This window comes from Xyrauchen texanus, chromosome 13 (genome assembly GCF_025860055.1).
Source record: "Xyrauchen texanus isolate HMW12.3.18 chromosome 13, RBS_HiC_50CHRs, whole genome shotgun sequence".
Taxonomy (NCBI): Eukaryota; Metazoa; Chordata; class Actinopteri; order Cypriniformes; family Catostomidae; genus Xyrauchen; species Xyrauchen texanus.
Window position 1 is genome coordinate 1343981 of NC_068288.1, and position 72089 is coordinate 1416069.

The window sequence follows — 72089 nt, forward strand, 5'->3', positions numbered from 1 at the left end:
CTGGGTGCCATTTTGTTTCTTTTTGTGTTGGTTCTGCCTAGCTGCTGGAGTATGTTTTGTGGAATAACACTCCTTCAAGAAACGTTTGCATCGATGAAGGGTCTCTTTTACACTTATGTTCCGGCCAAATTAAGAATAGATCCTAAGGATGGCTGCAAAATATTTACATGCCCACAACAAGCGATGTCTTTCATAAAATCAATGGACTAAGTCATGGTGTTTCTCACATGCCTCCAAGCGAACTGACTCACTGAAGATACACTTGACAATCCGAGGAAGCTGGACACCTTTTTTGTTTCTTTTTGTGCCGGTTGGCACGGTCATGTTTTTTCTGTTTGTTTGGTTCAGGGGGAAGTTCAGGGTCTAACTGTGACACTAATGTTGGAATGTGGTCTTTATAATTTTATTTTTGACACAATACATTTTTTCTAATATGTCAAAATGTCAAATGTTAATATGAGTAAATTGTCTCTCTCCATGTGGAATGTGAATGGGTTGGGACACCCTATAAAAAGAAGGAAGATTATTTATTTTCTTAAATGTAAGAAATATCATATAGTGTTTCTTCAAGAAACACATCTTTCCCCACAGGAAGCTGAAAAATTTGGGAAGATATGGGTTGGGGATTTTTTCTTTAGTGCTGGCTCAAGAGCAGGGTAGGCATTACATTGTAAAGTAATTCAAATGTACAATTCAAATGTCTCAAACAGCTTAAAGATAAATTAGGAAGAGTTATTATTGTTTTAGCAGAAATTCAGGAGCAAAGGTTGATTTTGACTAATATTTAATGCAAATAACGCAAGATATGTTTTATAGATTTTGAAGGGATGTTGCAAGCCACTGATACCCCTTATGATATAATATTGGGAGAAGACTTTAATCTATTTATGGACTCAGTACTTCATCAAAGTGAAGCAAAAGTGTGTAAGCCCACTAGAGAAACATTGTCACTTCACAGGATGTGTAAAAACCTTACAGATATTTGGTGACTTTTGAACCCATCTGGTAGGGTCTATATGTTTTTTTCATCAGTACATAAGATTTACTCTAGATTAGATTTCAGTTTGTTTGCATTTCCCTGGTGAGTTTAGAGATGTTGCCACAAATGGAGAAAAATAAATCATATAGTTGATGCTTTAATGTATCCCTTTTGCAAAATCCTGATTTTCAACTAAAGTTAAAGGCTGAACTTGGAGGCACTTAAGGCAGTTCTAAGGGGTCAGATCATACAGTATGCTTCATTCATCAAAAAATCCAAGGCACGAGAACTTGTGTTCTTGAGTTGGAAAGGAATATTAAAAGTGCTGAGGCAGAGCTGTATGTCGTCTGATGGCCTCAGAGAGTTGACCTGATTGAAATACAGATATAATACTATTTCGTCACGGAAGGTGGATTTTTGGCTATTCAGGGAAAGACAGTCATACTTTGAGTTGGGGGAGAAAGCAGGGAAGCTTTTAGCTAAATATATAAAGCAGAGAGTCTTTTTCTACCATTCCCTCAGTGAAATATGCTGGCGGTGAAATGTTTACCTCGGCCATTGATATTAATAATGCTTTTAAAGAATTCTATCTTGATCTTTACAGTTCCATGTCTTTTGTCTACTGACGATGATATTTGACATTTTGTGGAACCATTAGATCTCCCTAAACTGACGACTGAGCAAAAAAATTACCTTGATTCTGAGATAACCTTGGAGCTCGGCGAGTTAAGGCCTTGCCTACAGGAAAGGCTCCAGGGCCAGATGGTTTTGCCACTGAATGTTTTAGATCTTATGCTACAGAACTGGCTCCACTTTTGTTAGAAGTTTATACAGAATAATTAAAGAATGGAAAGCTTCCGCCAACCAAGACACAAGCCGGATCAGTCTGATTCTTAAAAAGGACAAAGATCCTAGCAAGTGTAATTACTGTCCAATTTCCCTGATCCAGCTAGATGTAAAAATATTGTCAAAAATTCTAATTCTAGATAACCGATTAAGTTATGACATCTCTTATACATATAGATCAGGTGGGGTTTATTCAGGGCCACAGCTCTTCTGATAACATTAGGTGTTTCATCAATATCATGTGGTCAGTGGAGAATGATCGCTGCCATTTCACTTGACGCCGAAAATGGGATTATCTTACCTAAGATTTTTGGAAAAATATGGGTTCGGGAATACTTTTATTGGATGGATCAAATTACTATAAAGACACCTGGTAGTGGCGGTACAAACAAATTGATTAATTTCAGATTATTTTACTCTGGATTGGTGACCCGGCAGGGTTGCTCTCTTTTCTCATTATTGTTCTGTGCTACCCTGGAACCATTGCTTTATGCAGATTATATTTTATTATTCATCTCCGACCCTACTAGATCTATGCCTTACCTCCACAGAATTATTCATTCCTTTTCTAAGTTCTCAGGATACAGTCAATTGGTCTAAATGCAAAGCTATGTCTTTGACAGCGTACTGCCCAGTAACAGCTTTCCAGCTGGGTGCCTTCCAGTGGCCCAAAAAGGGCATTAAGTAGTTGGGCATTTTATTCCCAGCAAATTTGTCTGAATTAGTTAGAGTTAATTTTGACCCCTTAATAAAAAGGTTTTAGAGCGATGTGGGCAGGTGGGCTTCATTAAATTTATCTATGATTGGGAAGGTTAATGTTATTAAAAACTGTTACAATCTCTCCCTATAGATGTCCCCCTCTCTTACTTCAAGCAATTTGATAGCATAGTGACAGCTGGAAATTTTATTGATGTTCACCTTGGCGTGCCCTCGGTTTCTGTTGTAGCTCTAGATGGGAGACCATTGCACTCTGGACCCATACAACAAGTCACCCAAGAACTCCCTTTACATGCGGGAGTCCTTCAACATGAAAATATCCACTTTTGGATCACACAAGCACCTGGTGATTCTTGGCTATCTGTGGCTGGTCAAACACAAGCCCAGTATTTATACGTGCTTTGCATCTTGTATAAAGTCAGTTAACCCGGTACCTCTGAACGTTAATATGGTCTCTACTGTACCTTGCTCCAAGCCTCCTTGCTCCAAGCCATCAAGGCCTGCCATGATCAACGAGCCAATGCCCATGACTGCCACAGCCAACAAGCCAGTGTTGCAAGCCTCGTCATTCCCAGAGCCAGCTCCAGCCCTAAAGGAATTTTCGACTTTGATTCCAGTGGTCTCCAAGATCCCATCAACGGAGACCACTTTCTCCCCAGCCTCGGTAGCCCTGGAGCCTCCCCAGTCTCCGCCTTACGAGTGTCCAACAGCTGTGCACACGGCCATCTGTAAGTGGAAAAGGAGAAGAAGGGCTCCTATTCCCCAGTCACTGCCAGTGTCCACGATGGCCATTCCTCTATCACTGCCTGTGTCCATGACCAAAAGTTTCTTGCATTCCTTGAATCAATCATGTTTCTCTCATTGAAGTCTGTGAACAAGATTTTCTGTAGTTTTTCCCAAGAAAGCCTTCCTTTACTATTCGCCTAGCATAACACAAGATCTTTATCGGATGATCTCAGAAATTTGGCCAGAATTGATAGGGCCTGTCTTCCCCCACAGATCTCCATCCCGGAACCCTGTGAGCTCACTCGATTTCCAGCTTATGGACTTATACAGGAATTTCACCATATCCTGACCTTCTTCGGCCTCAGGAATTCCAACAACATGGATGTTATTCCGTCAGCTAAGGCACTCAATGTCCTCCAAGAAGAAGAGAAGAGAAGAACTGTACAGCAGAGTTCCACTGCGTTCACACAACAGATCTGAATTATGAGAGGAATGTGTAATGAGAACAATTCACTGGAAAATTCCAGCATTTCACCACAAGAGATTAAAATATGAAAGCTTGTTGAATGTTGAATAATCTTGTCTTTTTTTTTTTTTTTTTAACCAGATCAACAACAAACCAAAAACAATCTACCAAAACAGTCTGAACCAGAGTTAAAAGGAAATACTAAAACACATTTTATTGAAAGAAAAACAACAGAAATACAAAAAACAAGGTTAGATCAGATAAAAATGGGGCTTTAAGAAATGTTAAAAGTGTCTGTGAGCTTGTCCAGTGCAAAACTGAGCAAGTCTGTAAGTCTTTAGTTGATGATTTCATCTGTAAGTGGAGATGTCTCAACAGCATCAGCGTGCATCTTTTTTGTTCATAAACCCGGCATCACGTAAGCGATATTATCCAGAGTGTTGGACTGATGACAGAGAGAGTTCATATCAGTTTACTTTTTAAGGTTATTTAGTAATTTATTATATATATATATATATATATATATATATATATATATATATATATATATATGTAACATCTAATAATATCTTAAGGAAATCAGTACCAGCACGTGATGTGGACAGCCATTGAGTTCTGGCAGCTGTGTGGTGAGACAGGCCAACGGACCGAGAGCACACAGAACAGAGTCCAACAGAACCGACAGAGAACCAGAGACTGTCACCATCCCCTAAACACACACACAATATACTGTCAGAATAAACGTCAAACACTATTGTTAAGAAAAACTAGTGTAAAAAGTCCCATGACACACAGAACTGTTGTATTATGTTTACTGACTGCAGTTTAATTTCTGTTCAACAAACTCTCTGTTGAAGTATCAGAGCATCACTGAGAATTTAACAGACATGAGCGTGTATAAATGAATGTATACTTCAGTCTCCTGCAGTCTGCGTCCAATCAGAGACAGGGATTCTCCGAGCAGCTGCAGGTGGGCGGCAGCATCAATGGGGTCAACATCTGGCTCTCTGATGGGGGAGCGTGTCACCATGGAAACAGATAGCGGTGCGGATCCATTCTGAACTGGTGTGACTGTGGTTTCCGGATGCTTCAACACAACTGTTCCAGCTGCAGGGGTCACAACCCCACTTGAATAATGTCCTGAGCAAACACGAAAATACATGAAATGATCAAAGTGAACCAATCTGAATGTTCAAACCGCACATCTGTGAAGTACTGACCTTTGACCCTGCTGCTGTCTTTGACCTTTTGAGACGTTCGTTGTTCTTTAAGGTGTTTCACGTGTTTAACAGCATCCGATTTCATTTGCTTGCGCTGCAGATACACAGATCTCTCTCGCCAAACCTGACGAAGATCAAACCAAAAAACCTAACTTTAAATCTACTGTATGATATAATGTATAGTGTATATAAGGTTGGTGTTATATATACACGATGTGGGTGACTTATAGCGTATATGATTATGTTTGTGACGTATAGCGTATATGATGTTGGTGATGTATAGTGTATATGATGATGTTGGTGATGTATACTGTATTATGCGGATGTTAGTGACGTATCACTAGTTAGTGATATACTAACGCTATATGATGCAGGTAATATAGTGTATATGATGTTAGTAATGTGTAATGGACATGATTGTTGGGAACCTGTTTATCTCCCTCAGGGAGCTGTTTCCAGGCATCAGCCAGTCTTTTACTCAAGTCCCCAAAATCTGAAAAAATTCAATAAAAAAAATTAAAAAAAAAAAAACACACACAGAGACTGTTTCAGATGTCAATATATTAAACTCATTCTGATCGACTCGTTAGATTAATTACAGTTGAAGTCAATAAAACTAATTTTTTAACCACTCCACAGATTTAATATCAGCAAACTATAGTTTTGGCAATCGTTTAGGACAGGAGTGCCCAATACGTCGATCGCACGAAATTGAAATGTTTCGTTAAATTTTAATAGAAAAAAAAAAAAAAATTATATATATATATATATATATATATATATATATATATATATATATATATAATTATTATTTTTTTCTATTAAAATTTAACTAAACATTTCAATTTCGTATGACGACTGATTAGCACTCCTGTATATATACACACATATATACATATATATATATATATATATATATATATATATATATATATATATATATATGTGTCTTTCCTTCTTTTAGTTTCTGTCTGACTTGCACTTGACGAGTACATTTTGACCAGGCGAGATTTTAGTTTATTCAGTTGCCATGACAACTAGGTGCGGGCCTTCCAAGGGCTTCTGAGAACAGAGCGCGAAATTGCGAAACTAGCAGTGTTTGAGACTAGCTACCAGCAGCTACTGTCTGATTCCATTCAGTGCAAATCATCAGAATAAGGTAAATGCCCTGGCTATTGTAATCTATTGTGCTGTAGGTGTTTTGGGTTTAGTGTTAAAACTGAATGATATCAACATTGAACATTATTACATATATATATTTTTTTATTAATTACAAGATTAATTCCATGTAGGGATACATACAGTAGTCCCAACAAGCATTTAGTGTTTTTTTTCAGTTGGTTGATCTTAGTGAGTTGGTCATTTATAAGTAGATCATCATGAAAAAAGTGTGGGCACCCCTGGTTTAGGACATCTACTTTGCGCATGACATGAGTCATTTTTCCAACAATTGTATACAGACAGATTGTTTAACTTTTAATTGACTATATCACAATTCCAGTGGATCAGAATTTACATACAACTGTGCCTTTAAGCAGCTTGGAAAATTACAGAAAATTATGTAAAGCCTTTTGGCAATTAGCTTCTGATAGGCTAAATGGCTAATTGGAGTCAATTGGAGTTGTAAACGTGGATGTATGTTAAGCCCTACCCTCAAAATCAATGCCTCTTTGCTTGACATCATGGGAAAATCAAAAGAAATCAGCAGAGACCTTAGAAAAAAAATTGTGGTCCTCCACAAGTCTGCTTCATCCTTGGGAGCAATTTCCAAACACCTGAAGGTATCACGTTCATCTGTTCAAACAATAGTATGCAAGTATACACACCATGGGACCTTGCAGTCATCATACCACTCAGGAAAGAGACGCATTCTGTATCCTAGAGATGACCATAGTTTGGTGCGAAAAGTGCAAATCAATCCCAGAACAACTGCAAAGGACCTTGTGAAGATTCCGGTAGGAAACAGGTAGACATGTATCTATATATACAGTAAAACGTGTCCTATATCAACATAACTATAAAGGCTGCTCAGCAAGGAAGAAGCCAATACTCCAAAACCACCATAACAAAGCCAGACAACAGTTTGCAAGTACACATGGGGACAAAGATCCGACTTTATGGAGAAATGTCCAAAACGTATATTTTGTATTTTAAATACGTATTCCCGTTACATATATCTTTACTTCCCAACCCTGTGTGTGTAATTATATATATATATACACACACACACACACACACACACACACACAAACAACATTTAATCCCCACAACCACCCCTCCCAATTCCACCCCCCAACAAACATCCCTGTGGTCACAAATGAGTAAATATACGGAAAAAAACAAAATCACACAAACCAAAATATAACCATACTCAACCAAATCTACACTACTCTCTCCATGTCCCAAACCGAGAGCCCTCCAAAAACTCCAAATAATTGCCCCATTTCCCAACAAACAAATCTAAGTTACCCCGTCTTCCAAATGACACCTCTTCAAAAGCCACCACCCTCCCCCATCTCCGTGCACCACTCCCAAAATCGGGGCGACAAAGCTGACCTCCAACCCCTCAAAATAATCTGCCTGGCGATCATCACACAGGTCAGAACAAGGAATGGACCAATCCGATACCTGGATCGGAATCGGCTCCGATTCTGAAGCTTTTAGACAGATCGGGTATCGGACCGATGAGCCCGATCCAAATCCGATACCGTGTTAGTCATGTTCGTTTCTGTCAAGCTCCAAAAATGACATAAAAGAACCATATAAACACCATTAAAGCAGTTTATATGACTTGTTTTATTCTAAGCCACTTGAAGACGTACGTGCAATAGCTCTGTGAATCACAAAAGGCTGTTTTTTTCAGATGAACATTTTTTATTGATTCTTATATTAACACATAAATGCAAGAACATATACAAACAGAATCAATACTTAACACCCTCGTTTACTTTTCCCATAATCTATTGATAGAAGCTAAAGCTCCTCTGAATTAGCATGGTGTAATACACTGATGCCTCATAACCTTTTCCAAAAGCAGTAATCACCTCTCCCAAAGCATCTGCCGCTTTAGAGGGTGTGTGCTATTCCCAAAAAACATACATAGCATGTGGCGCAGCTGTAAATACCTATAAAACTGAGATCTGGGAATCCCAAAATGATGACCCCAATTTCTCAAAAGATCTCAACACTTCACTCTCATACAGGTCGCTGAGTGTAACAATCACCTCACAATCCAATCTGACCAACAGAAAGGGGACTTATTGATATGTAATTTGGGGTTCAGCCATATGCTCAAGGCAGCATTTAAATAAATGTCCGAGTTAAACAATGGACACTTTTGTCCATACAAGACAAATGCAAGATAACGGAGTAACTTAACTTCTCCGATTAGTAACTACCTGTTCAATGCCAAACCAGGGAGGGGCTCTCTTAGGTGGAAGGGACAAATGAGTCAAATGTCTGAGACCGAATGCATAACAATAAAACAAAATCTTGAGTAGGCCTAGCCTACCTTTGTCAATCGGCCTATGTAACTTATTGAAATGTAATCTGGGACACTCACCATTCGAAATGAAGGACATCTCTATGCTATTAGAGTCTAATGCTATTAGACATTTCACATTCTTAAAATAAAGTAGTGATCCTAACTGACCTAAGACAGGGAATGTTTTCTATGATTACAAGTGAAAAACTGAGTTTAAATGTATTTGGCTAAGGTGTATGTAAACTTCTGACTTCAACTGTACATCACTTGAGCCTCACATGACACTTCATAGATAGTCTGATGTATTTTGCTTACAAAATAGGCAAGAGCTATTTGATTGGCTGTCAAATTCTGGGAGCACACAGTCTTATATAAACAAATTTTTGTTTATCAGTATAAAAATTAGTATGAAATCTGGTCCACATTGCAGCTTATTCTGGCCAAGAACTGCCCACTTAGACAGGGGAGACCATCTGAATGACATGTAAATCGATCAGTCAAAGTTAGTTGGCATTCAGTTTTCATCTTAGAAAAATGTTTACCTTCTTTGACTATGATCAACTTATGAGTTATGAAAGAGATGTTAAAACTCAAAAAGACGATATTACTTCATTTCATCACACTGGAAATGAAAGGTCAAGTCCAGCGCATTGCACTGTGGGATACAGTATTCTGTGCAGTGTACTCTGAGCACATTTTGCATAATGCAGAAATAGTTAAGACTAGTATGCTATTTTGAACATTGCCAAATTCATGTTTACAATTGTTCAGAATGCTACATTGAGCACTTCTCAGGAAGAACTAGTCATCGGCTTTGTGATGCATGTCATAAGTACTTTGAGAGATACTCAAGATATCCACCAGCACACATGTCTGAGGTCTGATTTACCCGCCTCTAAATGTCACCCAAATATACAATCTGTGGCTGGTCAATTTACATGTCAGTCAGAAAGTCTTTTCCTGTGAAAGTGGGCAGCAATGTGGAGCAAAACTCACAATCAAATCTCTGACTACCATGAGACAACATGCATGACACAAACAGATTGAGAGAAAACCCCACCGAGTCCAGGCTCCTCCTCCAGAATACTGTTCCTGTACTCCTTATAGAAGATCTGATATGCCGTCAACACCTTCTTCTTCTGCATAAGAGACAGACATATGACAGACGTAAATGCTTTAAAGCCTGTGTTTTAATATTTCCTCAGCGGATTGTTTGTACCTTTTCTTTACTCTTGTGTTTGCCTCCTTCCTCTCTCTTCTTCTTCTTCTCCTCTCGGCTGTGATGACCTGTAGTGTACTCGCTCCATTCTGCGCTGCCATTGGCTGAGACAGGAGAGCACAAAATTTGAAACTTAATGCAAGGTTTGTGGCATCAGTCGCTGGGAAAACAATGAATTTTGACAGACAGCGTGACACAGACAGTTATTGTCTTTATTTATTGTTGAAGGTGGATTTGTTACACAAGTGTTGCTTTGATGGCTGTAGCAGTCGTAATTTAAAGGGGATGAATTTGCAGACAGAACTTCTAAGAGTTTTAGCACGCTGATAGTCCAACAGATGGGATGGAAAAATTACTAACCATATCGAGGCAAAACTTTATATTTTGAAATTTTAAACATTGTTTTCTGTCCATGTGATCATAAATGAAATGACCCATCAAACATTATAATATTTCGATCACTTGATTTGATCCCTACTGCACTTTTTTCTATACTGTTTACAAAGTTCACACCATGTCCATAAAGTGCTTGAATTTAGCTTTTAGAAATGTAAGTACTGAAATACCTGGAAAATTACCTTGTTGAAGAGTTTTGTTCTTTACAGACAGATAAAAAAAGTTAAAAGAAAAATACATTTTAAAAAATCAAATACCACAGGTGCTCTAAAACTGAAACATCTCTCTCGTTAATGAATGAACAGAAACACCTGTGTGAGTCTGTGAGATGCGCATTAAACTCTTAAAGTGACAGTACCATAATAGCATTTGTTATAAAAATGAATGTAAAATTATTGTTATTGTAACTTATTATTAATTATACACATTATTTCAAACATAGACAACGCATATAATTATTATATATACACAATTTCAAGAAATAATATGAAATGATAGAATGTAGAATTTGTATTTTTGTTTTTTAAACTTACAGTATGATTAAAATAATCAAGACAAACAAAATATTAAAAATGAAAAATTTTCACATACTTTTTCAGGACAGGTTCTGTTCAGTTCTTTTCTTTGTTCTGCACCTGATCAGGTGACTGATATATTAAACTCTATTATTTAAACTTTGAGCATTTAAATTGTGTATGAAGGCCTGTTCACACCATGTCAGTTTTTTCGGTACCAATGTTTGTTCCGAACTAGCTTTTGTATGGTAACAATGCATTCCTTTGCCGCTGCTGTCAGCGATAACATCATGACATCCACCGTAAAGACCTGACAAACACAATACACATACAGTATCTCACAAAAGTGAGTACACCCCTCACATTTTTGAAAATATTTGATTATATCTTTTCATGTGACAACACTGAAGAAATTATACTTTGCTACAATGTAACGTAGTGAGTGTACAGCTTGTATAAGTGTAAATTTGCTGTCCCCTCAAAATAACTCAACACACAGCAATCAAGTTGGACAATTCGTCTGCCGACATTCCGAAGTTTTTTTTTTTTTTTGTTTTTTTTTTGTGTGTTCCAATTATTTTTTCTTCAGACTGCGATAAAACTGACTGACCAATGAGAGAAGAGCTTTTTTTAGTCGCTATAGCTGCTCAATCCAGCATGTTGGTGGTGCTATTCAACTGGCAAACACCAGCATACCAGCAGCTGATAACTTTATCTTTATCTTGATGAGAAGTTATATGCATTTATGCATTTTACGAAAGTATGTTTTTAAAAAATAAACCGTTTTCTGCCATACTGTGTCATTTAAGTCTTATATTGAATCGAGATATCGAATCGTGAACCTCATATCATATATCAAACCGAATCTTGAAATAACCACATTGTCCCATCCTTATCCAACAGTTACTGTTAATGTTAACACGCTTCTGCTCAGCATGAAAAAACTCTCTGTGAGAGGCCATGTATGTTAAATCATCCTCTAAGTTGAAAAATACTACAACTGAAATAGAATCTATGGATCTATCTAATGGACTATTCAGTTGTTGGACAACACAGTTGTGTTGCGTTCATACCTGCTGCTGATCTCTTGGCTGTTTTACTGCTGTGTTTTTTCTCACGGAGCCGCTCTCTCTCTCTCTTTTTCTTGCTCTTTTTACTCTTTTTCTTTTTCTTGCTGTGAGTGGAGGACTCATGAATCATCAGTTTTCCTCCGTCACTGTCAGCCGAAGATGAGCCGCTGCTGTCAGCGATAACATCATGACATCCTCCGTAATGACCTGACAAACACAATACACATACAGTATCTCACAAAAGTGAGTACACCCCTCACATTGTTGAAAATATTTGATTATATCTTTTCATGTGACAACACTGAAGAAATCACACTTTGCTACAATGTAAAGTAGTGAGTGTTACAGCTTGTATAAGTGTAAATTTGCTGTCCCCTCAAAATAACTCAACACACAGCAATTCATGTCTAAACGGCTGGCAACAACAGTGAGAACACCGTGCAGCACGGTGGCCAAGACCATACAGCGGTTTAACAGGACAGATTCCACTCAGAACAGGCCTCGCCATGGTCGAACAAAGAAGTTGAGTACACTTGCTCAGCATCATATCCAGAGGTTGTCTTTGGGAAATAGACCTATGAGTGCTGCCAGCATTGCTGCAGAGGTTGAAGGGGTGGGGGGTCAGCCTGTTAGTGCTCAGACCATACGCCGCACACTGCATCAAATTGGTCTGCATGGCTGTCATCCCAGAAGGAAGCCTCTTCTGAAGATGATGCACAAGAAAGCCCGCAAACAGTTTGCTGAAGACAAGCAGACAAAGGACATGGATTACTGGAACCATGTCCTGTGGTCTGATGAGACCAAGATAAACTTATTTGGTTCAGATGGTGTCAAGCGTGTGTGGCGGAAACCAGGTGAGAAGTACAACGACAAGTGTGTCTTGCCTTCAGTCAAGCATGTTGGTGGGAGTGTCTTGGTCTGTGGCTGCATGAGTGCTGCCGGCACTGGGGAGCTACAGTTCATTGAGGGAACCATGAATGCCAACATGTACTTTGACATACTGAAGCAGAGCATGATCCCCTCCCTTCGGAGACTGGGCCGCAGGGCAGTATTCCAGCATGATAACGACCCCAAACACACCTACAAGACGACCACTGCCTTTCTAAAGAAGCTGAGAGTGAAGGTGATGGACTGGCCAAGCATGTCTCCAGACCTAAATCCTATTGAGCATCTGTGGGGCATCCTCAAATGGAAGGTGGAGGAGCACAAGGTCTCTAACATCCACCAGCTCCGTGATGTCGTCATGGAGGACGACTCCAGTGGCAACCTGTGAAGCTCTGGTGAACTCCATGCCCAAGAGGGTTAAAGCAGTGCTGGAAAATAATGGTGGCCACACAAAATACTGACACTTTGGGTCCAATTTGGACATTTTCACGTAGGGGTGTACTCACTTTTGTTGCCAGCGGTTTAGACATTAATGGCTGTGTTGAGTTATTTTAAGGGGACAGCAAATTTACACAGTTATACAAGCTGTACACTCACTACTTTACATTGCAGCAAAGTGTCATTTCTTCAGTGTTGTCACATGAAAAGGTATAATCAAATATTTACAAAAATGTGAGGGGTGTACTCACTTTTGTGAGATACTGTATATACAAACAGTGTTGGGTCAATTAATCCAAAAAGTAATCCACCACAAATTACCTATCTAAAATGGTCATCAGATTACTGATTGCACCAGCAAAAATTTTTTACATAAAACTTTACTGTTCATAATTCCACGCAAAGTCAAACACTCAGCACCTCCCTTAAAATGACTTTAAATATATTCTACATAAATAATATTAATTCAGAAATGTGTTACCAAAGTAATAAACTGAAAGAAACACCAGACAAACATTCACTCTGCTGCGTCTGCTCACCTTCCAGCTCCACCTCCTCTCCCACAACAGGAAGTGCATCTCGCATCACTTGTGGCTTCCTGCAGGAGTCTCTCAGTTCTGTCCGGCGCTCCTTTGGCATGGACAGGGCATACGGCACGTCGGAGCCCACCGCAGTGGAGGAGGTGATGGCCTGCAGGAGACCCATCGCTGTCATGCCGCTCTGAGGAGATCTGCACGTGTCTGGCAGTGATAGCAGCGAGAGCTCTGATGGACGCTTCTTTTTATGGTGGGATCCAGAGCTGTGATCTACATGAGACAGACATCAACAACTGAAGCACATAGCAGCTGCTGAACTTGAACAGACAAATACAGAAAATCACAGTTCACCACCTCACTAGTTCACTGTAGGGTGCAACAGTCAGCTCACAAGAAAAAAATTAAAATAATTAAATTTTATCCAGAGTGAATAACATTTTTAATGTTAACAAGTTATGCAAGACATTTCAGGACCAAATCGGCTCAGTGATTCACTTATATTGGCCATACAATTAACATCATTATCGGTGTATCTGTGGCGTTAAGTAATTATTAAGGTTGTTCAGTTGTCAAATTCCCAGTAAATAACTACACTACCCATAATGCTGAAGAGACATCCACCGATCAGAGAAGTCACTGTTACCTTGGAAACGGGAATATTCCCAAAAGTGACCGCCCACCCCATGTTGCATTGTAAATGACTACTTATATATTTGTTTATATTGGAATCATTTGCAATAAACTTCAAATATATGGTAATTTATTCATATAATTGAGGTCTATAAGTCAGTGTTTATCTCGTCAATTAAATTACTGACAAAAACTCGGTAAGATTTGATATACTGTTGCATATCTGTTCTAGGAGGACAATATGCCAAAGAATTCAAAATCCACGTGCTCTGGAGACATTGAAAGACACTTACATGCTCAAGCTGACACCCCTGAGAAGGCCCCAAGCCAGGGAGTCAATTTGGTCAGAGAAATTAGGGAAATTCGGCAAGAGATGTTGAACATGTTGGCAAAGCTGACGAAGGTCATTGCGGACTTGGATCTTGCTGTAAAACGTTTACCAATCACTGCCAGGGAGATTCAATTCTCTTAAGTGGTTACAAGAGTGGGGGATGTTGAGAAATGGATAGATTATCTGGAGTCATCAGAAAAGGAATTATCTGCTAGCAACCAAGGTGGATTTGGAGCATGTCTGGGAGAAGTTGGAAGAAATGGAGAACTGTAGCCGGCGGAATAACGTAAGGATCGTCGCAATTCCTGAGGCCGAAGAGGGTCAGGATTTTTTGAAATTCCTGGAAGGGCTCTTTCCAAATCAGACATAACAGCCCATAAACTGGAAATCGAGTGAGCTCACAGGGTTCCGGCTCGGCGGTCCGCTGAGGGAGACAAGCCCCGATCAATTCTGTTACACGAGAAACAGAGTAAGGCTTTCTTGGAAGAACTACAACATTTCTTGTTCCCAGACTGTGAATTTGACAAGAGAGAAACATGATCGATTCAATGCATGCAAGAAACTCTTACATCAACAGAAGGTTGTTTTTGCGATTTTTATTCCCGGCCATATTGAGAATAGATGCTAAGGATGGCCGTAAAAAATTCACATGCCCACAGCAAGCGATGTCCTTAATAAAGTCAATGGAGTAAGTAATTTTGTTGTACTTGCGTTGCAGCCAAGTGGACTGACTCACTGAACATTCACTGGACTGTTTGAGGAAACTGCCTCTTTGTGTTCTGGTTCTACCTAGCGTCTGAAGTTTATTTTGTGGATTAACACTCCTTCGGGACAGTTTTTTGAATGAATCTGCACGCTCTGTGTGCTTATGCCACCTATTGGCTGGAGTTTGTTTTGTGGAGTATTTCTTGCAATACATTGGAGTGATTAGGTCATTTGTTGCACTCATGTTGTAGGTGTGTGGGCCGGCTCACTGAACATTCACTGACAGGAAACGGAGCGTTTTTTTTTTGGTGATTAAAATATTGTATTAATTAATATATTAAACAGATAAAAGCAAAACATATACAAACAGAATCAATACTTAACACCCTCTATTACCCCCCACCACAAGAACACCCCAGTGGTCCCACATGATTAGAGACAAACACAAAAAAATATATAAGAGAATTAAAATACATGATTAAAATAAATAAAATATAATAAAATCACACACATAACAATTACACCCCTCTCTCCACTGTCCCTCACCGACAGCCCTCCAAAAACACTAGATATTTACCCCACTTTCCCACAAACAAGTCCACATTTTCACAGTCCTCTAGAAATTTTTTTTTTCAAAAGCTGCCACCTTTTGTATATACAGTATCTCACAAAAGTAAGTACACCCTTCACATTTTTGTAAATAAGCTGCCATCTCTGCACACCACTCCGGAAATAATGGTGCACCGTCTGACTTCCTCTGCCAATCAAAATGCTATTCAGAACCCATTTTTTTTAATATATATATATAAACTTTTCCCCCAAATTTATGATTGCCCCATCGCCCAAAATGAAAAGTCTGGGGAAAATTAAAATTTGAGTGCCCACAATGTCACACAAATAACTCTGAACCTTCAACCAAAAATCTTGTATCTTAACACACCCCCAAAAGACATGGGTAGTGTCTCCAACTTCTGATTGGCATTGCCAGCAGGTGGGTGTATCTTTAAGACCAAGCCTATATAATCTAGTGGGGATCCAATAAAATCTATGTAAAACTTCAATTGCATAAGGCGAACCCTTGCATCTCTAGATGCAGACTTGACATTTTTTAGAATCCAAGTCCACACTCTATAATACCATAATCTCTTGATAGAAGTTAAATCCTCATCCCCCAAACTCTGAATTAGCAGGGAGTAATACACTGATGCCTCATGACCTTTTTCCAAAAGCAGTAATCACCTCTCCCTAAGTATCTGCCACTTTAGGGGTGTGTGTGCTACTCCCAAAAACAATACAGTGCATCCGTAAATACCTATAAAACTGAGATCTGGAAATCCCAAAATGATGAACCAAATTCTCAAAAGATCTCAACACGCCACTCTCATACAGGTCACCGAGTGTAGTAACCCCAGCCCCCCTCCACTCTGACCAACAGAAAGGGGACTTATTAATATGTAATTTAGGGTTCAGCCATATGCTTGAGGCAACATATAAATAAATGTTTGAATTAAACACTCTGGACACTTTTGTCCAAAACACATGCAAATGCGAGATAACGGGGTGTGACTTAACTTCTCTTGTTAGTTTGCTAGAAAGGCTTTGCAATGGCGAAATGGGGGCAAAGACTTCCTGTTCAATACGAAACCAGGGAGGGGCTCTCTCAGGTGGAAGCAACCAATGAGCCAAATTTCTAAGATGTATAAAAATAAAACAAAATCTTAGGTAGGCCTAGCCTTTGGTAGGCCTTTGTCAATCAACCTATGTAACTTGTTGAAATGTAATCTGGGACGTTTTCCATTCCAAATAAAGGACTTCGCTATGCTTTCAAATTGCTTGAAATAAGAGAGGGGGACATCTACAGGGAGAGAATGTAGCAGGTATTTGAATTTTGGAATACAATTAATTTTAATAGCATTAACCTTCCCAATCATCGATTGATGTAATGAAGCCCACATCACTCGAAAATCTTTTTATTAAAAGGCGTCAAAATTAACTACCTAAATCACACAAATTAGCTGGGAATTAAATGCCCAAAAACTTAATGCCCTGTTTGGGTCACTGGAAGGTGCCCGGCTGAAAATCTGTTACTGGACAGTATGCTGTCAGACCCAAAGCTTCGGATTTAGACCAGTTGACTCTGTAACCTGAGAATTTACAGAAGGAACTAATAATCCTGTGGAGACAAGGCATAGGCAGTTGGAAACATGGTCAGAGTTGAATAATAAAATATAATCTGCGTAAAGCAAAATTTATGCACCACACCTCCCGCCATCACCCCTGAAAAATTATCCTCCTTTCTTATGCTATTCTACTAATGGTTCCAGGGCAACACAAAATAATGGGGAAAGAGGGCAATCTTGCCGAGTGCCCCTATCCAGAGCAAAATAATTTGAAATGAATCAATTTGTTTGTACCACAGTTTAAAGAGCAACATGCAGGTTGGACACCCCTATATATCATAGTGTATGTTGATGATAATACAACTAGATTTTCTGAACTGGAGTAATATATATTTAGCCAACGATATTTTGAGATAAATTGTGATAAAATAACTTCCGCGTCTATAAAGCACTAACCGGAAGTGACGATGGCCGAGGGAGTCTGGTCAAGTTCAAGCTCAGGTTACAATGGATGCGAATGAAGAAACCGAGTTCTCCGGTGTGGACGAACATGCCTATGATGGCCCACAGGCCTATAATTATAATACATTTGGACCTTGCAATTTACTGGAGAGTATAACGTTAGCCTCACGGGGATACAAAATCAGACGGAGGGCGCGGGAGAACAGTTTGAATTGAAATGCGGGGAAACGGGAGAGTTGGGCTAGCTTCCTGCCAATAGCTATAGCATTGTGCAAACTACTAAATTCATTTCAGAAGGCAGACAATTACGTTACGACAACCTGTCCTAAAGCTCAGTCTCTCTCTGTATTATTATACTAAATAAATATTAAATATTTAATATTATAAAAAATATATTGTATAAAAATTTTATACTATTATTATTACGAAATTACACAAATTAAGAGTTAAAATAATTAAAAGTAAGACTTACTCTGCTAAGTGCTTGTTTTCGTTGCACAGAATGTCTGCTAACGTTAGCACTTGGTCCTCCAGTCCCGCCCGCGCCAAAATCCGGTGTAAACTTTGACGGTGGACTTGATTCCATCGAGTGCACCGAGGGAACAGCATCAGTAATCAGCCTCACGTGGTCCTTACTCCGAAATCCCATCCGAGACTCCAACAAATCTCCAGGTCGATAATTCTCCGGAGTGAAATGTGCGCCACAAACGACCGAGTGTGTGGTAACAGACGCGGCAGTGAAGTCTGCTCTCTTCGCCAGCACAAAACGCACCCAAGACCGAAAAGCCTTGTTTTTCCTAGAAGGAAAATGATGGACACGATGTCCTGACAGGCTGGAATTCGTGCAACCAGCACAAACACAATAATTTACCATTATGGCTTCTCTAAAACTCTAAAACTTTGTCTCTCACTACTGCTCTAACTACATCAACACCCAACAATGAGAGAGCTGACCGCGAGCTCTTTTATTTGCCTCGCCCTACGTCATATGACACGTTGCTATAGCGGGAAAGGCGTATTCCAGAGCCTAGCACATTTTCATCAAAATCTCTACATCAAATGAGATTTCATTAGTAATTTCTACATATGTGTTTTTAAAAGACCTCTGCAGACAATATAAAGTATTAATTCAGTTATAAATTCAACCTGCATGTTGCTCTTTAAAGTAACTTAATCCATTCAATAAAAGTATTACCGAAACCCGTACATTTCCAAAATATTAAAATAATAATCCCATTCTACCATATCAAATGCCTTTTCGGCAACAAGTGAGATGGCAGCGACTAGAGTCTGATCATTCGCCACTGACCACATGATATTGATGAAACGCCTAATGTTATCAGAAGAGCCCCGAATAAACCCCACCTGATCTATATGTATAAGAGACATCATAACATTAATCGGTTAGCCAGAATTTTTGACAAAATGATAATGTCTAGCTGAATCAGGGAAATTGGAGTGTAACTCTTACACTCGCTTAAATCTTTGTCCTTTTTAAGAATCAGACTGATCCGGGCTTGTGTCATGGTTGGCGGAAGCTTTCCGTTCTTTAATGATTCTGTAAAAACTTTTAACAAAAGTGCAGCCAGTTCTGTTTCATAAGATCTAAAAAAATCAGTGGCAAAACCATCTGGCCCTGGAGCATAGCCTGCAGGCAAGGCATTAATTTCCTCGCCGAGCTCCTCCAAAGTTATCTCAGAATCAAAGAGAATTTTTTTGCTCAGTCGTCAGTTTAGGGAGATCTAATTGTTCCACAAAATTTTTATTTGAATAGCACCTTTCAAAACACCCATTGATTCAAAGCAGCTTTACAGAAGATTATGCATAAAGATTATGCATAAAGATTATGCATGAAGATAAAAATGCAATATGTATAATGTCTTAGTCATTGTGTAGTTTGATAAAATACGATTGCGAATTGTTTAAAATAAATAATTAAATAATAATTGTATTTATAACTCCAGTAAACAAGTTGAAGGTGACTGTGGCAAGGAACACAAAACTCCATAAGATGAGAAAAATAACCTTGGGCGAAACCAGACTCACTGTGGGGGACAGTTCCCCTCTGACTAACATCATGAATATAATGCCAATATTACTTATGTATAATGCAATTCATAGTTTAAAATTATTAAACTAAGTGTTAAGGGTCAGTGTTTAAACAAAGATTTTTTATGAACCGTAAGATTAATGACTAATGTCATTGAAGTCCATCCTAGAATAACTGCAGACATTCACATAGATGCAATTGTCCTTTTTGGTTGGCTGATGAAGGGTTTTGTTGGCAATTAATTGATAGTCTATGTATTCCATTTCAAGAGTGTAGTCCATCAATAGACCGAGGTGATGCAGGCAGAGATCAGTGAGGTGCATTGCAGTTCAACCTGAATGGTAATTGTGGTGGGGTCTGTCCAGGTAGTGGAATATGAAGTATCCAATGTCTTATGGTTGGAGTTGGCATCATAGTCCAGGCAAAGTAACTCATTTTGGAGCCAAAAATAGAACTAATTGTAAAATAATTTTTTTCAGCATAGATCATTTCTATAAGGTGTCCAGAACAACATACTAAAAGTCCTAAGAAATCCTAGTTGAGGAAATATGTCAAATTCTCATCAATCCGAGATGCGTGCCAGTAAGCCAGGCAACAATACACCCCAATGGGGCTATTTTTTTCCTTTACTCCTATCAAAACAAAACTTTATACAATAAAAGTATCCATGAAAAGTAAAAAAAAATTGTATTACAAGTTTCTTTGACAATGAATTTTAATATGCAAATGAGCTACACTAAGAGATAGACACACTTTCCAGACATTCCAGCTCTTTAAAAATAATTTTGCCAGACACCAAAACTGCTTTTCTTTTAATGAGCAAGTATTTCAGACCACCCTAACCTCACACATCAGACTTCCACCGTTTGTAAAGTAGCTTTGCAGTGTTATGAGAAGCTAGCAACAGCAATATCGAGGCTAGAAACCCAATCGGAACATTTTAAGTTACCAACTCCTTTCTAACTAGACATTTTACTGTAGACACATTTTACTTAAGGCCACAACTACTTTTCATCTTGAAGTAGCATCGCCTAGTTTACTGAAACAAACTAACGTTAGCTTGCTAGCACTAGGAAATTCAATTGGGCCTAATTTCATTGCTAGACAACACTGTTTTTTTTTTTCTTTTTTGTTTATGCAGTGTGTAATGTAAACAGGGAGAAATGGAGAAGTGTAAAATATGTAATGAGTCATTCAGTGATGAAAACACATCGGTTGTTCTACGAGCAAAAGGCAGCAATGGTGTGAACCGTGTCAGTGCTCAACGTGGAAGTAGCTTAGTGACAATTCCTGGAGATCGAGTACACATCGAATGTCGTCGCAGCTATTGTAAAGCAGAAAATATTGTACGTGATAATGTAATACCATCTTTGCAACAACCCCAAATCAAACATAATCTCCGCATAGAACAGAACTTTGATTTTCAAGAGCATTGCTTGTTCTGTGGACAACCAACTGAAATAGATAAGAAAAATAAGCAGAGAGAGAAAATTTATATCTACCCAGTAAGAACAGGAGACTTTCAGGAAATGATTGTGCAGGTTTGCCACTTAAGGAACGATGAATGGTCCGATACAGTTTTGGGGAGAATATCATCTGTCCATGACCTTCATGCAGCCGATGCAATGTACCACAACATATGCAACACTAACTTTCAAAATATGAAGAATATTCCGAGTCAATTCTCTCCAAACCCTGGCAACAAACCCAAAAGATTCAAAGTCGGAAGACCTGAAGATTATGAGAGAACAACAGCATTCCTAAAGGTGGCAAACTTTTTAGAAGAATATGATGATGAACAAATTACTATTCAAGACCTTATGGTAAAGATGACAGAGTACTTGCAAGACACAGGTTGTGAACCATATTGTGCTAGGTGGATGAAAATTAAAATAAAGGAACACTTTGGAGATAGAGTAATAATGACTGGCCTGGAAAATCAATGTGTGGTCACTTTGCGAGACACAGCCCACTCAATTCTTCGTGAATTTCACAAGCAACAAAAATCTACGAATCCAGAAGACGAGAAGCTGAATATAATTAAAACCGCTGCAAAGTTAATTGGAAGTGATGTCAAATTCATGGAAGTCCTAAACGACTCTTACCCAAACTCAAGTGACATTGCAGCTGCTGCAAGCTATGTTCCAGAGTCCCTACAAGTTCTACTGAGGAATATGTTTGCTGGTAAAAACATTGATACAAAGGTTGCATCAATCGGACAGTCCATCATGCAAGCAATAAGACCAAGGATGATGATTGCACCTCTTCAGCTTGGCCTAGGGGTCCAGATGCATCACCATTTTGCATCACGCTTTTTGGTAAACACACTCCATGAACATGGTTTTGCCTGCTCCTATGTAGATGTGATGAAATATGAACAGAGTGCCGCAGTGGCACAAGGGACTGAGATCCCTGGATTCACAGAAGAGCATCATATACAATATGTTGCAGACAACGTCGACCACAATGTGGCAACCATTGATGGTACTGGGACGTTCCATGGAATGGAAATAATAGCTTGCATTACACCAGGAATGCAACAAAACAAACCTATTCCAAAGATCCAAGTGACTGCTGCAGATATTGCTGCGGTTGGTCGCATAAACATTCAGTACTTTAAGATTCCTCCTATACGTGAGCCTATTGTGTATCAGCCACTGGCTCTGTTGCCAGCAGATAACAAAACATCACAGCTGGATGTTTTGTGGAAGACATCCCTACTCCTTCACTCTCAAAGGCCATCATGGTCTGGTATGATGCAGATGCTGCATTTAGGTGAACACCCTGGGAGAGCTTCAGTAACATTCCTTCCAATGATTGATCTTGATCCCAGTGATGAATCCTGCATTTACTCAACACTGAGGTTTGTGGCAACTCAAGCTCTGCAGTATGATGTGACCCCTGTTCTGACGTTCAACCAACCCCTTTTCTGGAAAGCCTTGACCATTATCCAGTCTCAGCCAAGCAACAATGAACTCAAGCGAATAGTCCTCAGGCTTGGGGATTTCACATGCAAATGAGCTTCTTGGGTAGCATTGGACATTTAATGGCAGGGACTGGACTGGAGGAGCTACTAGAGGTGGTGTATGCTGGAAATACAGTGTGCCACATGATGTCTGGCAAGGCTGTGTCCAGGGCAGTTCGTGGTCACATGCTAGTGGATGCCGCACTTAACACCATGTTGCTGGCTGATGCTTTCAATGTGCCACTACCAACCAAAGACACAGTAAAACAACCTTCAGTTGAGATGATGCCTGCCGATGATACTGAGCCAGATAAGGAAGTTCCCGATACCCAAGAAACAGTCACAACTGACTTGAGTATTGCAAGTGAGCTTGCAATACTCAAGTCAGTATTGCAAGGATATGACCAAGTCAGTATTGCAAGGATATGACCAAGTCATGTCCTCTAATATGCCAATGGAAGAACTTTGTTCTGCTGAAGTTTTGGAGAGAATCCAGAGTGCACTCAACAACAAGAAGGAAACAATGCATATGAGGACAGCACAGCTTTGGCTGCAGTACATGGACATGATTGATATTCTGAGAAACTTTATCAAAGCTGAGAGGGCAGGCAACTGGAGATTGCACCTTCAGTGTGTTCATGATATGCTACCCTACTTTGCCGCTTCTGGACACAGACTATATGCAAAGTCAGCCTATGTATACCTGCAAATGATGACAGCCCTACCTGAAACACATCCAGATGTCCACAAGAAATTTGAGGAGGGATTTCACGTAGTGAGGCAGAGCAACAGGTATTGGGCTGGACAGTCCACTGATCTCATTATTGAGCAGGTGCTCATGAGAAGTGTAAAAACACATGGAGGCTTAACAAGAGGAAAAGGATTTACAGAGACTCAACGTTTGGTGTGGGTCCTCTCAATGCCAGCATGTGCAAACATCAACAATGCTATGCAGTCCTTCACGGGTGTCTCATATGAGACCAGCGACCAACATAAAGACCTGTCCAAGGCCAGGCAGACTAGAGATGTCAGTGACACTCTTGCCCTGGTCGCCTATCTCAAAGAGAAAGACCCATTCACTGAGAACCCTTCCCTGCACAACATTGCTAATGGTATGACAGCCCAGCAGGGTGTCGATGTTGAGAAATCAAGGGAAATCGGGTGCAAGATTTTGGAGTCTATGGTAGGGAAACCAGTGGAGGAATTCACCTTCAGGAAAGCTGACCAAGCAGTGACACTTGCATCTAGATCAACTGTCAAGATCAAAGGAGAGACAGTGGTAGTAGATCCACAGCTGTTATTCCAGCGGCTTGTAGCGCTGAGAGACCGTTGTGAAGATTTGCCATCACTGTTCAAGTATGAACTCTGCAGTCACCCGCCTGCTTTGTTTGAATCATCCTACCTCCCCCTACAGGCAAACAAGTCAATTCTTGCCGATGTCATCTGGAAATCTACTGAGCAGCAGCAAAGACAACCCAGCAGTGATGTCCAGCATGTCCTTGATGGGGGTGGATTACTACATCGTCTACCATGGCCACAAGGGTCCACTTATGACAGTGTGTGTGAAATGTATGTCAGATATGTCACACAGAAATATGGTACGGCTACTAGCATAGTCTTTGATGGCTACAAAGAAGAACCAACAATAAAAGACGCCACTCAACTGCGTCGAACAGGTGCTACTCCCGGTGTGACTGTACACTTCTCTGGTGACATGATCATCCAATCCAAAAAAGGACCAGTTCCTTAACAATAAGGAAAACAAACAACGGTTCTTGGTTTATCTCAGTGATAAACTTGAGGGCTGGGTGTATCACAGACCATGCAAAGCACGATGCAGATGTGCTCATTGTCCAAACTGCCATTGCCTCTGCCAGAACAAAAGACACAGTCTTAGTAGGTGATGACACAGACTTGTTAGTATTCTTGTTGCATCATGCTGATCTGAATGCACAGGAGCTGTTTCTGGCACCAGAACCAAAGAAAGCAACAAAAACAAGACGGATATGGTGCATAAAGCAGACAAAGGAGTTACTTGGTCCCACGGTGTGTGACAATCTCCTCTTTATCCATGCCATTTTAGGCTGTGATTCTACTTCTCGCCTATTTGGCATAGGAAAGGGAATGGCACTGAAAAAAGTAAAGAATGACACTAGCTTTCTCGAACAAGCTAAGGTGTTCAGCCAGTCACAGGAAAATGTGGAAAAAGGCATCATCATTGCAGCAGGTGAAAAAGCTCTAGTATCACTGTATGGGGATAAAAGATGAATCACTGGATATGCTGAGATACAGGCGATTCTGTGATAAAGTAACTCAGAACTCATCTCCAGTGGAACCTCAAACTCTCCCTCCAACGCCAACAGCTGCAAAGTTCCATAGTCTTCGGTCTTTTACCAAATGATGGAGTGGAAAGGGGAAGTGAATGTATGGACCCAAAAGACTGGGGGTGGCATGTTTTGGATGGGAGATTTATGCCAATAATGATCGATCAGCCTGCGGCACCACCAGAAATACTAGATGTAATCCGCTGTAGTTGCAAGAAAGACTGCAGCACAAAGAGATGCACATGCAAAAAACATGGACTCCCTTGCACTGCCATTTGCGGAGAATGTCGTGGTACTAGCTGCACAAACTCACAGTTGCCTGATTTATCAGATGAATATGACCCAGAGGGGAAGAACTAAGCAAAGAAGAAACCAGGAACTGATATAGGGGGTGCCAGAACCAAGAGCCACAGAGAAGGGGTCGAGGATCCAGGCTGGATTAAAAAAAAAAATAAATAAAAAACACCAAAAAAAAATACAAACCTCCCCTGTTGTTGCTACCTTGTCGTGGTGGGGAGGCTTGTGTGCCTCCGTGACCCCTGAAGACTATACCGGCGGGGGTTATACCCCTGGCAGGTACTACCAAGCCAGGCAGTTTTCAGGTTAGAGGCCAGTCTAAAAGCAGCATTGCAGTAGGCAGTAGGATGATTAGATGAAGATTGGGCCGATTTGTCATACATATGAAGGGTGTTTCTGCCTATGCACATTAGGACATATTCAATAAGTGTGGAGCTCATGTGCATATTCAGATTCATTTCAAAAGAAACTTGTAATACAAAAAAAGTTACTTTTCACGTATACTTTTACTTTGTAAAGTTTTATTGTGGTAGGAGTAAAGGAAAAAATGAAGCCTATTTGGGTGTATTTTGGGCATATTTGATTAGTGTATAGCTCATTTGCATATTAAAATTCATTTTCAAAGAAACTTGTAATACAAAAAAATTTACTTTTCATGGGTACTTTCATTGTGTAAAGTTTCATTTCGATAGGAGTAAAGGAAAAAATTAGCCCCATTGGGGTGTATTGTTGCCTGGCCTTATTGGCACACATCTCGGATTGATGAGAATTTAACATATTTCCTCAACTAGGATTTCTTAGGACTTTTAGTATGTTGTTCTGGACACCTCAGAGAAATGATCTAAGCTGCAAAAAATTATTTTACAATTAGTCTGTCGTAAAACGCTACTTTGCCTGGACTATCAGTTCATCCTCTGAAGTTCATCGTAATAGACTGAAGTGATGTTTGGCTGGCACCGGCTGCTATTAGCCAACATCAAACAGGGTCACGTCCAACACGAAGCAGGAATGGAGCTGGATCCAGCAAGTTCTGGTGACCTAAGGATAGAAGTCCCGAGGTTGAGACAGGGAAATAAATCAAATAAATATTAGTATAGATGCCATTCAATTTATTGCAGCGTTACTAGGGGTGTCATGAGATCTCGCAATATTACAATGTGATGATATTTCTCGTTGAGGTGAAAAGCTATCTCTCGAAATCAGCATGATGGAATTTGAGGGTGAAATTAGGATAGAAGATCCTTTGGTTTTAGAAAATAGTAGCCATATAATATCTATGGTTAATTGTGTGGTTTTATATGTGGCTTATACTAACTAATTTTTAAAAGGAAAACAAACCAGCCTAATAATTTTCTGCTTAAGCATATATATATATATATATATATATATATATATATATATATATATATATATATATATATATATATATATATATATATATATATATATATATCTATAAAAATGTAAGTAATAATTTAAGATAAAAATTTTATCCAAAGAATTCATAAAAATACTGGCCTAAAAGTACTTGGCATTGGATTGAAAAGAAAAGAGTGGTATCGCCAATCCCCAAGTCGAATAAATGGCCAGTCATATATATAGTGTTAAAATATCGTCTCGATCTTGTGAACCCAGTATGGTGTATCATCTCGTCTCGTGAGCTAAGTGTATCGTCACACCCCTAAGCGTTATAGATCATGATCACGGTTTCTGGCTCCGGCAGACCCAACTAAAGCAGCCTAATTGATGGATACATTTTGCCTTGCTAAATAGAGGAGTGTTTGGCCTAGACTTAAACAGAGTGTGTCTGCATCTCGAACAGTGTTAGGGAGATCATTCCATAGTTTAGGAGCCAAATATGAAAAGGACCTACCTCCTTTTGTGGATTTTGATATTTTAGGAATAATTAACAGGCCAGAAGTTTGTGATCATAATGAACGTGACGGAATATAGCGTGGTAGAAAGTCACTGAAGTACTGCAGAGCTAGACCATTCAAAGCTTTGTATGTAGTTAACAAGATTTTAAAATTAATACGAAATTTAACAGGTAGCCAATATAACGATGATAAAATGGGGCTAATTTTGAACCAATTGAAGTTTATTTATTGATCTTGCTGGACATCCTCCCAGTAATGCATTACAATAATCTAGTCTTGAGGTCATGAATGCATGAATTAGTTTTTCGGCATCAGCAACAGTGTGTCTCTTAATTTAGCAATATTTCTTAGGTGGAAGAATATTGTTCCACAAACATTGGTAATTTGATTTTCAAAAGGACAGATTGGTATCAAATAACACCTAAGTTCTTTGCTGTTGAAGATGATGTAACTGTACATCCATCGAGTCTCAAATTATATTTTAGCATCTTATTTTTTGTGGTTTTTGGTCCAATAATTAGTACCTCTGTTTTGTCGGAATTGAGTAGAATGAAATTTCTGGCCATTCAATCTTTAATTTCATTGAATTTGGAGAATTGTGAAATCTCATCAGGTTTTGAAGAAATATAAAGTTGGGTATCGTCAGCATAACAGTGGAAACTTATTCCATGATTACTAATAATATCTCCCAGGGGAAGCATATACAAGGTGAAAAGCAGAGGCCCTAAAACTGATCCCTGTGGCACTCCATATTTTACTTTTGTTTGGTTTGACAATTCCTCATTTACATAGACAAAGTGGTAGCGGTCTGCTAAATAGGACCTGAACAATGCTAATGCAACTCAAAAAATGCCTATATAATTCTCTAGCCTATTCAAGAGAATGTCATGACCTATCGTGTTGAATGCAGCACTAAGATCTAAAAGCACAAAGTGAAATGCAGCCGCGATCAGATGATAAGAGCAAGTAATTTGTAACTCTGATAAGTGCAATCTCTGTACTATGATGAGGCCTAAATCCTGACTGAAATTGTTCATATATACCATTTCTCTGTAGAAATTAACATATTTGGGAGGATACTCCCTTTTCTAGTATTTTCGACATAAACGGGAGATTTGAAATCGGTCTATAATTGGCCAGCTCTTCAGGATCAAGTTGTGGCTTCTAAATAAGAGGTTTGATAACTGCCATTTTAAAGTTTCTTGGGGCATGTCCTAAGGATAGCGAGGAGTTAATAATTTTAAGAAGAGGTTCTGAGATTACAGGGAAAAGCTCTTAAGAGATTGGTTGGTGTTGGATCTAACAGACATGTTGTGGTTTTTGATGATTCGATAGTTTTGTTAGCTCTTCATGACCTATGACAGCAAAAGATTGAAGTTTCACGTGAGGAAAATAATGAGACACTTTTTTCAGTCACAGTTTTCTGAGGTGCTATGACAGATGATTGCATAATTCCAATTTTATTTCTGATTATTTCAATTTTATCTGTAAAGAAATTAACTAAGTCATTACTCTTGTGCTGCGACGTAATATCTGGTTCAGTTGAGGCTTTATTCCTTACCAATTTAGGCACAGTACTGAATAAACACCTAGGATTGTTGTAATTTTCTATGAGTGTACTAAAATATGCAGACCTGGCAGCTTTTAGTGCCTTTCTGTAGCTACATAGAGTGCATCCGGAAAGTATTCACAGCGCTTCACTTTTCCACATTTTGTTATGTTACATCCTTATTCCAAAATGGATTAAATTAATTATTTTCCTCAAAATTCTACAAACAATACCCCATAATGACAACTTGAAAGAAGTTTGTTTGAAATCTTTGCAAATTTATAAAAATAAATAATTTAATAAAAAAAATAATAAAAAAAAATAAATAATTTTTTTTTTTTTTTTTTTTTTAAAAATCACATGTACATAAGTATTCACATCCTTTGCCATGACACTCAAAATTGAGCTCAGGTGCATCCTGTTTCCACTGATCATCCTTGTGATGTTTCTACATTGAAGTCCACCTGTGGTAAATTCAGTTGATTGGACATGATTTGGAAAGGCACACACCTGTCTATATAAGGTCCCACAGTTAACAGTGCATGTCAGAGCACAAACCAAGCCAAAGGAATTATCTGTAGACCTCTGATACAGGATTGTATCGAGGCAAAGATCTGGGGAAGGGAACAGAAACATTTCTGCACCATTGAAGGTCCCAATGGCCTCTATCATCTGTAAATGGAAGTTTGGATCCATGGGACTCTTCCTAGAGCTGGCTGCCCAGCCAAACTGAGCGATCAGGGAAGAAGGGCCTCAGTCAGGTACGTGATCTAGAACCCGATGGTCACTCTGACAGAGCTCCAGCATTTCTCTGTGGAGAGAGGAGAAACTTCCAGAAGAACAACCATCTCTGCAGCATTCCACCAATCAGGCCAGTATGGTAGAGTGGCCAGACAGAAGCCACTCCTCAGTAAAAGGCACATGACAGCCTGCCTGGAGTTTGACAAAGGCACCTGAAGGACTGTCAAACCATGAGAAACAAAATTCTCTGGTCTGATGGAACAAAGATTGATCTCTTTGGCCTGAATGGAAAGTGTCATGTCTGGAGGAAAACTCATCACCTGGCCAATACCATTCCTACAGTGAAGCATGGTGGTGGCAGCATCATGCTTTGGGGATGTTTTTCAGCAACAGGAACTGGGAGACTAGTCAGGATCAAGGAAAAGATGAATGCAGCAATGTACAGAGACATCCTTGATGAAAACCTGCTCCAGAGCGCTATGGACCTCAGAATGGGGTGAAGGTTCATCTTCCAACAGGACAACATCCCTAAGCACACAGCCAGGATAACAAAGGAGTGGCTACGGGACAACTCTGTGAATGTCCCTGAGTGGCCCAGACAGAGCCCAGACTTGAACCCGATTGAACATCTCTGGAGAGATCTGAAAATGGGTGTGCACCAACGCTCCCCATCCAACCTGATGGACCTTGAGAGGTCCTGCAAAGAAGAATTGGAGAAACTGCCTAAAATAGGTGTGCCAAACTTGTAGCATCATACACAAAAAGACTTGAGGCTGTAATTGATGCCAAAGGTGCTTCAACAAAGTATTGAGCAAAGGCTGTGAATACTTATGTACATGTGATTTTTTTTATTTTTAATAAATTTGCAAAGATTTCAAATAAACTTCTTTCACATTGTTATTATGGGGTATTGTGTGTAGAATGTTGAGGAAAATAATGAATCCATTTTGGAATAAGGCTGTAACATAACAAAATGGGGATGTGAATACTTTCCGGATGCACTGTAGCGTATCATTTTGTTCAAGTTTGACCTTAATCAAATTTTTTCTAAATGATTTAGGGAGAGTTTTGTGTTTGGTAGTTTGAGGAACAGACAGTCTCTATGATATATCTAGGTGATACATTCTCTATGTGTTGTTGTTTATGTGAACTGTGTGACGTCTCAAGGCAGCTAGCAGACGTTCGGTTTAACCAGTTTGTCTGCTTCCTGACCTGGGCACCATTTAGTCAAATACTATCATTATTAAGACTATGAGCCAAATTACAAGAGGAGAGCGGCACTTTCCCTGGAGGGATGGTTTCAGTCTCTCTTTAGCAGGTCAGGTCTACCCCAAAAACTCTTCCAATTGTCTATAAATCCTATTTTATTATTCAGATACCACTCAGACATCCAGCCATTCAGTAACACTAATCTATTTTAAACCGCGTCACCACGACAAGCAGGGAGGGGGCCAGAGCAAATTATAGTGTCTGACATCGTTTTTGCAAATTCACACACCTCTGTAACATGATCTTTATTGATTTCTGACTGGAGAAGCCAGACATCTTTAGTGCCGACATGAATAACAATTTTAGAAAATCTACGTTTAGCCTCAGTCAGCACTTGAAAATTTGATTTGATGTCAGATGCTGTGGCACCCGAAATGCATTTAGTCTCTATTTCCACGTTCCTTACAATAGAATCACCAATAACAAGGGCTCTTTCAACATGATTCTCAGTGGGTGCATCACAGAGTGGGGAGAAACTATTGAAATCCCTGACAGGAACGGGAGAGTGGTGTCGCTTTCCTGAGCGAGTATGCCGCAGAGATGTCACCCAAATGCCCTGCTGCAGGGGTTCTACAGCCGGAACCAAAGTGTGTATGTTGCTCTCTGTACTACTCGCATCAGTAACAGTATCTACCGGCTTCTTTTTCTCACTGACCTCCACTAGCATTCGGATGCGTGTCTCTAACTCATTAACCTTCTCAATCAGCCTGACTAATTCCTTACATTTATCACATGTGAATCCCTTACTGCTGACGGAGGAGGCTATTGTAAACATGTGACATGCAATGCAGGAAGAAATAACATGAGCGGATGCCATGACTTACCGCAGTTGTTTGTTGTTGGTTGTTCCTGAGCAGTTAGGGTTTGAGATCGATGTGAATCCCTCACGCAATTGTTTGTTGTTGTTGGTTGTTCTTGCTAAGTGGTGCTTCGAGATTGTTGCAGTAATTCTTGTCACACAGAGGAGAAAAACGAGTGCGCACTGTAAAATGCACGCAGTTTAATCACGATAAAAATAGAAAGCGGATGCACACGGAAGATGCACACAGTTAACTAGTGATAGGAGAATAATACGTGGGATAACGCAATGCTTGCTGAAAAATGGCAGATGTTAAGAATTAAAGGCTGAAAACAGATATATTTAAGCGGTTCTAAAAAGCCAGCAGGCTACAAACACAGACTTCAGCTAGGCGCAAGTAGCAACAGGTAAAATACACACAGATGTAACAGTAGAAAAGGCGGAAAAATCCGAAACACGAGGTAAAATGATAATGATAAAATGACAAACGTATGGGAATGACAAAGGATAAAAAGACAAACGTATGAGGATAAAAGAATGAAAATGGGCAATGCCAAGGAGGCTACAAACACTCGTGCAGCGTGTCGTCAGCAACAGGAACAGCAATTCCAGTGATGTGACCGGAGTGACGTGATATACACTCACCTAAAGGATTATTAGGAACACCTGTTCAATTTCTCATTAATGCAATTATCTAATCAACCAATCACATGGCAGTTGCTTCAATGCATTTAGGGGTGTAGTCCTGGTCAAGACAATCTCCTGAACTCCAAACTGAATGTCAGAATGGGAAAGAAATGTGATTTAAGCAATTTTGAGCGTGGCATGGTTGTTGGTGCCAGACGGGCCGGTCTGAGTATTTCACAATCTGCTCAGTTACTGGGATTTTCACGCACAACCATTTCTAGGGTTTACAAAGAATGGTGTGAAAAGGGAAAAACATCCAGTATGCGGCAGTCCTGTGGGCGAAAATGCCTTGTTGATGCTAGAGGTCAGAGGAGAATGGGCCGACTGATTCAAGCTGATAGAAGAGCAACTTTGCCTGAAATAACCACTCATTACAACCAAGGTATGCAGCAAAGCATTTGTGAAGCCACAACACGCACAACCTTGAGGCGGATGGGCTACAACGGCAGAAGACCACACCGGGTACCACTCATCTCCACCACAAATAGGAAAAAGAGGCTACAATTTGCAAGAGCTCACTGGAAAAATGTTGCCTGGTCTGATGAGTCTCGATTTCTGTTGAGACATTCAGATGGTAGAGTCAGAATTTGGCATAAACAGACTGAGAACATGGATCCATCATGCCTTGTTACCACTGTGCAGGCTGGTGGTAGTGGTGTAATGGTGTGGGGGATGTTTTCTTGGCACACTTTAGGCCCCTTAGTGCCAATTGGGCATCGTTTAAATGCCACGGCCTACCTGAGCATTGTTTCTGACCATGTCCATCCCTTTATGGCCACCATGTACCCATCCTCTGATGGCTACTTCCAGCAGGATAATGCACCATGTCACAAAGCTCGAATCATTTCAAATTGGTTTCTTGAACATGACAATGAGTTCACTGTACTAAAATGGCTCCCACAGTCACCAGATCTCAACCCAATAGAGCATCTTTGGGATGTGGTGGAACGGGAGCTTCGTGCCCTGGATGTGCATCCCACAAATCTCCATCAACTGCAAGATGCTATCCTATCAATATGGGCCAACATTTCTAAAGAATGCTTTCAGCACCTTGTTGAATCAATGCCACTTAGAATTAAGGCAGTTCTGAAGGCGAAAGGGGGTCAAACACAGTATTAGTATGGTGTTCCTAATAATCCTTTAGGTGAGTGTATTCATCAGTAGACGATGACATGGAACTATAATGATCAAGATAGAATTCTTTGAAAGCATTATAAATATCAATGGCCAAGGTTAAAATTTCACCACCAGCAGATTTCACTGAGGGAATGGTAGAAAAAGATTCTCTCTGCTTTATATATCTAGCCAAAAGCTTCATTGTCTTCCAACTCAAAATTTGACTGTCTTGCCCTAAAGAACCAAAACTCCACCTTCCGTGACAAAATAGTATTATATCTGTATTTCAATTGGGTCAATTCTCTGAGGCCATCAGATGACATTCGGCACTTCAGTTCTGTGCTTTTAATATTCTCTTCCAACTCCACAAGTTCTCGTGCTTTTGGTTTTTGATTAATGAGGCATTTGTATAATCCGACAGCTAAGTACCACCTTAAGTGCCTCCCAAGCCACACTCATTGATTTCTGCCTTTAACATTTGTTGAAAATCAGGATTTTACAAAAGGGATACATTAAAGCACCAACTATATATATTATGTGGCAAAACCTCTAAACTTGTGATCTAAGGGTGTGATCTGAGACTAAGATGTTTCCAATTGAGCAATCAACAGATGAAATGAGGGACTTGGATATAAAATATAAAACAATATATTCTAGAATAAATCTTATGGACTGATGAATAAAATGTATAGTCCCAACCAGATGGGTTCAAAAATATATTTTACACATCCTGAGAAGTTTTAATGTTGCTCTAGGGGGCTTACACATTTTTGCTTCACTATGATCAAGGACTGAGTCCAGCAACAGATTAAAGTCTCCTCCCAATATTATATCATGAGGGGTGCCAGTGGCTTGCATCATCCCTTCAAGATCCATAAACAAGCCCTGATCATCAGCGTTAGGTGCATAAATATAAGCCATAATCAACCTCTGCCCCTGAATTTCTGCTAAAACTATAATGACTCTTCCAAATGTATCTTTAATGTGTTTGAGACATTTGAATTGTATTGTAGATGTTTACTTATCAATGTAATGACTCCCCTGCTGTTACTTGTGCCAGCACTAATGAAAACATGTCCACCCTATAACTAAGATAATCCACAAAATGTGTGTCAAAAATACAATTATAAATACCACATTCCAACATTAGTGCCACAGTCAGACCCCAAACTTCACCCAGAACCAAACAAACAGAAAAAAGAATAACGTGCACATTAACCCCACACACGACAGCGCCAATTGGCATCCATCCCTCTAAACTCAAACAGTCCATGTACGCCTACGAGAGTCCCCGCGACAACTTTGCCATCGGATTGCTCAGATATCGTGCTACTATACAACTTTTTTCCCTTTATGTGCTGCTTCCACCAGTGGCTGGAGTTTGTTTTGTGGAGTAACACCTTCAGGACAGTTTTGTGGATGAATCTACACGCTCGTTGTGTTTATTCCGCCTATTAGCTGGAGCTTTTTTATAGATTATTTTTGTTGAGCAATTCTGTCTCACAAAATTTGTATTAAAACACCAGACTTGAGCAATCCATCAGCAAAGTTGTCGCGGGGGCTCTCATAGGCATACATGAATTGATCTGATTGAAATACAGATATTATACTATTTTGTCAAGGAAGGTGGAGTTTGGCTATTCAGGGCAAGGGTTTCAACCATACTTTGAGTGGGGACAAGGCAGGAAAACTTCTGGCTAGATATATAAAACAGAGAGAGTCTTTTTCTATCATTCCTTCAGTGAAAGATTTACCCCAGCCATTGATATTAATAATGCTTTTAAAGAATTCTATCTTGATCTCTACAGTTCCACGTCTTCATTTACTGATGAGGATTGGTCGAGCGCCTGTCCGGAGAGAGAGAGAAAGCAGTGAGGATGCTAACACCGAAGATAAATTATGTCTAACACCTGTCTCTAATTCCAGTGGGCATGGGGAGTGCGGCATATAAATGGCCAAGCCACCGCCAGATGAGAGTGAACAACACAAGTGTCCAGCGACTGGCATGTCTTTTTGAGTGTTTTATTTGTTGTAAAGCTGAAGATTCAGAGAAGTTTATGTTGACAAAGTTTGTGTTACACTGATCTGATTGACAGAAAAAAGCATAAAGAGTGCATGCAGAGTATTGAAGGCAGAGAAATAAAGAGCCTTACTTGACTGCATCACTGCTCCCTGTCTCCTCCCTCCTATCTCCAAGCTTGAACTCGTTACAAGGATATTAGAAACTTTGTGGAACCATTAGAACTTACTAAACTGACATCAGAGCAAAACAATTATCTTGATTCTGAGATAACCTTGGAGGAGCTTGGTGAGGTAATTAAGGCCTTGTCTACAGGCAAGGCTGTGGGGCCAGATTTTTTTAGATCTTATGCTACAGAATTGGCTCCACTTTTGCTACAGGAATACGGAATCATTAAAGAATGGGAAGCTTCCACCAACCATGTGACAAGCCCGGATCAGTCCGATTCTTAAAAAGGACCAAGATCCAAGTGAGTGTAAGAGTTACCATCCAATTTCCCTGATCCAGCTAGACGTTAAAATATTGTCAAAACTTTTGGATAATCAATTAAGTTATGACATCTCATATACAGTTGAAGACAAAATTAGCCCCCTATTAAATATTTAGTTATTTTTCAAATAATTCCCAAGTGCTTTTTAATGGAGCAAAGATTTTTTCAACATAGTATTTATAAACATAATAGTTTATTTAGGCAACTTAAGAGTGTTTATAATACAAATAGAAACAAAATTATGACCAAGAATAAACAAAATCTACAGGTCAAAATTATTAGCCCTCTGATGTTAATAGTCAAAAGTGTATCCCTTATGCTTGATAACAGCCTTTAGTCTTTGTTGTAGTTCTCAACAAGTTTTAGGCATTTCACCGGAGTCGCCGCAGCCCATTCCTCCTTACCAAATCTCTCAAGTTCCTCCAGATTTGTTTGTACTTACAGAGGTAGTTCTTCGCCAGAAGTGAAAAAAGCATAAAGGCTTTGGGTCGTTATCATGCTGGAAGACGAAATGTTGACCCAAACCAAGTTTTGTTGCAGATTACCTGAGGCTGTCTTTCAAAATCTTCTTGTAGTCTTCCTTTTTCATGATTTCTTCGACCCTGATGAGATTCCCAGTTCCAGACGCACTGAAACCTCCCCACAGCATTATGCTCCCACCCCATGTTTCACTGTGGGAACGGTGTTCTTTGGGTTGAGCGCCTCTCCCTTCTTTGAAGATCTGTGTTAAACTGATCTGATTGAACAGAAAAAAGCACAAAGAAGAGTGCATGCAGAGTACTGAAGGCAGAGAAATAAAGAGCCTTACTTGACTGCATCACTGCTCCCTGTCTCCTCCCTTCTATCTCCAAGCTTGAACTCCTTACAAGGATATTAGAAACTTTGTGGAACCATTAGAACTTACTAAACTGACATCAGAGCAAAACAATTATCTTGATTCTGAGATAACCTTGGAGGAGCTTGGCGAGGTAATAGGCAACATCTTTATGGCCAAAGAGCTCTAGTTTTGTCTCAACTGACCAAAGGACAAGTTTCCAGTATGCATAATTTTTCTCTAGGTTGTCCTTGGCAAACTTCAGTCTAGCTTGGAGGTGTCTCTTCTATAGAAGTGGAGTTTTTCTTGGTCTGCAACCTCACAATCCATTGCTGTGCAGGGCTCTAATGACTGTCTTCGTTGAGACATGAATCCCAGACTTGGCTAAATCACTCACTAGTGAATTGGCAGTTGTTCTTGGGTCCTGGGGGACGGAGCTTTAGAAACCTCTCTCACCAGTTTTCTTTCCAAGGTTTTTGAAATCTTTCTTTTCCTGCCTCTGCCAGTCTTGTTCTCCACTGTGTGGGTCTCTTCAAACTTCTTGATAATCTTGACACCCGAAAATGCTTTGATAAACGTGCATATCCTTCTCCTGCTTTCTGAGAATTAACAATTCTTTTTCTCAAGTCTAAACAAATTTCTTTTTTCTTTGCCATGATGACAGTTTTATATTACTTGTTTTGCAAGATACTAATACTCAGTTTGAAGTGCAACTTAAAGGCTTGGGGATTAATTAGGCGAGTTAGGTTAATTATGCAATTCATTGGATAACAGTGGTTGGTTCCGTAGCCAATCAAACAGATTTATAATTGTATTGTAAGGGGTCTAATAATATTGACCTTAGCAGTTTTTAAAAAAATTTAAATAAGTTATTTTATTCCAGGCAAATTTAAATAAATAAGGCTTTCTCCAGAGGAAAAATATCATATGAAATACTGTGTTAAAAGCCCCTTGCTCTGTTAAACATCACTTGGGAAATATTTGAAAAAGAATTGAAATTTCATAGGGGGGCTAATAATTTTGTCTTCATCTGTACATATAGATCAGGTGGGGTTTATTCAGGGCCATAGCTCTTCTGGTAACATTAGGCATTTCATCAATATCATGTGGTCGGTGGCGATTGATCAGACTCCGGTCCCTGCCATCTCACTTGATGCGAAAAGGCATTTGATATGGTAGAATGGGATTACCTTTTTAGGATTTTGGAAATGTACGGGTTCAGGAATACTTTTATTGGTTGGTTACTTTATACCCAGTAGCGGCGGTACAAATTAATGGATTCATTTCAGATTATTTCACTCTAGATAGGGGCACCCAGCAGGGATGCCCTCTTTCCCCATTATTGTTCTGTCTTGCCCTGGAATCATTAGCAGCTGTGATAAGAAAAGAGGATGATTTTCCAGGGCTGGTGGTGGGAGGTGTGGCGCATAAACTTTTGCTTTACGCAGATAATATTTTACTATTCGTCTCCAACCTTACAAGATCTATGCCTTGCTTCCACAGAATTATTAATTCCTTTTCTAAATTCTCGGGATAGAGAGTTAATTGGTCTAATCTGAAGCTTTCCCAGCAAATCTGTGTGATTTAGTTAGTTAATTTGACCCCTTTAATAAAAACGTTTTCTAGCAACGTGGGCAGGTGGGCTTCATTACATTTATCTATGATTGGGAAGGTTAATGTTATTAAAATGATTTGTATTCCAAAATTAAACTACAAGCTACAGTCCTTATAGATGTATCTCTCTTATTTCAAGCAATTTGATAGTATAGCAAAATCTTCATTTGGAATGGTAAATGTCCCAAATTACAATTCTGTCAATTGAAAAGGCCAATTGACAAAGGTGGGCTTGGCCTACCCAAGATTTTGATTTATTATTATGCATTGTCTCAGACATTTCACTCTTTGGTCGCGAGAGCCCCTCCCTGGTTTTGTATTGAACAGGACTTTTTTGCCCCTGTTTCGCCATTGCAAAGCCTTTCTAAAATTATGTATTAATAAGTTCCCTTTCTGTAGGTAAGAGTGGATTGTGTGGGAGGTTAATAAACTCTGTGACCTATATGATGAAGTTTTGAAAATTTGGTTTAACAGATCTCAGTTCTTTAGGTATTTACAGCTGAGCCACCAGCTCTGTACTATTTTTGGGAATAGCATACACCCCCTCCTAAAGTGGCAGATACTCTGGGAGTGGTGATTACTGCTTTTGGAAAAGGTCATAAGGCATCAGTTTATTACTCCCAGTTAATTCAAACTCTGGGGGATGGAGCTTTAACTCTATCAAGAAAAATTTAAACTTGGTATTGGAGGAGGGACTGTGTGCTAGGATTCTAAAAAATATAAAGTCTGCATCTAAAGATGCAAAGTTGAGCCTTATGTAATTCAAGATTTTACATTGATTCTATTGGACCCCCTCTAAATTGTATAGGCTTGGTCTTAAAGACACACCCACCTGCTGGTGATGCAATCAGAATATAGAGACACATCCCATGTTTTTTGGTGGTGTGTTAAGATCCGAGAAATTTGGTTGAAGGTTCAGTGTTATGTGTGAAATATTGGGCACTCAAATTTCATTTTGACCCAGACTCTGTCTTTTAGGCGATGGGGTGGTCATCAATATAGTGGATAAACACATAACAAATTGGGTCCTAATCAGTATTATGATCGGCAGACAGATAGTTTTAAGAGGATGGAAGTCGGCTGGGGCTCCCTCATTTCAAGAGTGGTGCACGGAGATGGGGAGGGTGGCGGCTTTCAAGAATTCGAGAATCAAGTGTCACGTAGAAGGCAGGGGAACTTGGGATTCTTTTGAAGGGAAATGGGGCAGCTACTTGGCGTTCTTGGAGGGCTCTCGGAGAGGGTCAGTGGAGAGAGAAGTATGTGTGTGATTATTATATATTTGTGTGTGTGTGTGTGTGTATACTCATGTGTGACCACAGGGATGTTTGTTGAGGGTCAGGGTGGGGTTGGGGATTGGGAGGGGTAATAATGGTGGTTAAATGTTGATTCTGTGAATATATGTTTAGCTTTTCTTTGTTAATTGTATGAATCAATAAAAACTGCTAATCAGAAAAACAATGCACAAATAGTGCACGGATATTTAAAAACAGTCTGTAAAGAATACAGTAACTTGAAAAGTAGCTAATCCTCGAGTAAATTCATTATATGATATTATTTCAGGAGCTCAGGTTTTCAAGGACAGTTGTATTTAGTTGCATTTTTAATATGTTTAAATTAATAAATATTTAAACTATTTTATTTAAATGTTTGAATATTTGATTAGTGGAGTTTGGTCAATTAAAGTTTGGCACATGTTTTTGTCATTGTGCACATTATCATCAACTACAATACATACATTTCATTGACTAAAAATCCATGGCATTTCAGTCAGAGTTAAACTCAAAATGTAAGATTTATATTTTCATCAAGACTAAAACAAAAACTAAAAATGTACACTGGTATTGGTCAATATTATCTAATATATTTCAAAATATAATTTACAATGCGTCATGGGATTGTGGTCACTCATAAAACACACACACAGCACACACACAGTCTTGTACATTTGTCTTCCCCACAATCACTATTTTTCTTATCGCAAACTTACTATGTTGTGATTGAACTTGGAGCTGGTTGGTTCATATTTTATAATGTTTTATTGAAGAATATTTGTAAGTGCTTTTCGAGAAATTTAATAAGAAAAAAACTTCCAGAAACAAGTTGATGAAAGAGTGTGTTCCTACTGTTGTACTCTATAGAAATCAATCACACACCTCTGCAGAAATTACCTTCATCATGTTTCTTCTTCTTCTTGTGAAATTCAGCACCAGTGTAAAAGCCATCAGACTCCTGTGGAGAGCAGGTCTGTGTTGATGATTATGTAAATGTAATGACATCACATGATGGTGTGTGTGTGTGTGTGTGTGTGTGTGTGTGTCAATTGCACCTTGAGACGTTTCTTGGAGGTCTTCCTGACCTCAGCATCAATTATCTCCTCTTCTCTCAGCAGATCTTTGTAAGATCTTCTCTTCTCTCTCTGACTGCGACCAGCGACCAGACTCACCTCACCCTCCATCTACACAACACAACACAACACAACACACAACACACACAATCAAACAACAACAACAACAGCAGCAGCAGCAGCAGCAGCAGCAGCAGCAGCAGCAGCAGCAAACACACAAAAAGTCAAACGCAATCCAACGAGTGTGCAGTTGTGTATGTTTACTTTAAATTTGAGTGTTTCCTTTGTATATTTATGTGTTTATTTGCGCCTGCCTGCGTGGTTATTTGAGTATGTGTACATCAGTTTGTGTGAATTCTTATTATTAGAAATTAATACTATAATCGGACAAGCTAAAGTTTGTTTCTCCGACAAACATTAATGTGTAAGTGTGGTGCCATTCATTTAATTAAATAATTTTCATTGATTACCTCCTTGAAACATCAAGCGTCTTCCGCCGCCATTTTGCCTCTGCTCACTCTTCCTCCTCGTTCGCGCTGTGAGTGACGTCATTTCGCCGGGGTTTTCTGCGCATGTATCAGATTTGTGTTTTCCGTACAAGCTTCTTCTTCTTCCTCGTTTTTTATGGCAGATCGCAACAAAACTCGTGCATTACTGCCACCCTCTGTGATCATGAACCAGAGACTCTAACCACTACCTCCCCCATCCTCCAGCCCAACAAGAGTCATTGCTTCAGCCAGCGCTGCGTGTTCAGCTCCTCTAGCTTTCGCTCGTAACCCTGCTCTTACAAGCGTTGATTGGGTGGGTTAATGCATTGCATTTAGTTAGATAAAAATTTTTCCGGGATTATCAATCTAAATGAATGCACTGACAAATAAAGTAAATTGTAAAAACTCAAATTTAAGATTACTGGGGCAAGTGCTCCAGTAAAAGGGGTCTAGTGATGCCCCTGGTATGGAATCATGTTGGTTTCAAATTTGTGTTGACCTTGTTTTCACCTGGTGTTAAGATGTGTTTTTGGGGGTCGGATCACATTAGGTCAGGGCTAAATACAGGTTTAAACGGGGTCAAGGGCTTGACTGGTAATCTGGCATACCGGGCATTTTCCCGGTGGGCCGAAGCACTTTGGGGCTAATCAGCAGCGGATTGGCGAATCAGGCTGAAAAGGCCGCGATAAGCTAAAATCCAGGGCCGATTTCTCTTCCCAGTCCAGCCCTGACAGGGTCTAAAAGGTTTTGTGATCAGATCACAAAAACCACAAATGTATGTAGTCACAAACGCATCACGTTTGATGTGTAAATGCTAATCTGTCATGTAGGTGTCCCGGTGTTACGGGATTTTCGGTTTCTGATATATTTGGTTTCTCTGGGCGGAGCTTTCATGACTATTCATGAGTGTACTCAACATGCCTGTGGAAGACGTGGTGCTCAGCCAACATGGCAACGCTGTGTTGAGATAGCAGCCGGGTACATTTTCATAACAAGAAGAGCCAGCAGACATCAGTAATCTAGAGGAAAAGATGGAGGTCGGCAGAATGGCGTGGGGAGACATTTTGGATGGCGACAATAATCAAGACATGGATTATCAGGAAGTAAGATATACTAAAAGGAAAAAGGAAAGAAGCATGGGTGATGGATCTGATTGTGAGCAAACAATTAACAAATTGAGAAATATAAGAAATGAAACCAGTAAGGAGATGGTAGAAAGAGAAATCAAAGTGATTGTTACTTTTGCTAAACAATCAGAACAACAAAAGCATCCTGTTAAACTTTCAAAAGCAATTGAGAAAGTGATGGAATAGTGAAAGCTGTCTCAGTAATGGAAGAATAATGATCAAATGCAAGGATGAGAAGCAGAAACAAAAGATTCTTAAAATAAAAACACTTGAGGAAAGGTAGTATGCACAGAAATAGGCAATAAAACTGAGGGGTCATTTCATGAGTACCTCTTAACGTAAGCATGGATGACATCAAAGGAAGTTTAGATGGTGGCACAGTCATTTCTGCTAGAAGATTTCAGATGTGGAGAGACAATATAAGGTGTGACCGCATGAGCATGTTGATTCAATTTGAAGGAAAAACCCTACCGACAAAAGTGAAGCTAAGATTTATAAGCTTTTCAGTACGAGAGTATCCCCTCCTTTGAGATGTTTTAAATTCCAATGCATGGGACACACTGCAAATACCTGTAAAGGGAATATGCAATAATGTGCAAAATGCGGAGGAGAACAGGAGTATGGCAAGTGTGAGGAGGGAACAGAGATTAAATATTGTAACTGTGGGGGAGACCATAGCGCTGCATATGCAGGATGCCCCATACAACAAGAAGCTCTCGAAATACAAAAAATAAAGTGTGTAAAAAGTAAAGAGTGCAAAAATATAACATATGCAGAAGCTACCCATAAGATAAAAGGCAAAGCAGAAACAAAGAGAATAAATGTGCAAGGAATTATTCTGGAATCATTATTCTGGAATCTTCCATCCAGAATAATGTAAATCCTGAAAGAAATGAATCAGATTTTGAATTGATTTTGTGGCATTTATTTGTGCAGTGGTAAATGGTACAGTGCAAGTAGAAAGGAAGTCAGACAAGTTAAAGATCATTCTTGGATGTGCTAATAAATTCCTAAAGTTAACAGGAATTTCAGCTGAAGAAGTCCATGAGATTTTAAAAGTGAAAGAAGGAACTGTTGCTTTGGACATGACTCAGAGTAACAATACATAATTCTATAATGTCTTATAATGTCTAAGTGGGGAAATAGCAGAAGAATTTATAGAAGAACATTCACTGGTATATTTGAATGATGGGAAGCCAACAAGAATGGATATAACAAGAGGTAGCACGTCATGTTTAGATCTCACAATAATGTCAGCAGCATTAGCTGGTAAATGTACTTGGACAGTGCATGAATATAATATGGGCAGTGATCATTGGCCAGTAATATGTGATATCCAAAATGCAGTACAAAAGCAAAATATTAATCAATGTGTAAGGTGGAGACTTAAACAGGCAAAATGGAAGGGATTTTATATTTTGTGTGAAGAAAATTTCAATAATATGAAATTGGAAGGAAGTTTTGAGGAAATATATAATAAAATAGTAGAAGGAATTATTTTTGCTGTAAAACAGTCTATTCCTTTAATAAGAGATAATGGAAAGAAAAAGAAAAGTGTACCATGGTGGTCAGAAGATTGCTCAGTGGCAATTAGAGAAAAAAATTCGAATTTTAAAAAGATTAATAACTCAAGATACAATCGTAGAGTTTTAGAAGAAAAGGGCAATTGCAAGAAGGGTCATTAAAATGCAAAAAGAAAAGCTTGGCAAGAGTTCTGCAGTACAATTGAGAGAGAGACTGTAATGCATGTGGTTTGGAGAATGATTAGGAAAATGAATGGTATTAATAACTATAAGCAGATCCCTTTAATTGAAGAGAAAGGGAAAATGGCCATTACAAATAAGGAAAAAGCAGAAGTCTTAGCTACAACCTTTGCTAAAATCCACAGTATTGAAAACTTAAAGAAGACAAAAAAATATTGCTAAGTATATAAGAATGTCCCTATGAAAAAACAAGGAGTAGATGGCAATATGGATGAAGATTTTAATTATTTTGAGTTAAAAATAGCCATTAACAATTCAAAGAATACAACACCAGGGAGAGAGATCAGTTACAGTATGTTAAAAAACTTACCAGAGATTAAAGCCATTAAAGCATTATTAAATGTATACAATCAGGTATGAATGAAAGTACTTTACCCAATGATTGAAAAAGTGTTATAGTGATACCAATAGTTAAACCAGGGAAAGATGCAACAAAATCTAACAGCTATAGACCAATTGCACTCACATCTACATTGTGCAAAGTAATGGAGAAAATTATAGTAAGAAGGTTGAATGACTTTTTGGAGAAAATTGAAATATTAACACCAGACTGGAGTGGTTTTAGGAAAAAGAGATCTACAATGGATGCTCTGATATTATTTGAAATTGATGCAAAAAAATAACTTATAATGAAAGAATATCTTGTTGCAGTTTTCTTTGATATTGAAAAAGCATACAACACTTTATGGAGGGAAGGACTTTTAATTAAATTAAATAAACTTGGAATAGGGGGGAGAATGTATAATTGGATATTAGATTTCTTATTTGAGCATACATTCCAGGTAAGAATAGGGAAAGAAATGTCAGTACCGTATGATATTATGAATGGGACTCCACAAGAAAGTGTCATCAGTACAATTTAATTTAATGTAATAATTAATGATATATTTGAAAAAGTTAATCCAAATATTGGAAAGGCATTATATGCCAATGATGGAGCAGTATGGAAAAGAGGTAGGAATTTAATAAATGTAGTTAAAGGAATAGAAGAAACAATAAGTGAATCTGAAGAATGGTCAATAGATTGGGGATTAAAAGTTTCATTACCAAAGACTCAATATATGATTTTTACAAAGAAAAAGAAAATGGAACAAATGATTCTGAAATTATATGATCAACCACTAGAAAGAGTGACAGAATTCAAGTATCTAGGATTAATCTTTGATGAGAAATTAACATGGAAGAGACATATTAAGAAAATTGAAAACAAATGTAAAGGCAAACTAAATTATGTCTTCAATGGCCAAGTATGAATGGGGAGCCAGCAAGAGTTCACTGTTACATGTATATCAAGCTTTAATACATTCTAGTATAGACTATGGATGTGCAGTGTATTGGGCTGGATCTAAATCAGAATTGAAGAAATTGGATAATTTACAATCTAGAGCACTTAGAATCTGTTGTGGAGCAATAAGATCAACCCCTTTAGATGCCATCAGGGTTGAAATGGGGGAGATGACTTTAGACTTAAGAAGAGAAAAGCTATCTATGAAGTATTGGGTTAAATTGCAAGGAAGTGACAACAATCATTGCACACGCAGAGTTTAAAAAAACTGAGGCTGTACGGACCCTACGGTTGTGAAGTGTGCTCACAAGAACGCGAGAGGTCTCAGACATGAGCTTGAGATGTCGACTCAAGGACATAAGAGCCCGGAGTAGCAAGAACATCCAAACTATAAAATTTGATGAATGTGTGCGGAGAGGACCAGCCTGCCGCATCACAAACCTGCTGCAGAGGGACCCCTCTAGCCAAGGCTTTAGAGGAGACGAGCCCTCTGGAAGAGTGAGCCCTGATACTTACTGGCGAAGCTTGACAGCGCGCCTCGTAGGCCAGGGCAGTAGCGTCCCTCACCCAATGCGACATAGTCTGCTTGGAGGTGGCCGCCCCCTGGTTGTGGCTCCCATGGCAAACAAATAGTTGCCCTGACTTACGCCACTGGCTAGTGCGGTGGACATAAATCTAAAGGGCACAGACTGGACACAGTCTGTGAAGTCTTTGCTGCTCCGGCGTTGCAAACAGCGGGGAGCAGAAGGCTTAGAGAGTGACCGGATGTAGTGTCGCGAATGGCACCTTAGGCAGGTAGTCAGGATGAGGGTGAAAAATTGCTTTGGTCATTCCTGGGGCAAACTCTAAACAGGCTGGCAAAACAGACAGAGCCTGTAGGTCCCCAATTCTCTTACAGAGGTAATGCCATAAGAAAAACCATCTTGAGAGTCAGAAGTCTGTCAGACGCTGACTCTAGATGTTCAAAGGGGGTCTCAACCAGACCCTCAAGGACTATTGCTAAGTCCTATGAAGAGGTCCTGGCCCTAGCAGGAGGCAGGCCCGGACTGGCCATCGGGAGCACCGGGACAATTCCCGCTGGCCTGGCGACTAAGTTGGCCTGCTGCCAGCCAGTGTTTTTTTTTTTATTTTTATTTATTATTTTTTTTTTTAATTATTATTATTTTATATTACTACCTTTACCAGTGATCATTTTTGAATTCGTCATTCAATAAAATTATTATTAATATTAATAACAATAAAAAAAATTAAATCATGAATCTGTTAGTCTTGACTGGCAAGGCTACGATTCGACTTTACGCCTCAGACAAACGGTTAAACAGAAAATGCGAGCAGCACCCGTCTAACGTTACATTCGTGGAGAAATCAAAACAAATGAGTGCACACAGAAAACTCACAGAAGCAATGTACTGAGGTAAAAATTCTAATTGTTGTTTTTTTTATTTAACATAACACAACTAAGGGAGCTGTTTTGCTGAATATTATCACGATTGAAAATGTTACATTTAATTTATTGTTCAATAAACAAGTAGCGTAGTTAATATTTATTATTAAGTTACTTACATTTTAGACACAAACCATATTAACTGTTTTTGTTCTATTTCACCGGCTAAAATAATTCCAAACGAAAGCTACAGCAGCTCGGTGTTTTGTTGCTGAATGATTCAGCGTTTTGAACGAATCTTTTGTATGAATGACTCACTAATTAAGACGGTCACTTGCCGCCACCTATTGGCGGTTTAGTTTAAGGTTTAAGTATTGAATTTTTTTTATATTCAAACATTTATTTAAAACATCAATCTCATAACATTATTTATTGCAATTGTAATTGCAGTGCACAGGACGTTATGTGCAGACACATTTGATCTTAGGACTGCTTTACTTCTAGGTTGGTTGTTTATGTTTTTATGTTATGGTCATACTGTGAAATAAATGTAATTTAGGGGGGAAAAAAACAAGGTTGTCAGTGTTTCAAAATTTTATTTGGGTGCATAGGATGGCCTGGATGGGTGTAGGATTTCCCGGCCTGAAATTGTGTCCCAGTCCGGCCCTGGCAGGAGGCCACAGTCGCATGGCTTCACGAATGAAGCGAGCGAGAAGAGGATTCCTCCTAAAGGGCACCCTGTCCATCAGGGCGTGGCAAGCCGAAATGGTGGCCACATAGACCCTGAGAGAGGCGGGGCATGTGCCTGCTGACTGTTCTTCCTGCAGAAAGTCCAGAACTGAAGCAATCTTGCAGTTAAGTGGTTCTGCATTATGAACTTTTAGTAGAGGGAAACGCATACAGGCGCATTCTGGGCCATGTATGCGCCACCGCGTCCAGCCCCAGGAGGGGAGAAGTAGAGGAGACATTGCGCTGTTCATAGAGGCGAAGAGGTCCTCTTCTGCCCTGTAAAATCTCATCCAGATTTGTTCCAAGTGGAGGGAGCCCTAGCACTTAAAATGGTCTCGATAACCTCAGAATAAAGCCCTGTGTCCCTCAGTTGGTACCCCTCAAGGTAACAGTTTTCTTAACTTTTGTTTCTTAGCATTGTCTTTTTTTTATTTTAACAAAGTGGATAGCAACACTTTTGTTGCAAGGGTTTATTAACTGAACAAGCACAGAAACAAGGGCACAGATAAATATTTAAGTTCAATAAGCCACCATGTATGGCAGGGTTCCCCAATTAGTTTTCACCAAGGGCCAAAATCTGTCAACAATACAAAGTCAAGGGCCACTGTCGCCGATGTAATGACACTTTTTTTTGTGCAGCTATTATTAGGGCCCAAGCCTTGAAAAGGCAAGGCCCTATTGTTTTCGTTAGGATTATTATTAGGGCCCAAGCACAAAGTGCGTAGGACCCTATTGTTTTCATTAGGATTATTATTATTATTATTAGGGCCCAAGCACAAAGTGCGTAGGACCCTATTGTTTTCAGTTAGGATTATTATTATTATTAGGGCCCAAGCACAAAGTCGTAGGACCCTATTGTTTTCAAGTTAGGATTATTATTATTATTAGGGCCCAAGCACAAAGTGCGTAGGACCCTATTGTTTTCAGTTAGGATTATTATTATTATTATTAGGGCCCAAGCACAAAGTGCGTAGGACCCTATTGTTTTCGATTAGGATTATTATTATTATTATTATTATTATTTTTTTTTTTACGACTATTGGGGCACTTTTGGGGCTCTTAACATGCTCAAAAACTCTTGAAACTTTGCACACTGGTCAGAACCCGCGGCCATTAGGGCCGGGCTGAAGCTGGTACCGGGCGTGGCAGGGGGCTCGACGAGCCCCTGGAACGGGGTCCGAAAACTTGGTCCATAAATCAAACACGCTTGCATGTAATAATATGAAACTTCGGTACACATATAGATCTCATCGTTTCATATATCCTTCATACTTTTACTTTTTACCTCAGCCCAACAGGAAATCGTCTATTTAGGGTTCTTTGGAAAACACATGCAATGGAATGTGAAATACTCCTCCTAGAGAATTCCACCAATCGCCACGTAAACTTCGGTCAGCATGAAGTCAAGACATTGAGGATGAAAAACTGCCGGCGGATTTTTGATATCTCGAACGGTTTGGCCGTGGCGAGAAACGAAATTATGGCGCGAAAAGTGAAACAGGAAATGTGTTATAACTTCTGCATACATTAATTGATCTCGATGAAACCGCAGCAGTGTGATCGCTGGAAGAGGCCGATCGCATGGATGTGACTATTGTGAGTCCAAGTTATAGCGCCACCAACTGGCAGAAGGAAGTGTGTCACTTTCAAAATGCTTTGAAATCACACTCTTATTTTTACCCGATTTACTTAAAACTTTAGGTGTATAATGTAAACACACGGCAGATGTAGACGTGTTAAAGGATTATTGATATCTTAAATACTGTGGTCGTGGCTGCGCTTCAAAGTTGAATATTCTTTTTTGATGCGTGGTGCAGGGGCTCAGTAGCGCCACCTGTTGACAAAAGTGGGGTATTGGTTTTATACTTCGACCTAGAATCACAAAACTCAGGAATTATATTGTTCTCATCGAGCCGGACAACTTTCTAATTTACAGTCATTAGCTCAGACCAAGAGAAAGTCAGATATTTTGGTTTGAATGTGGAACACATTGCAAAGGAAACTTTGAAGCTCCAAAAACCCCATAAAGGTAGCATATGAAGGGAGCAAATAGCAAGGAAGTGTGTTATAACTTCTGCATACATTAACTGATCTCGATGAAACTTCAGCAGTGTGTCACATGGATGTGACTATTGTGAGTCAAAGTTATAAGCGCCACCAACTGGCAGAAGGAAGTGTGTCACTTTCAAAATGCTTTGAAATCACCCTCTTATGTCTCAAGTGAACAAACAGAGCAACAGAAAGTCAGATATTTTGGTTTGAATGTGGAACACATTACAAATTAACTTTGAAGCTCCAAAAAGCACATAAAGGGTGCATAAAAGCAAGGAAGTTTTGTTATAACTTCTGCATACATTAACTGATCTCGATGAAACTTCAGCAGTGTGTTCGCGGGAAGAGGCCGGTCGCATGGATGTGACTATTGTGAGTCAAAGTTATAGCGCCACCAACTGGCAGAAGGAAGTGTGTCACTTTCAAAATGCTTTGAAATCACCCTCTTATGTCTCAAGTGAACAAACAGAGCAACAGAAAGTCAGATATTTTGGTTTGAATGTGGAACACATTGCAAATGAACTTTGAAGCTCCAAAAAGCACACAAAGGAAGCATAAAAGCAAGGAAGTGTGTTATAACTTTTGCATACATTAACTGATCTTGATGAAACTTCAGCAGTGTGTCACATGGATGTGACTACTTGAGTCAAAGTTATAGCGCCACCAACTGGCAGAAGGAAGTGTGTCACTTTCAAAATGCTTTGAAATCACCCCTTATGTCTCAATTGAACAAACAGTTGATAAAGAAATCGGGTATCAATATATTGAATTATGAATTATTGCAGTGATCAATGTCCGGTTAAGATGAAAATAAACTATCGCTCTGTCTAAGCGATTATCTTTCTGAAACACGTCACAAAAACTTACAGAAACGGATAACACAAACATGATGTTGGAAATATACACTTATCAGAATAGTTATATTAAACTTTAGTCTATTTCAGTTAAAGCCATTTAAGTTATAAAGCTGTCTCATGTAATTTCTCCTTTAATTCTATAATATAACCACTAGGTGGAGTTCTAAGCCTATTTTCTGTATTCTCGTTGTTTTAACGTATGAAGAAGATTTACATGTTGTTGAGAACGCAGTAAAGTGTGACGCATATTTCGTTCTGTGAGTTTTATGAGTACGCCGAGTCTTTCTTAAAACCAACACATGAAACATATGTCTAAAGAAAGTAGGGATGGGCTTATCGATCCTAACGTATCAAGATCCGAGTATGATGTTGTTTTAGGGTTGTCTGACTAGAGCTGTCGCGATAGTCAATATATCGACTTATCGCACGATATATGTAAATGAGCGCGATCATTTTTGGTGCCGCGATATATTGCAACTGATAATTTGTTTTATTATTAAAAATAATAATCAGATTCATTTTTACATTAAAATGAATGTCACCAACATTTTAGTTGATCGCGCTGCCTCTGTCATCTTGTCTGCACTCTGTGTCGGAGGCGGGGCTCAGGCAGCGTGTCCACACACTCACACACACACACACACTCACACACACACACACACACACACACACACACACACACACACACACACACACACACACACTCACAGAGAGAGAGAGAGCGGACACCGTCAGGTGAAGAGAAGGCGTGAACCCACTGCATCTTAAAGTGTTCTGTTTCGTGACATCTTCAGCGAGCTAGTTAGGAAGAACGAGTCCAACATGGAATTGATTTCAAAGCCGCAATCTTCAGCTCCGGTGTGGGAACATTTTGGCTTTAAGCCGAACGAGAGAGGAGAGCTAATTAACGTGAACGAGCCGGTATGTCGACTGTGTTTTAAAACAGTAGCAGCGTAAAGAGGCAACACAACAAACTTAAAATCGCACCTAAAACATAACCATCCCACCCAGTTTTTCAACCTGGGAACAACAACTGCAGCTGGAGTTGGAGAGGGGCCTTCTTCCAGACAGTTATCTGTTGCAGATGCCTTTTCCCGACAGTGCAAATATAAAGCGTGACAGCCGAAATGGCGCACATTCACGGATAGCGTAACTTCGCTATAAGAAAGACTGTTTAGCACAGCTGGTAACATTGTTACCCCAGTAAGATCCTGCCTTAAGCCCCACAAGGTAAACATGTTGGTGTTCCTTTCTCGGAATCTGCCTAACAATTAAAAAACTAATCTGGCAGCAGAAATGTCCTGTTGATGCATCTGTGCCTTTGTGTGAGACACTTTAAAAGTTTAAATTGACATATTAGCCTACTTTGTTTTGATCTAGTTCTTGATACCTTGCAGTTTTTTGTTAACGAAAGTGTATTTATTTACTTGTTTTATTTATTTGGGATATATTTTTTCACATTTCACAATGTCTAAATATTGAATAGAATAAGAATAAAATGTTCTTTGAAACAGTGTACTTGCATTATTATGCTATTATATTGTCATTATGTAATCAGTGGCATAAAATGGTCTGAAAATTACAATAATATCGTTTATCGCAATTAATTTATGTGCAATATATCGCACAACAAAAAGTAGTTATCGTGACAGCTCTATGTCTGACAGATTATTTTTGCTCGCATCTTCCACGAAGGTTTGTCGGTTGTATACAATGTTTGCCTGTTTGAACATTCAAGCGATTTTACACTATTCAACTCAACAAATGTGAAAACAACTCAAATACATGTTTGCGAGCAGATTGAGTGACACAGCGATCGAGCCGCGTCGTGTCTAACGCTTCGCTCGAACGCCGATGAGATTTCAGCTTTCGCTGCTGCTTGCGTCTGAACGGACAATTTCATACAACAAAGTGTAAAAATACATGATATATTGAGGAATCTGTTATGTCTCAAGTGAACAAACAGTTGAGAAAGAAATCTGGTATAATTATATTAAATTCTGGCATTATTCCAGATGACGTCCTGCTATATTTTTCTCTCGAAACAGCGGAAACAACTTAAACAAAATACTAGCGTTATTTGTGCCCATACTGATACATTTAATACATCATCACAAACTATGAAAGTCGTACTTTTATTTGTGTACACTTAAAATAACAACAAAACCTTGTGCTTTTGTAAAATAAAGAAAATAAACCGGCTGCGCTGTCTCTGTCTTCGCGATAATCTTTCTGAAACACGTCACAAAATTCAAGTGAACAAAATCAGCCATTCACGCAGTCTGTATTTTATCGTCTCACAATGAATACAGATGCAACAAGCACGGCACAAAACGAAAATAATGATACTTCTCAGTTCTCAAAAGATTAAACTGAACTGTGCCTTGAATATCGTAACATGCGATAAAACCCTCTTAAAGAGACAGTAACAATTTAGCCTTCGCCCTGAACATAGACAAGTCATTGAAAAGTACAAATGGTATTATTGTAAGTTTTTTAATTTCTCTCTTACGCTGTAAAATGCCACGTTTTTGAATGGCATGTAAAAATAATCACTGATGATTTAAAAATCAAAGCACTGACCATTTAAAGTGTGAGCTTGTACATTTTGAAATTTATAAACAGTCACAGCAATGCAGTGTTATTATGTACCTAGATAGTCTTTCAAATAAAATGAGTTTACCCCAAAAATATATTTCTCTCATCATTTACTCACCCTCAGGCACGTGCACACATAGACATCAAAGGGGGCTTGAGCACCTGCCCTATTTCTTCCTCGAGAGAAATTAGTGCCCTTTTTTCTGGGGTGTTTATTTTTATGTTTTTAATAAATAAATTAATATATATATTCCTGTTTGCTACAGCTTCCCTGTCAAACAAATATATTTATTAAATAAAAAACATCAGGTCGGTAGATGAGATTTTGTCGATGCCCGCCCTCCCTCCGCGTTGTGTACAGTGCCTCGACTATACAGCTAATTAGCCAAAAGCAAATATAGTTAACTTGTGTCTTGCTAACATTCATGACTCATGAGCTACTAGCTAATGTAATAGGTTAGCTAAAGTCTAGCTAAGGCAATATATCATGGCCATACAGGCCAATATACTGTACTTATTGGAGACATTACAGGTGAATACAGTCACATTTGTGTGATGTACTTAACATAATGATAAATAATCTTAAGATATTATATACGTATGCTATGTATTGTGAATACACCCATGTTAAACATAGAAATGTACTTCCATTGCATATCATAGGAACACATAAGCGTAAATTATAATTACATTGATAAACCTGTACAAAGACCTCCAGATAAATACTGGCCTTCTGGATTAACACATTTAAGTGCTGCAAAAGATATTGACCTATGACATCAAAAATTATTCTACATTTGAATTATCTCATAGATGTGACTATTGTGGTTCACGGTCATAGGCCCTGTCCTAAATGGCACACTTCATATGAATTTTCAGTCTTGTGTACTTATTTCATGTGTCCATTAACGCCATGAGACCGAAGGGTGTCTCATTTTTCATTTTAGGTATCGGAAGGGTGCTCACGCATACTTTGTGGTCGATATGTGCCCTTGATGCGCACTTTTGCAGAGCACACACTGATGCGAGCTCTACAGCACACATCTTCTCGACAGTCAAAGCGAGGTTACGTTATTGCCCATCGTGCACAGCAACCCTAAAGGCACGGGGGTGGCGGTGCCACCGGCTTAGGCCCGCCATCGCTGCTTCGCAGCTATATTTATTATTATTATTATTATTATTATTATTATTATTTTTTTTACGACTTACGGGGCACTTTTGGGGCTCTTAACATGCTCAAAAACTCTTGAAACTTTGCACACGGGTCAGAACCTGCGGTCATTAGGGCCGGCCTGAAGCTGGTACCCGAGCGTGGCAGGGGGCTCGACAGCGCCCCTGGAACAGGGGCCGAAAACTTGGTCTATAACTCAAACACGCTTGCATGTAATAATATGAAACTCGGTACACATATAGATCTCATCATTTCATATATCCTTCATACTTTCACTTTTTACCCCAGACCAACAGGAAACCGTCTATTTAGGGTTGTTTGAAAAGCATACGCAATGGAATTTGGAATACTCCTCCCAGAGAACTCCACCAATCGCCACCAAACTCGGTCAGCATGATGTCAAGACATTGACCATGAAAAATTGCCGGCAGATTATTGATATCTCCAACGGTTTGGCCGTGGCAAGGAAACGAAATGATGGCGAGAACGAGAAACAGTCAGAGTGTTATAACTTCTACATACATTAATTGATCTCGATGAAACTTCAGCGGTGTGTTAAGCTGTAAGAGGCCGATCGCATGGATGTGACTATTGTGAGTCAAAGTTATAGCGCCACCAACTGGCAGAAGGAAGTGTGTCACTTTCAAAATGCTTTAAAATCACCCACTTATTGTTACACGATTTACTTCAAACTTTAGGTGTATAATGTAAACACACGGCAGATGTAGACGTGTGAAAGAATTATTGATATCTTAAATACTGCTGTCGTGGCATCTCTTCAAACTTGAATTTTCTTTTTGATGCCTGGTGCAGGGGCTCAGTAGCGCCACCTTCAGACAAAAGTGGGGTATTGGTTTCATACTTTGACCTACAGTCAGATATTTTGGTTTGAATGTGGAACACATTGCACAAGAACTTTGAAGCTCAAAAAGCACATAAATGAAGCTTAAACAGCAAGGAAGTGTGTTATAACTTCTGCATACATTACTTGATCTCGATGAAACTTAAGCAGTTTCTTCACTTGAAGAGGCGGTCGCGTGGATGTGACTATTGTGAGTCAAAGTTATAGCGCCACCAACTGGCAGAAGGAAGTGTGTCACTTTCAAAATGCTTTGAATTCACCCCTTATGTCTCAATTGAACAAACAGTTGATAAAGAAATCGGTATCAATATATTGAATTATGAATTATTTCACTGATCAACTGTGATGTCCGGTTAAGATGAAAATAAACTATTACTCTGTCTAAGCGATTATCTTTCTGAAACACGTCACAAAAACTTACAGAAGCGGATAACACAAACATGGCGTTGGAAATATACACTTATCAGTATAGTTATATTAAACTTGTCTATTTCAGTTATAAAGCTGTCTCATATGTAATTTCTCCTTTAATTCTATAATATAACCACTAGATGGAGGTCTAAGCACATTTTCTGTATTCTCGTTGTTTTAGCGTAAGAAGAACACTTATGCGTGTTGACTGTTGAGAACGGTGTTTGGAGATTTTAAAAGACGCGGACCAGGCGGAAAAACAAGACATACTGCATCATTGCGTTCAATATTTTAACGAGGGCCACTCGTGCAGCTGTACACGGTGTAAGCATCAGCTTGAGGACTCTTCAAAATGTATATAGGTCTCAGTTCTGGATGGAGTTATTTGCAGACCTTAGAGATGCTGGATACTTCAACGGGAGTCGTGAGCGTCATTGCTTTGGTGATACAATAAAAAATACTCTACAAAAAAAAAAAAAAAAAAAAAAAAACAGGGTTTCCACGGGGTCTTAAAAAGTCTTAAAAAGTCTAAAATTTCAAAATCACAATTTAAGGCCTTAAAAGTCTTAAATTTGCTGAAGTATTGTGTTCTAGGTCTTAAATAATTTTTAACAGGTCTTAATTTTCCTACGTCCATGTAAATCTCATTTAAATGCTCCACTGAGCTTTGGAATGTTTCTTTTTTTACTTCCGTGGTGTTGTAGTTTCTTATTTCAGCTAGTCCAAATATAATTAGCTGTATTATGACTACAAAATAGACCAACATGCAACAGCCAGCTTTGAGCTTTCGTGTTATTGGCGCGAGTCTCTCGGATACAACAGAAAGACGTTAAGCGGATTTTATTCAGCTATGAGGAAGTGCAAGTTTAGCGATACTTGGCTTGAAAAATCTGAATTTCGGTGCTTGGTTAAACCCAGTTGCAAATAACGCATTTGAAGCCTACTGCTTATGCAAGAAAGCTATTAAATTGGGAATGTTGGGTGTACGGCGCTGGAGTCTCATTCAAAAAGTGAAAAATATCTAACTGCTGTCAAGGGTCTCCAGCAAACTACAGCCATCAGCCATTACGGCTTTGGAATAGCGGATGATGACTAATTTCCAAAATCACGGGACCGTTCGTGCTGATGTTCGACGAAAGTCTTCATCGCACCACCAAAACGAAACAGCTGGACCTGCACGTACGTTTTTAGTCTGCTGCGAATGGGTCGAGACTGCAATAAATAAAAATAAAAAGGAATAGGCTACAATGAATGATCTATGGCAGGGCTAGTATAATGGTGGCCCCCAGATCATCTTTATCTGACCCTCCAACAGTTTTTTTATTTTTAAAAACCCTCACAATCTGATATCAAAGTGCCCTCTCAGCAAAGGTTTAGCGCGTTCATAGGCAACCGCATTCATCGGTGAGTTTAACAACGCTCATTGTGGCGTACAACACCATTCATCGGTGAGTTTAACAACGCTCAACTGCAGGTAAAGCAGCACTCAGAGGTGAGTTCAACCAAAATAACGCTAAACTGCATGTGGCTAATGTTTACACTCAGGGTACATTACGGCATGTTTTCCATAACGTTACGACGTTCTCAATATAATTCATAATCACACGTTTATAATGAACAACGCGTTATGGTTATTGTGTTATTAAAAACTGTGTACGCAGGTGTTACAGTTAACATGGTAACACTAAGTTACACCTGGTTTACTTGTATGTTACTGATTAAGAAGTAATGTAAAAAAAACAGTTATAACTGCATGAAGATGAATGGTAACACAATACTGGCAAAATACTGTTTACATCTTGCAAATGCATATGATTCAAGACTACAATTCCCCCAGAACGGAGGGAGGGAGGGGTGACCAAACCTCATTATCATTTAAAGTCATATGCACTGAAACGGCGTGCTGAAAGCGGAGCTGTTTTTGAGCAGTTAAAATTTGTGTTTTCTTAAAACACTAATGAGAATTTTTAATAAAAGTATATTACAAAGTTTTCATTTAGACCCTAAAGATTCATATTAACTTGTACAAAAATGGCATTATATGACCCCTTTAAGGTTACAAATACACACACACACACACTCCATCATTGCAATCTTGACATTGCAGCCTGTTCATTATAGCCGCAATAAAATATAATAATAAAATAGTAAACCTACCATATAAAAATTACTCTGTTTAAATAGTCAGTAGTACAATTCAGTATCATTCACAGTAAGCACCGCTCCACTGTGATGTTTCCAAGCATATTTTTAGCATGCAAAGAGGATGATTTTCTACGTCGGTATTGGAGCGTGAGTAAAGTACAAAGCCTATAATAACTGGCAGAAGGCAGTAAGAGAAACAGGAAGTCTGTTATAACTTCTGCATACATTAATTGATCTCGACGAAACTTCAGCAGTGTGTTCGCTGTAAGAGGCCGATCGCATGGATGTTGCTATTGTGAGTCAGTTATAGCGCCACCAACTGGCAGAAGGAAGTGTGTCACTTTCAAAATGCTTTTAAATCACCCCTTATGTCTCAAGTGAACAAACAGACCAACAGAAAGTCAGATATTTTGGTTTGAATGTGGATTTCTTGGAATTTGCACACATCTTCTCGACGGTCGAGCGAGCTTACGTTATTGCCCGTCATGCGTGGCGACCCTAAAGGCCCAGGGTGGCGGTGCCACCGGCTTGGGCCCGTCATCGCTGCTCGCAGCTTTAATTATTATTATTTTTTTACGACTATTGGGGCACTTTTGGGGCTCTTAACGTGCTCAAAAACTCTTGAAACTTTGCACACGGGTCAGAACCCGCGGCTGTCAGGGCGGGCTGAAGCTGGTACCGGGCGTGGCAGGGGGCTCGACAGCGCCCCTGGAACAGGGTCCGAAAACTTGGTCTATAACTCAAACACGCTTGCATGTAATAATATGAAACTTCGATGCACGTATAGATCTCATCGTTTCATATATCCTTCATACTTTTACTTTTTACCCCAGGCCAACAGGAAACAGTCTATTTAGGGTTGTTTGAAAACGCACGCAATGGAATTTGGAATACTCCTCCCAGAGAATTCCACCAATCGCCACCAAACTCGGTCAGCATGATGTCAAGACATTGAGCATGAAAAATTGCCGGCAGATTTTTGATATCTCGAACGGTTTGGCCGTGGCGAGGAAGCGAAATGATGGCGCGAAAAGAGAAACAGGAAGTGTGTTATAACTTCTGCATACATTAATTGATCTCCATGAAACCGCAGCAGCGTGATCGCTGGAAGAAGCCGATCGCATGGATGTGACTATTGTCAGTCAAAGTTATAAGCGCCACCAACTGGCAGAAGGAAGTGTGTCACTTTCAAAATGCTTTGAAATCACCCACTTATTTTTACCCGATTTACTTAAAACTTTAGGTGTATAATGTAAACACACGGCAGATGTAGACATGTGAAAGGATTATTGATATCTTCGATACTGTCGCCGCGGCAACGCTTCAAAGTTGAATATTCTTTTTTGATGCTTTTGAGACTCTTAGCATACTTGAAATTGCATGAAACTCGACAGACACATCACATTTATTAGCCAGTACACATGTGCAAAGTTTCAGAAACGGGCGTGGTGCAGGGGCTCAGTAGCGCCACCTTTTGACAAAAGTGGGGGTTGCTTTACACTTTGACCCACAGTCACAAAACTCAAGATTTTTATTGTTCTCATCGAGCCGGACAACTTTCTAATTTACAGTCATTAGCTCAAACCAACAGAAAGTCAGATATTTTGGTTTGAATGTGGATGTTTTGGAGAATTTTCTCTGCCTCTCTCACTGACCCTACGTCTCTCTGTGTCTGGGGGAGGGGGTGATTTGGCTGTTGAATGAGAATGCTTTTATTTTTTGTTTTTCAAGGTTTTGGGGCCCTTAACGTGCTCGAAAACTCTTGAAACTTTGCACACGGGTCGGAACCCGCGGCCATCAGGGCGGGCCGAAGATGGTACCCGAGCGTGGCAGGGGGCTCGACAGCGCCCCTGGAATGGGATTCGAACACTTGTCCGTATATCAAACATGCTTGCATGTAATGATATGAAACTCGGTACACTTGTAGATCTCGTCGGGCCGAACAACTTTCGTGCTCTAAGTTTTACGCCAGCCCAACAGGAAGTCGTCTATTATGGGTTGTTTGGAAACACGTGCTCTGGAAATATATATTTTCCTCCTAGAGAATGAATCAATCGCCACCAAACTCGGTCGGCATGAAGTCAAGACATTGAGGATGCTACTTTCGGACGGATTTTTGATATCTCGAACGGTTTGGCCGTGGCGAGGAAATTGATTTAGGACTAAAAATGGACACATAAAGTGTGTTATAACTTAGTTAGTTCTATCTACAGTTACAAAACTCGGCGTGTATATTGTTCTCGTCAAGCCGAACAACTTTCTAATTTACAGTCATTAGCTCCGACCAACAGAAAGTCAGATATTGTGGTTTGAATGTGGATTTCTTAAAATTTTTCTCTTTCTGAGTGACCCCTCCTCCTCCCTTTCTGTGTTTTTTCTCTCAGTGTCTCTCTGTCTGACAGACAGAATGGGCCTGCCAAATTTTTTTTTGTGTGTGTGTGTGTGTGAGGAGGGGGGTTCTCTGTTGGGTTTAGATTTTAAATTCTGGGACTTTTGGGGCCCTTAACATGCTCGAAAACTCTTGAAACTTTGCACACAGGTCAGAACCCGCGGCCATCAGGGCTGGGCTGAATCTGGTACCCGGGCGTGGCAGGGGGCTCGACAGCGACACCTGGAATGGGATTCAAACACTTGTCCATATATCAAACATGCTTGCATGTAATAATATGAAACTTCGGAACACTTCTAGATCTCGTCGGGCCGAACAACTTTCTAATTTACAGTCATTAGCTCAGACCAACAGAAAGTCAGATATTTTGGTTTGAATGTGGAACACATTTCAAATTAACTTTGAAGCTCCAAAAGCACATCAAAAGTAACATAAAAGAAGGGAGTGTGTTATAACTTCTGCATACATTAACTGATCTCGATGAAACTTCAGCAGTGTGTTTTGCGGGAAGAGGCCGGTCGCATGGATGTGACTACTGTGAGTCAAAGTTATAGCGCCACCAACTGGCAGAAGGAAGTGTGTCACTTTCAAAATGCTTTGAAATCACCCTCTTATGTCTCAAGTGAACAAACAGACCAACAGAAAATCAGATATTTTGGTTTGACTGTGGAACACATTTCAAATTAACTTTGAAGCTCCAAAAAGCACATCAAAAGTAACATAAAAGAAGGGAGTGTGTTATAACTTCTGCATACATTAACTGATCTCGATGAAACTTCAGCAGTGTGTTTTGCGGGAAGAGGCCGGTCGCATGGATGTGACTACTGTGAGTCAAAGTTATAGCGCCACCAACTGGCAGAAGGGAGTGTGTCACTTTCAAAATGCTTTTAAATCACCCTCTTATGTCTCAAGTGAACAAACAGACCAACAGAAAGTCAGATATTTTGGTTTGAATGTGGAACACATTGCAAATGAACTTTGAAGCTCCAAAAAGCACATAAAGGCAGCATAAAAGCAAGGAAGTGTGTTATAACTTCTGCATACATTAACTGATCTCGATGAAACTTCAGCAGTGTGTCACATGGATATGACTATTGTGAGAGAAAGTTATAGCGCCACCAACTGGCAGAAGGGAGTGTGTCACTTTCAAAATGCTTTTAAATCACCCTCTTATGTCTCAAGTGAACAAACAGACCAACAGAAAGTCAGATATTTTGGTTTGAATGTGGAACACATTGCAAATGAACTTTGAAGCTCCAAAAAGCACATAAAGGCAGCATAAAAGCAAGGAAGTGTGTTATAACTTCTGCATACATTAACTGATCTCGATGAAACTTCAGCAGTGCGTAAATTATAATTACATTAATAAACCTGAACAGACACCTCCGGATAAATACTGGCCTTCTGGATTAACACGTTTAAGTGCTGCAGAAGATATTGACCTATGACATCAAAAATTATTCTACATTTGAATTACCTCATAGATGTGACTATTGTGGTTCACGGTCCTAGGCACTGTCCCTGTCTCAAATGGCACACTTCATATGAATTTTCAGTCTTGTGTACTTATTTCGTGTGTCCATTAACTCCATGAGACCGTAGGGTGTCTCATTTTTCATTTTAGGTATCGGAAGGGTGCTCACACATACTTTGTGGTTGATATGTGCCCTCCATGCGAACTTTTGCAGAGCCCACGCTGATGCGAGCTCTACAGCACACGTCTTCTCGGCGGTCAAAGCGAGGTTACGTTATTGCCCATCGTGCACAGCGACCCTAAAGGCACGGGGGTGGCGGTGCCACCGGCTTGGGCCCGCCATCGCTGCTCGCAGCTATATTTATTATTATTATTATTATTATTAGGGCCCAAGCACAAAGTGCGTAGGACCCTATTGTTTTCGTTAGGATTATTATTATTATTATTATTATTTTTTTACGACTATTGGGGCACTTTTGGGGCTCTTAACGTGCTCAAAAACTCTTGAAACTTTGCACACGGGTCAGAACCCGCGGCTGTCAGGGCCGGGCTGAAGCTGGTACCGGGCGTGGCAGGGGGCTCGACAGCGCCCCTGGAACAGGGTCCGAAAACTTGGTCTATAACTCAAACACGCTTGCATGTAATAATATGAAACTCGGTGCACGTATAGATCTCATCGTTTCATATATCCTTCATACTTTTACTTTTTACCCCAGACCAACAGGAAACCGTCTATTTAGGGTTGTTTGAAAAACGCACGCAATGGAATTTGGAATACTCCTCCCAGAGAATTCCACCAATCGCCACCAAACTCGGTCAGCATGATGTCAACACATTGAGCATGAAAAATTGCCGGCAGATTTTTGATATCTCTAACGGTTTGGCCGTGGCGAGAAACGAAATGATGGCGCGAAAAGAGAAACAGGAAGTGTGTTATAACTTCTGCATACATTAATTGATCTCCATGAAACCGCAGCAGCGTGATCGCTGGAAGAAGCCGATCGCATGGATGTGACTATTGTCAGTCAAAGTTATAGCGCCACCAACTGGCAGAAGGAAGTGTGTCACTTTCAAAATGCTTTGAAATCACCCACTTATTTTTACCCGATTTACTTAAAACTTTAGGTGTATAATGTAAACACACGGCAGATGTAGACAAGTGAAAGGATTATTGATATCTTCGATACTGTCGCCGCGGCAACGCTTCAAACTCGAATATTCTTTTTTGATGCTTTTGAGACTCTTAGCATACTTGAAATTGCATGAAACTCGACAGACACATCACATTTATTAGCCAGTACACATGTGCAAAGTTTCAGAAACGGGCGTGGTGCAGGGGCTCAGTAGCGCCACCTTTTGACAAAAGTGGGGGGGTTGCTTTACACTTTGACCCACAGTCACAAAACTCAAGATTTTTATTGTTCTCATCGAGCCGGACAACTTTCTAATTTACAGTCATTAGCTCAGACCAACAGAAAGTCAGATATTTTGGTTTGAATGTGGATGTTTTGGAGAATTTTCTCTGCCTCTCTCACTGACCCTACGTCTCTCTGTGTCTGGGGGGAGGGGGGTGATTTGGCTGTTGAATGAGAATGCTTTTATTTTTGTTTTTCAAGGTTTTGGGGCCCTTAACGTGCTCGAAAACTCTTGAAACGTTGCACACGGGTCGGAACCCGCGGCCATCAGGGCCGGGCCGAAGATAGTACCCGGGCGTGGCAGGGGGACTCGACAGCGCCCCCTGGAATGGGATTCGAACACTTGTCCGTATATCAAACATGCTTGCATGTAATGATATGAAACTCGGTACACTTGTAGATCTCGTCGGGCCGAACAACTTTCGTGCTCTAAGTTTTACGCCAGCCCAACAGGAAGTCGTCTATTATGGGTTGTTTGGAAACACGTGCTCTGGAAATATATATTTTCCTCCTAGAGAATGAATCCAATCGCCACCAAACTCGGTCGGCATGAAGTCAAGACATTGAGGATGCTACTTTCCGGACGGATTTTTGATATCTCGAACGGTTTGGCCGTGGCGAGGAAATTGATTTAGGACTAAAAATGGACACATAAAGTGTGTTATAACTTAGTTAGTTCTATCTACAGTTACAAAACTCGGCGTGTATATTGTTCTCGTCAAGCCGAACAACTTTCTAATTTACAGTCATTAGCTCCGACCAACAGAAAGTCAGATATTGTGGTTTGAATGTGGATTTCTTAAAATTTTTCTCTTTCTGAGTGACCCCTCCTCCTCCCTTTCTGTGTTTTTTCTCTCAGTGTCTCTCTGTCTGACAGACAGAATGGGCCTGCCAAATTTTTTTTGTGTGTGTGTGTGTGAGGAGGGGGGGGTTCTCTGTTGGGTTTAGATTTTAAATTCTGGGACTTTTGGGGCCCTTAACATGCTCGAAAACTCTTGAAACTTTGCACACAGGTCAGAACCCGCGGCCATCAGGGCCGGGCTGAATCTGGTACCCGGGCGTGGCAGGGGGCTCGACAGCGACACCTGGAATGGGATTCAAACACTTGTCCATATATCAAACATGCTTGCATGTAATAATATGAAACTCGGAACACTTCTAGATCTCGTCGGGCCGAACAACTTTCTAATTTACAGTCATTAGCTCAGACCAACAGAAAGTCAGATATTTTGGTTTGAATGTGGAACACATTTCAAATTAACTTTGAAGCTCAAAAAGCACATCAAAAGTAACATAAAAGAAGGGAGTGTGTTATAACTTCTGCATACATTAACTGATCTCGATGAAACTTCAGCAGTGTGTTTGCGGGAAGAGGCCGGTCGCATGGATGTGACTACTGTGAGTCAAAGTTATAGCGCCACCAACTGGCAGAAGGAAGTGTGTCACTTTCAAAATGCTTTGAAATCACCCTCTTATGTCTCAAGTGAACAAACAGACCAACAGAAAATCAGATATTTTGGTTTGAATGTGGAACACATTGCAAATGAACTTTGAAGCTCCAAAAAGCACATAAAGGCAGCATAAAAGCAAGGAAGTGTGTTATAACTTCTGCATACATTAACTGATCTCGATGAAACTTCAGCAGTGTGTCACATGGATGTGACTATTGTGAGACAAACTTATAGCGCCACCAACTGGCAGAAGGGAGTGTGTCACTTTCAAAATGCTTTTAAATCACCCTCTTATGTCTCAAGTGAACAAACAGACCAACAGAAAGTCAGATATTTTGGTTTGAATGTGGAACACATTGCAAATGAACTTTGAAGCTCCAAAAAGCACATAAAGGCAGCATAAAAGCAAGGAAGTGTGTTATAACTTCTGCATACATTAACTGATCTCGATGAAACTTCAGCAGTGCGTAAATTATAATTACATTAATAAACCTGAACAGAGACCTCCGGATAAATACTGGCCTTCTGGATTAACACGTTTAAGTGCTGCAAAAGATATTGACCTATGACATCAAAAATTATTCTACATTTGAATTACCTCATAGATGTGACTATTGTGGTTCACGGTCCTAGGCACTGTCCCTGTCTCAAATGGCACACTTCATATGAATTTTCAGTCTTGTGTACTTATTTCGTGTGTCCATTAACTCCATGAGACCGTAGGGTGTCTCATTTTTCATTTTAGGTATCGGAAGGGTGCTCACGCATACTTTGTGGTCGATAAGTGCCCTCCATGCGAACTTTTGCAGAGCCCACGCTAATGCGAGCTCTACAGCACACGTCTTCTCGACGGTCAAAGCGAGGTTACGTTATTGCCCATCGTGCACAGCGACCCTAAAGGCACGGGGGTGGCGGTGCCACCGGCTTGGGCCCGCCATCGCTGCTCGCAGCTATATTTATTATTGTTTTTTATTATTAAAAGTCATGCATAAATATTTGTATTTATTTTTTATTCATTTTCTCAGTAATAGTAGCCTGTTTTATTTATTCAAACAATTATTAACATTTTGTGTGTATACAGATCTCCATGTCCTTCATGCAAGTCAACTGATCTCAAGACGGGATCTGCTGCACTTTTTCTAATTGCAGATTCAATAATTAGACATATTAGCATTAATATTGTTATTGTTCTTAAGGATAATATAACAAAGTATTGCAATAATTTCAATAAAAAAAGACTGTGAGCTAATGTTTTCTTATAAAGTATTAACAATGTTATTCTTAATGTGCACTATTCCATGTTGTGGTAGGGCGGAGGGCGGGGCCGGGTCGTGATCGTACACACCCGGTCCCGTATTAGGCTAATCAAGCCTCCCGAGAGGGATAAAGGTCGACTGCAGAGGATCGTGCGGGAGAGAGAGATCGTTTACGGACATGTCAGTCATATGTGTGTTTGTCTTTTGTTTGAGTTTTATATTAAACTATTATTTATATTGACAAGCCGGTTCTCGCCTCCTCCTTTCCATTGATCTCTTTACACTGGTGCCAGAAACCCGGGAAGGAGGAGGGATACGCCACGGTCAGGGCCGCTGCCAGGGGCGCAGGAGTCGCCTACCGGCCGCTGAAACGCAAGTTTAAGACCGCCGACCGCGAGCGGCGAGAGGCTCACTGCTGACCGCCTGGAGTGGGAGAACCGCTGCCAGGGGCGGGGGAGACCCCTTCTGTTCCCCGAGAACGCGGCGGAGCGTTCCTTCCGCCAGGGGCTGGAGGACTGCCTCTGATCCGCCCAGAGAGGCGCGGCTGTCGTCCAGTAGAGGGTGGAGGAGTGGCCAAGGAACAAGCTGCGGCGTATCGGAGAACTGGCGAGTAAGAGTTCTTTTTTCATCTCTCTCTCCTCTCTCTCTCTCACTGTTGGCCTTTTCCCTCTCTTTGAATTTTTACAGTGTTTTTTGGGGGGTACTACACTGTTACAGGAAGTACCCCCCATTTGAATTATTTCTGTTTCCCTCCCCTTGTCCCCTCCCTCGTCCAGGTAGATTGGGATGACCTGCCGGCAGACTAGGCTTAAAGCACGCCCTCTCCCAGGGAAGGGGGGGGGGGGGGTGTACGTCAGGCTGGGGGCTCCCCAGCCTGAGAGAACGAGGGAGGAATGTGGCAGGGCGGAGGGCAGGGCCGGGTCGTGATCATACACACCCGGTCCTGTATTAGGCTAATCAATCCTCCCGAGAGGGATAAAGGTCGACTGCAGATGATCGTACGGGAGAGAGAGATGTCCGTCATGTGTGTGTGTTTGTCTTTTGTTTAAGTTTTATATTAAACTATTATTTATATTGACAAGCTGGTTCTTGCCTCCTCCTTTCCATTGATCTCTTCACACACGTGTATTTGTATCACAGTACCTTGTGTTATATTATACAGGTATTGATCCAAACATTATAAAAAGATTAGTTGCTTCAGGAGTCCGTTTGGAATATACTCGTAGCAAAATACATGTACAAATATGAATAGGATGTATATTTATGCAACAGCGCTATTTACTCATCTCACTCACAAATAAACACAGATTATATGCTCTTCAGAATGCATCAACACCATGGAAAGAACATAATAAAACAGTTATGCCAAATTAGGTAAATTAATGCTTTAACAGCACTCAATATAGTAATCTCTAACAGCTGAAGGTGCAGGCATGAGAATGGTATAAATGTTTGTAAAACAGTGCTGCCTATTGTACAGGGGGGAAATAGTATTTCATTTAAATTTTTTATGCACTCTGTGTGTAGCCTTTTTTTATTTTTCGTCTCACATAATCATCACGGGTTTGGTGTGAACAGGCGTGGGCCAAACATTTGTCTCTCCTGGCCCGGATGTGGCCCATGGGCTGCCTATTGAGGAACCCTGATGTATGGTATTCTTATGGTATCTTTTTGGAGATCAATGTATATTAAGTGCTGTAGGTGAAGTGCCTAGATTAAATCACTTAAATTAAACCAGTCCCATATTATCACAATTCAGGGTGGTCTTTGCCCAAGTATGGACAATTTAGAAAATTTGCATATGATCACATTTTTTGGATTCCACTGATTTAAGAACAACAACTCAACTCTAATGAATAACCTATGTTCGAACATGAATATGTTACAAATAATCCTACAGCAAGTAAATATACTGTATAAAACCTCCAAATGTTTGAGTCCCCGGAATTCTCGTTTTCCATGGCGCCCAACAAAGTTGTACTTTCTTGATAAGGGGTGGTCCAAAAGGAAGGCCATCATTTTCTGAGTGGCTTCATCCACAGCACTCCCTCCGATATCTGCCACCACAGCAACCTAAGGGGAAAAACAGGTTATCATTATAGGGGGAGACAACACAGAAGCACTTTAAAGATTTTGGAAAATTCTTAACTTGTGTCATATTTCAGAAAGCCCAACTTGACATGATATTAGATGTATTAGAGATATTTTAATTTGAGAACATTTCAGAGAGAACTCTGGACATTGCCATTTTGCTGAAGTTGTTTATATTCAGGAAACTAGCTAGCAATTTGACTAGCAGCAGGAAGCTGGCAATTGCGACATTGGTATCCACTAATGTAGTGCTCATTTGGGCAGAGTCACATCCAGAAAGCCAATGTACACAAAAACTAGAGTGTAAAAATATTTCCGTTGAGATGGCTGTCTTGTGTTCACATCAAGTTTTGTATTCAGGTCAAGTTGCTACAGGTTATTAGCTACAATATACAGTCCCATAAATGCCTTAAATGCAGGCAATTGGTTGTTGTGCAAGTGTAACAGAAAACAGCTTTTAGCCAGAATATGAGAACCGCTCACCCAAACGACTTCAAACTTGAAATTGCACTTCCTTTGTTACCTAGCAATACACTCACCAATATTGAAGCTGATCAGATGAACAGTTGTCGAGATATGCAAAGAACACACACACATACACACAGATTCCTGTATTTTATAGAGATATGCCTGACATTTTTAATTGAACTGTCAAGTGTATGGTGCTATATGATCATTTGGTGAACCTGATAAATGGTAATATTAGGACATACCACTTCTTTGTGGAAGGAGGGGTCTGCCAATTTCCACACCATTGCTTCAACATCAGAGGCCGTTTTTAGTGGGAAAATGTCATCCTCGGGTAGTGCTGCAACAGTGGTTGCATCACGTTGTGTGGGGAGTGATTGTATCATCTTCCCATGAACGCTCTGCATCTCCTTGATTTCCTCCAGGAGGGTTAGAAGGCATACAACATGCCATCTCTAAATGCAGAATTGGCACCTTGCAGAAGTCTACGAGGGTTATCTGGTGTAACTGAAGGTGTTAAAGGTGGTGGGGGCTGAATAAATGGACGGGTGTTGAGCAAGTGGGGAGCCTCTGGTTGGAGGTTCTCTGGAACTGGGGGAGGTGATGGCACATTGGATGGTGTAGATAATCATGACCAGCACTACCTGATTCCTCATCTGAGCTTGACGGAATCATTGGCCTTGATATGCACAAAATGTAAAGCATAATTATGTAGTTTATTAGTTTCTATATACGTTTCAAATTAGGGCTGTATATTTGTAATGTTCCTAGCTGTTAACATCATTGGTTTAATTACACTCTGTAAACCAGTGTTAATAAATTTAGCAGGTGCCATAGGTACACATATAGGTGACACAGGTAAGCTTGGATAAAAGGACAGATCCCCCTGTGTTAGCTATTTTGAACAAGAGCAGATGCCAGGTGAGAAAACTGTAGGGTTTAAAGGGGTCAAGAACTGCCTTTTTTATTTTGTACTGTTCTCTGAGACAACTTAGAATGTTATCAAGATTTTTACATAAAAAACATCATAATTTAGAATAGGCTATTTTCTGTCCTATTTTGACCCCCCTCATCGGAACACATCGTTTGAATAGGCGTGGATGATTGTAGACTCGGAAGTAAAGGCCACTGTTATGATTGGCTAACAGTTTTGCATATTTAAACATTTTCAATGCCACCGTCAGTACATGTGTGGAAATATTTTTGAAAACTTCTGATGTTGAGAAATGGCAGCCGGTGAAATTCAGCCATATATTTTTGAGCCAGTCTGATCCCGAATAAGAAGAAAATGAACCTGCACCTCAAATGGCAAGGATACTACAGCGTGGTATCATCTTTATAATCATCTTTAGGTAGTTAGCCTTAGGGATGCATCGATACCACTTTTTCTCTTCCGATCCCATATCGGAAATCTTAGTATCGGCTGATACCAGTGTTGTTTTTTTGCATAATCTGTTTAGAATATCTTTACATTATTGTGTGGAAATAATTGGGAGAACTCTTTAATATGTAAAGAAACACAAACCTCTTTATTTTGATATAATTGTATAGCTTATTAAGAAAAACTTTTTTGTTAACTAGATAATGTAGCAGAAAATTTACAGTAATTCCAGTATAAATCATCAGTTGAAAAGAAATAGTTTTTTTTTATTATTGCAAAATGTTTTCAACTTGTATTTGGACTTTAAAGGATTCAGATCTCTTTTGTTCAATTTAGTTGTAAGATATCAGCTCACTTTTCATTCACACAGTTCAACTTATATATTACAACATATTTACACAACACAATTTACATATCAAATGTACACATATTTACACAACACAATAATAATATACAATGTACAGTAAACAACACACACAATATAGAATATACATACAATAAAAAAAAAGTGTCATTATCCTTTGTGTATTTAAAGCCCTGTTGTTTGTATAATTGAATAAAACACAGGTGAAGACAATGAAGGACATGTGGCAGAGATGAGAGCAGGGAATTATGGGAAGTGTAGTCCGGGAACATATGACAGGGGAGAAACACAGGGCAGACAACAGTGAATCGTGACACAGAGTGTATCAATGAAATAATAGATTGGATGGCCAGAAATTTCCTTCTACTCAATTCTGACAAAACAGAGGTACTAATTATTGGACCAAAAAACTCCAAAAATAAGCCACTACAATATAATTTCACTCTCGATGGATGTACTGTTACATCATCTTCAACAGCGAAGAACTTAGGTGTTATATTTGATACCAATCTGTCCTTTGAAAATCAAATTACCAATATTTGTACAGCATTCTTCCACCTAAGAAATATTGCTAAATTAAGGCACATGCTCTCTGTTGCTGATGCCGAAAAACTAATTCATGCGTTCATGACCTCAAGACTAGATTATTGTAATGCATTACTGGGAGGATGTCCAGCTAGATCTATAAATAAACTTCAATTGGTTCAAAATGCAGCAGCCAGAGTGCTAATGAGAACCAAGAAATATGATCATATTAGCCCCATTTTATCATTGTTACATTGGCTACCTGTTAAATTCCGTATTAATTTAAAAATTCTGTTAACTACTTACAAAGCTTTGAATGGTCTGTCTCTGCAGTACTTAAGTGACCTTCTACCATGCTATATTCCATCACGTTCATTACGATCGCTAAATTCTGGCCTGTTAATTGTTCCTAGAATATCAAAATCCACAAAAGGAGGTAGATCCTTTTCATATTTGGCTCCTAAACTATGGAATAGTCTCCCTAACACTGTTCGAGATGCAGACACACTCCCTCAGTTTAAGTCTAGACTAAAGACTCATCTATTTAGCCAGGCATACACCTAATTTATCATCCAACCCACAATTAGGCTGCTTTAGTTGGGTTAAATTGAATGGCATCTATGCTTATATTATTTGTTTCCCTGTCTCAACTTCGGGACTCCAATCCTGAGGTCACTAGTACCGGCTGGATCCAGCACCATTCCTGCTTCGTGTTGGACTCCACTGCTACTTTTCGCTGAATGATGATGACTAAATGTAGCCGGTGCCAGCCAAACATCACTTCAGTCTATTATAATGGACTTCAGAGGATGAACTGATGCCAACTCCAACCATAAGACATGGGATACTTCATATGCCATTGTCTGAACTTTGGATTTAGGATGGACCTCACCGAAATTACCGGCCAGGTTGAACTGCGTTTCACATCCCTGATCTCTGCCAGCATCACCTCGGTCTATTGATGGACTACGATCTTGAAATGGAATGCATAGACTAACAATTGCCAACAAAAGCCTTCATCACCCAATTAACAAGGACAATTGCATCTATGTGTACTTCTGCAGTTAATCCAGGATGGACTTCAAAGAAGTTAGTCATTAATCTTACAGTTCAAACAAAATCGATGTTTAAACACTTTTAACACATTAAACACCCTTAACACTTACTTAGTTTAATAATTTTAAACCATGACTTGCACTATACATAAGTCATATTTACATTATATTCATGATGTTAGCCAGAGGGGAACTGTGAGTCTGGTTTCTCCCAAGGTTATTTTTCTCCATTAATCAATATCTTAAGCTCTGGGGCGTTAGTATCCTTCATGCGGTGAAGCCATTGGAGTGGGGCGTGATCCGAGCAGAGAGTGAAGGCCCGCCCCAGCAGGTAGTATCGGAGCGTGAGGACCGCCCACTTGATGGCCAGGTCCTCCCCCTCCACCACCTGCGAGAGTACGGCCCCCAGCCCTCTGTCTGAAGCGTCCGTCTGCAATAAGAAAGGGAGAGAGAAGTTAGGTGCATGTAAAAGCGGCCCGCCACAAAGTGCGTCTTTAACCTGCGTAAACGCCTGTTGGCACTGCTCCGACCATTGGACCGGGTCTGGAGCCCCTTTTTAGTGAGGTCAGTCAGCAGGCTGGTGACGTCTGAATAATTAGGTACATACCTCCTATAATAGCCAGCCAGCCCCAGGAACTGCCTCACCC

At 39.8% G+C, this 72089-nt stretch overlaps 1 protein-coding gene across 2 annotated transcripts; it reads right to left on the reverse strand.

Annotated features, from left to right (window-relative positions):
- Positions 1 to 3930: 3930 nt before the first annotated feature.
- LOC127654277 (HMG domain-containing protein 4-like) lies at positions 3931 to 41293 on the reverse strand. Of its 2 annotated transcripts, none has more exons than XM_052141402.1 (12): positions 41172 to 41293; positions 40684 to 40812; positions 40526 to 40586; positions 13501 to 13767; positions 11642 to 11845; positions 9658 to 9761; positions 9499 to 9577; positions 5383 to 5447; positions 4955 to 5078; positions 4648 to 4874; positions 4321 to 4443; positions 3931 to 4179 (listed from the first exon to the last, which is right to left on the reverse strand). In XM_052141402.1, exons 2-12 carry the CDS (start codon positions 40810 to 40812, stop codon positions 4135 to 4137), a joined length of 1428 nt encoding a protein of 475 aa, XP_051997362.1. In that variant the 5' UTR covers positions 41172 to 41293; the 3' UTR covers positions 3931 to 4134. The 2 variants fall into 2 exon arrangements, with proteins under 2 accessions (XP_051997362.1, XP_051997361.1); XM_052141401.1 differs by having other exon boundaries at positions 40526 to 40601.
- Positions 41294 to 72089: the final 30796 nt, after the last annotated feature.

Coding starts and splice junctions, on each gene's coding strand:
- LOC127654277 (XM_052141401.1), bottom strand. CDS start 40,812: ATGGAGGGTGAGGTGAGTCTGGTCGCTGGTCGCAGTCAGAGAGAGAAG. Junction 5,448..9,498: donor GGAGGAGGAGCCTGGACTCG/GTGGGGTTTTCT, acceptor GAATTTTTTCAG/ATTTTGGGGACTTGAGTAAA. Junction 4,875..4,954: donor AGACAGCAGCAGGGTCAAAG/GTCAGTACTTCA, acceptor GTGTTTGCTCAG/GACATTATTCAAGTGGGGTT.